A 72,089-nucleotide genomic window follows, 5' to 3' on the forward strand; every position below is an offset into this window, starting at 1 on the left:
GTTTCACTGGATACGCAATTCTTGGCTGATACTTGTTTTGTTTAAGGAGGTCAAAGATAGGACTCCAATCCCTTCTGACTTGGAGGGTTTCTACTGAGAAACCTGCTCTTAATCTGATAGGTTTTCCTATATAGGCTACCTGATGCTTTTGCTTCACAGCTCTTAAGATTCTTTCCTTTGTCTTCACTTTAAGTAACTTGATGACTGTGTAGTTAGCTGTTGATCTTTTTGTGATGAATTTTCCAGGTGTTCTTTGAGCTTCTTGTATTTGAATGTCTAAATCTCTAGCAAGGCCAGGGAAGTTTTCCTCAATTATTTCCTTGAACATGTTTGTCAAACTTTTAGATTTCTCTTCTTCCTCAGGAACACCAATTATTCTTACGTTTGTATATTTACCATAATCCAAACTTTTTGGAGGCTTTATTCCTTTTTTAAAATTCTTTTTTCTCTGTCTTTGTCAGATTGGATTAATTTGAAAGCCTTGTCTTCAAGCTCTGACATTCTTTCTTCTAATTGATTCTATTGCTGAGACTTTCCAGTGCATTTTGCATTCCTCTAAATGTAGCCTCGATTTTCAGAAGTTGTGACTGTTTTTTATTTACACTATTTTATTGGAGATTTTTCCATTCATATCCTGTATCTTTTTTTTTTTAATTTCTTTAAGTTGGACTTCACCTTTCTCTGGTGCCTCCTTGATTGGCTTAATAATCAACCTTTTGAATTCTTTTTCTGGTAGTTCAGAGGCTTCGCCTTGGTTTGGATCCATTGCTGGTGAGTTAGTGTGATCTAATGGAGGTGCTAAAGAACCTTGTCTTGTCATATTACCAGAACTTTTTCTGGTTCCTTCTCATTTGGGTAGACTATGTCAGAGGGAAGATCTGGGACTCAAGGGCTGCTGTTGATTCTTTTGTCCCACGGAGGTGCTCCCTTGGTGTGGTGCTTTCCTTTTTCCTCTAGGGTGGGGATTCCTGAGAGCCAAACTGCAGTGATTCTTATTTCTTTTCTGGATCTAGCCTCCCAGTGGAGCTACCAGGCTCTGGGTTGGTACTAGGTACTGGGGGGTGTCTGCAAAGAGTTCTGTGATGTGATCCATCTTCATGTCTCTCAGCCATGGATATCAGCACCTGCTCTGGTGGAGGTAGCAGGGCAGTGAATTGGAATCTGTGAGGGTCCTTAGTTGTAGTTTTGTTTATTGTACTAGTTTTGTGTTGGTTGGCCTCCAGCCAGGGAGTAGCACTTTTTTTTTTTTTTTTTTTTTTTTTGAGACAGAGTCTAGCTCTGTCGCCCAAGCTGGAGTGCAGTGGTGCTATCTCGGCTCACTGCAAGCTCCGCCTCCTGGGTTCACACCATTCTCCTGTCTCAGCCTCCCGAGTAGCTGGGACTACAGGCGCCCGTCGCCACGCCTGGCTAATTTTTTGTATATACATATTTTTTAATAGAGATGGGGTTTCAGTGCCAGGATGGTTTTGATCTCCTGACCTCGTGATCTGCCTGCCTCGGCCTCCCAAAGTGCTGGGATTACAGGTGTGAGCCAGGCGCCAGGGAGTAGCACTTTCAAGAGAGCATCAGCTGCTGGAGTATGGGGACGATCAGGCGGTGGGCAGGGCCACGGAGCTCCCAAGAGATTATGTCCTTTGTCTTCAGCTACCAGGGCTGGTAGGAAAAGACCATCAGGTGGGGCAGGGTTCGGTGTGTGCCTGTGCTCCGACTGTCCTTATGCAGGGCTTGCTGCTGCTGTTGTGGGGGATGAGTTCCCAGGCCAATGGAGTTATGTTCCCAGGGAGAGTAGGGCTGTCTCTGTTGCATCACACAAGTCGCCAGGGAAGTGGGGGAAAGCCGGCAGCCACAGGCCTCACCCAGCTCCCACGCAGCTGGCAGCCTGAAGGGCCAGTCTCACTTCCACCATGTCCCCGCAACAGCACCCAGTGTATTTTCAGGTAGCCGGTGAGTAGGGCTACAAGCCTCCAGCTGAGAAAGCAAAGCTAACTCACAGTTCCTCAGCTGTCCCACGGAGCCTGCGGTGGCAAACCACCTCCTTCAGAAGGGTCTGTGGATTCTCCTGGCTTTTCTGGTATGTTCCTGTGGTAGTTCTTGGAGCAGAAGTTCATGATGCGAGCCTTCATAGGCAGCTCTGTCTGTCTGAGTGGGAGCTGCAGGTTAGTCTGGGCTCCTTTCCACGATTTTTTTCTCAATAATTTTTCTTGATCCACTACTGTGCCAGGCATTTTGTAGTGGTGGACGTTGGAAGACAGATAATATAGACATGGTTCCTGTCCTACTGCAGTTTATATTCTACCAACAAGTGATAAACTAACAGGAAAATATATGAATATAAATGCTATCTACACTACAAAGGAAAAGAACGATGGATGTGTGAGATTGAGAGAAGAATTAAATCTTAGTTTGGGTGGCCAGGAAAGGCCATCATGGGAAGATCACATTTCCTTAAGCTCTTTTTTCATCTTTTAAAATATTCATACTAGCAAACACAATTTGAAATTGTATATTTATTTGTTTATATATTTATTTTAAGAAATGTAGGAAAGTGCAAAAATTGCAAAAATCTCTAAACTACACGTCTTGCAAGCTCAGTTGATTACTTCTTAAATAGTCATATCATGAATTTCGATTATACAATTTGCTTCTATTCCTTTTGAGTTCTTCAGAAAATAGAGTTTACTATACTTTTTGAATGAATTTACATTTTTTTTCCTATTAATGGTAGCATAGCATGTTTTAAAGTTCTATTTTTGCAGGGGGCAGAGTTTTACTTAGCTTGAGGGTTACTTGAGCATTTTTATTAGCAGCGGTTTTATTATCTATGACTAGATTTCACCTGGGCCAATTCATTACTCTCAACTTCCACACTTCAGAATAGGTAAATAAACTTAAAAATAGTCAAAGGGACAATTTAGGGCATAGATTACAAAACAAATCTAGCCTCTAACGAAGTAATAACCGGCAGAAAATGAAATAAAATTTTTTTTGGTTCATTAAATGAAAAATACAAGAAAATGTGTAACTATGTATTTTGGATAGAATTTGCAGGTTGTAAACTTAACAGAGGCTGGGTGTGGTGGCTCACACTTGTATTCCTAGCACTTTGGGAGGCTTAGGCGGGTGGATCACTTGAGATCAGGAGTTTGAGAACAGCCTGGCCAACATGGTGAAACCCTGTCTCTACTAAAAATACAAAACTTAGCCGGCTGTGGTAGCAGGCACCTGTAATACCAGCTACTCAAGAAGGCTAAGGCAGGAGAATCACTCAAATGCAGGAGGCAGAGCTTGAGGTGAGCCAAGATTGTGCCATTGTACTGTAGCCTGAGCGACAGAGCGAGACTCCATCTGAAAAACAAAAAATTAAATTAAATTAAATAAATAAACAACAGAAAGTTAAGCAAACACAGGCTTCCCATATGAAGTAATTAGCATTATGCAAAGAGGGAACATGGCATTAATAAAGGATCCTAGACTTAGGATCTCCACTACTCCGTTTAAAATGGGATCTTTTTGAATTCACAGCAGGTTTTCCTTAAGAAACAATGTCATACATGATGGCTTAGTGTACTGGTCAATCCAGGGAAAGTGATTTAATCCATAATATGACATTTGGGATAATATTGCACTAGACCAACATATATTGGGACCATCATCTATATACAATGCTTATTAAAAAGATGTCTATTTAAGGTAAGTTCCTGAAAAATGAAAAATAATAGTATGGTGAGCAAACAATTGCTATAACAGTTAGAAGTCCAAAAGAAACTGAACAACCGAAGCCAAATTGAACAAATAGGTGTGAAGAATTTGATGGGAAAGAATAATGGGAAATGCTGCGATTGGTTTCTGACTTTAAGTCGCATTGATTTTTTTCTACAAGCACTATGTAAGTATTGGAATGCCTCTTAAAAGTAAGTTGTGCTAACTTGACTGGGCTGCTTTATAAACTCTTCACAAAATTTGATTCATGTTTTATTAAGATTACATTTGAGAGGCAAGTCCCTAGAACTTGAGACAAGCTGTAGCACTCACCTGCAAGTGTGGCTCACAAATCAGCAGACTTTGGAGCCATTGGTAAAGGCTACTTCCAGTTACAAAGTGAGAAGATAAAAGCAGCATGTGCTGTAGACTGGGGTAGTATTTTCGAGTTCTGTCATTGGCACCTATCAGTGGCTGAGATATCCTGGGTTGAAGTCTCCAAGGTGTATTATGCATGAAAAGACATCTCCTGTTACTTCATTTTTGTAAAAGATTACCTCAATTCTCTTTAAGGGCTGGATGACATTGCGTGAAGTGGCTGAAACTTACATCAAATGCTTTAATAACAGGTCAGCAAAAAGGCCAATGGTCTCAACTTTTATATTCCAACTGGCACAGCTACAGGAGTGGGCTATTTGCCAAAGACATTGAACCAAGCCTCGGAGAAGTAGAAACAGCTCAACCAGGTTCATTCAGCAGAGAATCATGGTTAAAATATATTAAACCTGGATTCCTCAAATTCTGTTGGTAAAGTTAATCGGGATAGGGTAACACTTGGCATCCTTATGCCATGACTGGATCTCTCATGGGAATGAAATCTTAGCTTTAATTTTTTGCATTTAATTAAAGCTTCACAAGTATAAATATAAAAGTACTTGTTATTGTTGTCACCTATGTTCTTTAGCGATGACAAGTAACATCTTATTTGTGCTAACATGAGGAATCCATATGATAAATACAGATTTAAAATATATCGATGTGTAAGATCTTATTTTTTCACCTTAATGTTGGCACCTATGTAATTTAGCTGAAACATTTTTAGAATTCAAGTGAGCTATGCACACCTCTGGGGAAATCTTGCTGGCCAGCTTTCCAGAGTTTCCATACAGGGATATTCACTCTTTAGCTGAGCCTTTGCCTAATTGTATTATTTTAGATGATGGGTTGCCTTGTGAGTAAATGATGAAAAGATGGAAGCCATAATATATAGTAGCACACACCAGCCCTGTGGAAAATAAATAGCTAACTTTAAAAGAATGTTGTTCCGAAAGTCAAGGGCAATTTTAAAGAAGCAGTGAGTAGGCCAACTCAATAACGAGTAACTGGTGCCTCATTGCTCCTCAGAGGCTCACACATGTTCTTGGGGTGTGTGTGGGGCCCAGCCTGGAGACTGACAGACAACATTCTTCACCTAGTGAGGATGGTCTAAAAACATATACATTTTAAGAAACTAAAACCTAATAATATCTTGGCCAAGTTATGCGTGTATTATAAAAACAAAGCTAAGAAAGGTGAGTTAATGAATGAAAATTAGAAATACAAGTTCTGCAATACCCATGGCATTCATGGGAGTGCTGGATTAATTTATTTAAAATTGCAGCCATTGGCAGATGCAAAAAAAACCCAGAACATTATCTGTACATTATCCTGTACTTCTTGCCCTCAGGGGTAACATTTTTACTCCTTTAGAGATCAACCCAGCACTTTTCACTGCTGACCACAAATTGCTTTACAAACTTTCATGTTGATTTTAACTGGATTGCCAGATTTGCCTCACAGCTTGAAGCAAATCACATCCCATAGTATCTGATAAGAGCTTGTAAAAGAGTGGTACATGTTTCATTTAAGGGAAAGAATAGTTGTCTCAGAAACTGTCTGGTCTGTCTGTTAATTAGGTGACTGGATGGAATTGCAAGAAACACACTACAGATGGACCCTTACACACAGAACTGAACACTGCCCCAATGTGTTTTGGGAAAATAATCCTTCAGGGATGAGTATATTAGCTCCAGATATCAAACTTTAACAGTAGAGAAATTGCATGTATTATTAAACGCCAACTTTACATTTGAGGTCTACGGGATGCATATTTTTCTTTCAAAAGTTGTACTTCTTTCAGGACAGGGATGAAACTGTGTCACCACCCAAATCTAGGATACTTTTACTTCTACAGTAGTGAAAAAAAATTCCATATGTTTTTTTTTTGTAAGTTGTGAAAGCATACATGTTCACATACACCTGCCCCTTCTTCTAAAATTTTTAAAGAAAATGTTTCTGTCTTATTTACAGCTCCCTGAAAAGTAATGTTATTAAAAATAAATGTGTTTATTTGACTGGACACCCAGGTTTAAATACCCATGAGAGACCGCAGTGCTGTGGTTCAGTATCAAAAGTGACTACCCACAAGAGGTCACAGTGCTGTGACTCAGTGTGGTCAAGGACAATGCCTACTACGTGCCTTACAGAATTAGAAAAGGGGTTTTTAATTGTATTTATTGGTCTTTAAAATTTTGTCGTTTATATTCAGTAAAACAATACTGAAAAAATGTTTTTGCCATAAATTAATATCATTATAACATCAGAAAAGAAAAATCTCTAAGACATTTTAAGGAGAATTAAAAATAGTAATATCAAGTAAATCAGCCAGTATTTATACATTCACATCACACTATGAGAACGAAAACTCACTGTTTCTTGTGCATATTCAAATAAATAACAATATGAGTGTAAAATCTTTCAGTTCTTCAGTCTGTTGAAAAGCCTATGGAAAAACTAGAATCTATATTCCAGGTACTCCAGAGTATAGTAATGAAAATACTTATATTAAAAACAGAGAGGACGGCCGTGTGCAGTGGCTCATGCCTGTAATCTCAGCACTTTGGGAGGCCGAAGTGGGCGGATCACGAGGTCAGGAGATCAACACCATCCTGGCTAACACGGTGAAACCCCATCTCTACTAAAAATACAAAAAATTAGCTCGGGCGTGGTGGCGGGCACCTTTAGTCCCAGCTACTTGGGAGGCTGAGGCAGGAGAATTGCTTGAACCCAGGAGGTGAAGCTTGCAGTGAGCCGAGATCACACCACTGCACTCCAGCCTGGGTGACAGAGCGAGACTCGGTTAAAAAAAAAAAAAAAACCAGAGAGGATATGACATTGTTTTTTTTTTTTTGAAAAGTGAGCAATTAGAAATTATAAATTTGATATGTAATTATATACAAAATGCAATTTATAGATATATTTTCTAGGAGCCAGTTGCACCATCAGTGCATTAGCCCTAAACCTGTGTTTCAGACTTGTGAATTAGAAGGTTCTGCCTCTCAAGAGGAGGCCTCAAGGCTAAGAGTGAAGAGGCTGCCAGTCCACGCATGAGAGCCAGGAGTCAGCTCTCAGCTCGAAGGAAAGGATCAGCCCAGGAAATATTTTACAGCCACAAAGAACCTTGACCTTTTCCACTCTTCTCTTTTTCCTATTTCCCCTTCTCCAGCCCCCTCCTCTAGCTCATCCCAATAATAGAGTAAAATCAAAGCATCCTGAATATTTACTAAGTGCTACATACCTTGTGAACTATTTCACTTGCAGTATCCCTAATACAGTTTCAATAAACCATGACCAGTAAAGTAATAAGCATTGTTTGAAAGAAAAAAATAGCCTAATAAACTTCTTGTCAGACACACAAAAAGCTTTTCTTTTGTACATGTCTATGGTAAATTGCTTTGCATGACAGCACATAATCTAACCAAAGTGGATGTTCTCTGTTTGATCTGATTGTCTGAACAAAAAAAAGCATGTATTTTAAATTTCTTTCTTTAATGAAGTATACTCTATGAGAGACAATTTCTTATTAAGGCATATTTGGACTTCTATCAAACCTATTATTGATCTCTTCATCTTTTTCCCCCTGCTAGTCCAGGAAATGGGAGCTACTGAAACCACAGGATCTGCTCGCGGCTTCCAAACACTCTCTGCGGACAGTATGACCACGTCCATGTCCTCCTCTGGCTCCAGTGGGGCCCTTTTCATGGACCCCAGGCCCTTCCCTGTTTCTCCCAGAGGGGGAAGTCCAAGGCAGGGTCTGCATCTCCCTTGTCTGTGCAAGCCCCACAACAGCTCTGCTGGACAGTGTCTAAACTAAAACTTCTTGGTTGTTTAGTCTGGTTATACGTGTTACAAATTCCCCATTTCCTGTGGGGTTCATAGAGAGCTACAAAATTATAATAAAACTTCAATAGAAATTTCTGACTCCATTTTTAAAATATTATCAAATCTTCTAAGGTTCTAAGACCCTTTGCTGTGAAGATAGGTAGAGAACCACTCTAATACAGAACAGCGTTTGTTTTTCTCTCTCAAAGGGAATTGGGACTGTTTGGAAAGTCACGGAAATTTGCTACATACTTTAAAAATCTAGAATGCCTTCCCAAATGGCACACTCAGGATATGAGGAAGCAATGTCACTGCAAATCACTCCTGAACTACATTTAAACTGAGCAACTTGGTTTAGGATGCCCACAGCATCCTCAGAACCCTTGTCATCAAGGCTTAGGTAGAAACCTCTGCTCTTCAAATCGTGCCTTCCTTTCAGATCTAGTTAATTCTAGTCAGGATTCTAGGAAGGCCTCCCTCTGAAGACAATGCAAAAATAAAAAGAGCCACAGACCTTCCTTTAGTTGACAGTTTTCCATCATTTTCTGAATCAACTGTGATTCAAACTTTAAAAAAACCCAAGTTAGTGCCTGATGACTCCCTAGACTCTGGGGCATCTGGTGGTGCCAAACTGGGATTACCCTGACAATTTCTGAGGACAAAGATCTTCGAGGAGGGCAGCTCGAGGGAGAGTTTAGTCAGATCTGAAGTTGTGTCTCACAGACGCAGCATCCACTGACCCCTGACTTTCAGTTCATATTTTAGAACTGTTCCCAGGGGATGGAGATAAGGCAGTCATCAATCAGGAAACAGTCAAATATGTGCAGATGACTGAGAACAGCTCTCCTTGAATCCCAGTCATGGGAGTTGAGGAATGATCATTCCTCTACATAGTTCTATTAAAAAAAGTGAAATAAAATTTGCTGTATTTCGTTAGAGTTGCGGAAATAAGACAACAAACACATCCTCAATTAGGTTAAAAACCACACAGCTCTGGCAGCAGTGTTATCATTTACATCAAGTTCCTTGGCTAAATGAGCAATTTCCATGTCTAGTTTACATGAGCTCAACTATAAGTGTGATAGAATTGGCATCAAATAAATGGCATGGGTTCAGATCTGGTTTTGATTACCAGGATTTCTACAATATGTTTTTGTGTTTAACTCTGTTTTGTAACTTTGCCCATGAATGTTTGTCTAACTTCTGCCTCCTGAGCACTCAGTTTCAATTCCCTGCCATACGTCTACGCTTTGCAATTTGTGTTTTGTAGTCCGTGCTGGAGTCCCGCTGCCCCTGAACACATACCCTGAGGCAGCGTGCCTGCACAGCCAGCTTCCATCTGAATGCTTTAGACATGCGCTGCATTCAGGCAAGACCCCTTTGGATCTTCCCAATTAGAGCAAAATCGCTAGCATTTAACTTCTAATTTTACAAGTAACAGTGATTTGCAATTAGTAACAGACATCAAGATGACTTGTGACCAGCATTATACATGCAATTAATTTCCACCCATCTATAATTAATTTTACAATGGCATTTGGCTAAATGCTTATTATAGGAAAATCTGTCGTTGAGAATCAGAATTACTACCTTTACAAATATTTTATTTTCTCTGTAAGAGAATTCTGAATACTTTCACCAGAAGTACATTTTTTTTTTATTATACTTTAGGTTTTAGGGTACATGTGCACAATGTGCAGGTTTGTTACATATGTATCCATGTGCCATGTTGATTTCCTGCACCCATTAACTCGTCATTTAGCATTAGGTATATCTCCTAATGCTGTCCCTTCCCCCTCCCCCAACCCCACAGCAGTCCCGGGAGTGTGATGTTCCCCTTCCTATGTCCATGAGTTCTCATTGTTCAATTCCCACCTATGAGTGAGAACATGCGGTGTTTGGTTTTTTGTCCTTGCGATAGTTTACTGAGAATGATGTTTTCCAGTTTCATCCATGTCCCTACAAAGGACATGAACTCATCATTTTTTATGGCTGCATAGTATTCCATGGTGTATATGTGCCACATTTTCTTAATCCAGTCTATTGTTGTTGGACATTTGGGTTGGTTCCAACTTTTTGCTATTGTGAATAGTGCCACAATAAACATATGTGTGCATGTGTCTTTATAGCAGCATGATTTATAGTCCTTTGGGTATATACCCAGTAATGGGATGGCTGGGTCAAATGGTATTTCTAGTTCTAGATCCCTGAAGAATCGCCACACTGACTTCCACAGTGGTTGAACTAGTTTACAGTCCCACCAACGGTGTAAAAGTGTTCCTATTTCTCCACATCCTCTCCAGCACCTGTTGTTTCCTGATTTTTTAATGATGGCCATTCTAACTGGTGTGAGATGGTATCTCACTGTGGTTTTGATTTGCATTTCTCTGACGGCCAGTGATGATGAGCATTTCTTTATGTGTTTTTTGGCTGCATAAATGTCTTCTTTTGAGAAGTGTCTGTTCATGTTCTTTGCCCACTTTTTGGTGGGGTTGTTTGTTTTTTTCTTGTAAATTTGTTTGAGTTCATTGTAGATTCTGGATATTAGCCCTTTGTCAGATGAGTAGGTTGCAAAAATTTTCTCCCATTCTGTAGGTTGCCTGTTCACTCTGATGGTAGTTTCTTTTGCTGTGCAGAAGCTCTTTAGCTTAATTAGATCCCATTTGTCAATTTTGGCTTTTGTTGCCATTGCTTTTGGTGTTTTAGACATGAAGTCCTTGCCCACGCCTATGTCCTGAATGGTATTGCCTAAGTTTTCTTGTAGGATTTTAATGGTTTTAGGTCTAACATTTAAGTCTTTAATCCATCTTGAATTAATTTTTGTATAAGGTGTACAGAAGGGATCCAGTTTCAGCTTTCTACATATGGCTAGCCAGTTTTCCCAGCACCATTTATTAAATAGGGAATCCTTTCCCCGTTTCTTACAAACCACTGCTCAATGAAATAAAAGAGGATGCAAACAAATGGAAGAACACTCCATGCTCATGGGTTGGAAGAAACAATATCGTGAAAATGGCCATACTGCCCAAGGTAATTTATAGATTCAATGCCCTCCCCATCAAGCTACCAGTGACTTTCTTCACAGAATTGGAAAAAACTACTTTAAAGTTCATATGGAACCGAAAAAGAGCCCGCATCGCCAAGTCAATCCTAAGCCAAAAGAACAAAGCTGGAGGCATCACGCTACCTGACTTCAAACTATACTACAAGGCTACAGTAACCAAAACAGCATGTTACTGGTACCACAACAGAGACATAGATCAATGGAACAGAACAGAGCCCTCAGAAATGATGCTGCATATCTACAACTATCTGATCTTTGACAAACCTGACAAAAACAGAAGTACATTTTTAAAGTTAGTATTTTGTATTCGTAGAACTAGATTAAATAATATCCTGTTGAGTGAATGATATTTTAAGATTACAACCTGAATTGCTTATTATGGCTTTCTAAATTCATTCCTGTTCTGCAACAAGATATTTAAAAATTTAAGTATTGAAAATAGTCTAAGCAAAGAAAATTGCTACTTGTTAACTTTGGAAGACTTGAAGACATAAAATTTCACCAAGTGACAGATTCATAAAAATTTCTTTTTGGGGGAATTTTCAAGCATTGTGAAACTGTTACTGAAAACAAAACATTAAAACATTAGCACTTGTTTTAAAAAGCAGGAAGACAATCACCTCTGTAAGAAACACAGAGCTAATTATTATGTGTCCTAGGGAATGCTGTCACAATCAGTCAACTTATAGAAGCATGATTTTCTTTTTATTCAAGTTGTCCCTTTGCAAAAGTTCCCTTTGGATATTATTTCTGTGAATAAATAATTCACTGTCTTCTTCATATTCAAAGGTATGCTTTTGAAATATATATATATATGACTCTTTAGTATGAGCTTAATTTTTTTCTCCAACAATGGCTGTAAGAATGCACAGACTACAAGAGACAATAGTGAGAAAGCTGAGAAATCTGGTGATCCACACCCTCTCCACTGGAAGCCTACAGGGAGCTTTCCCCTAGGGCCCAACGTGGTCAGCCTCAGAGTGACTAACTCTTCCTAATTCAAGAAACCAACCCTTGGCCAATGTACAGCGAGAACCAAGATGAATCGATTAATGCACAGTGAAAACTGTAATTCTCACAAAGACAAAATCTTGTCAGCAAGTATCTCTGTCCACCATAGCCTGGTTTTTAGCAAATGAAATATTTGAAATTCAGTGACCACAACATCTGCTCCTCAGGCCAGTATCTGGATGCTTATTGTCCATGTTCAGGTACATCCATCTCAAAGGATGTAGAGCCACACACCTTCTTTCAGCTTATATCATTTATTTTGTTATTTCCTATTCAGAGCAGGGACTTTTCGTGGACAGAGAAGCTGAGGAGTATCAGATAAAGATGATCTGCATGTACTGGAAAATAATCTGTGGTTTACACGTAGGCCGATGGAAGCAAACCAGGGTAATATACATTTAGAGGCAGAGGGCTCTCACAATATCCTCTTCAAAAAACATTAGGATGAAAAGAGTTGCAGAACATTTCTGGTAAAATATATCATTAAAACTTAGGCTAACTTAACTCTTTCCACCTACACACTTTAGTAATTTACAAATAAATAGCATTTAAGCATATATTTCATTTGAAATAGAGTCCACACGATTGAAATAGTTGTGAAATTCTGAGAGACTCTCAATAGAACTCTTAGCTGCTTATTACTATCTCCTAAGAAAACAATTTAACTACCCTCTTCTCATTAAAGAGTAAATAAAAATAGTCTTCATGATATTATAAAGATCTAATAATACTTCCTTCAACCTGTAGGAACAAAAGAAGAATTTGTAGTTCACAGCCACATGAGATAGTCAAGTGTGTTAAAAGGGAAAAAGAGCTATCGAAGTCAGGAAGCAAAATGCCTTCAGAGATAAAAGGTTATTTGTGGCTGAGTGAAAAAAATGGACAATGAGCAGAAAATAATTTATATTACAAAGTCTTTAGACATCATTTGCTTGGTAAGACATTATAGAAATATTTTTGGCCATTTGTTTGCTTTAAAATCCACTTAACTAAAAAGTGACCTCACAGTTTTAAAATGACATAATAACATAATCTATATGGTACTACACTGATAATCTCATCTAATCTTTCATTATGCTGTGACCAAGTCTTCTGTTAAAAGCCTAATTTTAGCCTGGTGCTGTGGCCCTTGCCTGTAATCCCAGCACTTTGGGAGGCTGAGGCGGGCAGATCACAAGGTTAGGAGTTCGAGACCATCCTGGCTAACATGGTGAAACCCCGTCTCTACTAAAAATACAAAAATTAGCCGGGTGTGGTGGTGGGCGCCTGTAGTCCCAGCAACTCGGGAGGCTGAGGCAGGAGAATGGCGTGAACCCAGGAGGCAGAGCTTGCAGTGAGCTGAGATCGCGCCACTGCACTCCAGCCTGGGCGACAGAGCAAGACTTGGGCTCAAAAAAAAAAAAAGTCTAATTTTCTTATTGTATGTATCAACATTTGATGTCCATATGATCTTTAAGCTGCTATAAAATTAACAAAAATTATGCTAGAAGAAATCTCAACTTATATCTTTCTTGAGATACAGCTCTCAAAATTTCAGTCTTTTTTAACTATGGTTTTAGAATTTTTACCTCTAGAATAAGAAAACAGAAAAAATATTCTTTTTTTTTTTGAGACAGAGTCTCACTCTGTCGCCCATGCTGGAGTGCAGTGGCACGATCTCAGCTCACTGCAAGCTCCGCCTCCCGGGTTCACACCATTCGCCTGCCTCAGCCTCGCGAGTAGCTGGGACTACAGGCGCCCGCCACCACGCCCGGCTAATTTTTTGTATTTTTAGTAGAGACAGGGTTTCACCATGCTGGCCAGGCTGGTCTTGATCTCTTGACCTCATGATCTCGCTGCCTTGGCCTCCCAAAGTGCGGGGATTACAGGCATGAACCACTGCGCTGGGCCAGAAAAAAATTCTTATGCTATTTTTAACTGAATATATCCATACAATAAAGTGGTTCTAATTAATTAACTCCTTTTCAAACATTGGCAAATATTATATTATTTATTCTCTGAAAATACCTACAAGTTATCTCCACAAACCTATGCATCCTTCTTATTCTATTGATGGATGGAAATTTTAAAATTGTAAAAGCACCTCTGCATTGCTATATTAGTTCCCTATCACTGCTGTAACAAATTACCGTGAATGCAGTTTATTAAAACAACGCAGACACATTATTTTACCATCTGGAGGACAGAAATCCAAAATGGGTCATCAGGGCTGCATTCCCTCTGGAGGCTGTAAGACAGAGTCTATTTCCTTTTCATCTCCAGCTTCTAGAGGCTCCTGCCTTCCATGGCTAGTGACCTTCCATCACTACAGCCTCTGCTTCCGTCATTGTATCTTCTCCTGCCTCCTTATCTTCCTTATAGGACCTCTGATTATCTTGGACCCACCTTGTAATGTAGAATAAATTCCCATCTTAAGATCCTCGGCGGGGCGCGATGGCCCAGGCCTGTAATCCCAGCACTTTGGGAGGCCGAGGCGGGCGGATCACGAGGTCAGGAGATGGAGACCATCCTGGCTAACATGGTGAAATCCTGTCTCTACTAAAAAAGTAAAATAAAAAATAAAGAAAGATTCTTTATCACTGCAAAGGCTTTTTTGCTATGTAACACATTCAAGGATCCCAGGTACTAGGACGTGGACGTCTTTGCAGGATGATTATTCTGCCTGCTACAGCTGCTTAGTGTTTGGTGTCCACTAAAGCACTTTTTATTTCTCTGCTAATATTTTGTTGAGGATTTCGTGTCTTTGTTCAGGAGGAATCTATATTGCTCTGTAATTTTCTTTCCTTCTGACATCTTTTTCTGGTTTTGCCGTGAGGCCTAAGTTGCTCTCAAAAACTAAGACAGTAAATGTTCTTTTCTATCTTCTGCTAGTGTCTACATAAAATTGAGATGACTTCTTCCTTCAACGTTTGATAGAATTCACACTTACATTTGAAGTGCTTGAGGAAATGTTTTTAGTTATAAATTCAATTCCCTTAATTTCTCTTTTTGGTAATTTGTGCCCTTGAGAAACTTTTCATGTCCTCTAAGCTTCAAATTTATTGAAATCTAGTTATTCGTGCTGTTTTTTAAAAATTTTCTATTGGATACATAGTAATGTCCCTTCCTCCAATTTTTTGATGTGTCTACTTAGTAGATTATCAATTTTTGTTTGTGAAAGAACAACCTTTTTGGTTTATATTCATGTTTCCCTATTGCTTTTGTCCATTTAGTATTTCACTGGTTTCGGCACTATAATTTCCTACTTATTTTTCATTAGTTTTAATTTTCTCTATTTCTTCTAATTTCTTAAGGTGAAATCTTGTATCACTGATTTTGTGGCTTTCTCGTGTATGAATATATGCATCCAAAGTTCTAAATTTCCCTGTCACACTGTTTGCTTGGCATCCCTCAACCTTTAGCATGTTGATTCATTCATTGTCATTAAATTTAATATAATTTGTAACATTTTTCATGAGCTAATGGGTTATTTGGAAGTATATAGTAAGATGCTATAGGAAAATCAGCTTGAGTATTTCTCACAAATATGAAGTTGGTTTAATATTAAAAAATCAGTGTAATATACCATATCAATAAAATGATAACTTATGTTAATCTCTACAAATGAAAAAGTATTCACAAAATTCAACATCCATTCATGATGAAAAATTATCAGAACACGAGGAATAGAAAGGAATTTGTGTAACTTTATACAGGATCTCTTCCAAGAAACTGAATCTATCCTTCTAATGGTAGAAGAATATTTTCTTCCCTAAGATGAGGAAAAAGGCAGGAATGTCTACTATTACTTCTTTCTTGTATTGTACTGGAGGTCCTGCCAGATTTAGATGGCACTGGGCAGTGAACAAATAAAAAAAAAAGGTATAAATTTGAAAGGAAGAAACATTGTTAGGTGACAGTTGTGTACATGGAAAAGCCTAAGAATCTACCAAAATGCTACCAGAACTCATACTTCTATCTATTATCAATGAACAATTGGAAATTACAATTTAAAAATAAATGCCAGATATTTTAAATTTTATTTTAAGTTCAAGAGTACATGTACAGTATGTGCAGGTTTGTTATATAGGCAAATGTGTATCACGGGGATTTGCTGTGCAGATTATTTCATCACCCAGGTATGAAGCCTGGTACCCGTTAGTTATTTTTCCAGATCCTCTCCCACCTCCTACCTTCCACCCTCCAATAGGCCCCAGTGTGTGTTGTTCCCCTCTTTATGTCTGTGTGTTCTTGTCATTTAGCTCCCCTATAAGTGAGAACATGCTGTATGGTTTTCTGTTCCTGCATTAATTTGCTAAGGATAATGGCCTCCAGCTTCATCCATGTCCCTGCAAAGGACATGATCTCATTCTTTTTTATGGCTGCATTGTATTCCATGCTGTATATGTACCATATTTTCTTTATCCAGTCTATCATTGATGGTCATTTAGGCTGATTCCATGTCTTTGGTATTGTGAATAGTGCTGCAGTGAACAAACACGTGCATGTGTCTTTATAATAAAATGATTTCTATTCCTTTGGGCACATACCCAGTAATGGGGTTGCTGGGTCAATGACATAAGTACCATTTCCAATTTTATTTTATTTTTTATTTTTTATATTTATATTTTTGGAGACAGAATCTCACTCCGTCACCCAGGCTGGAGTGCAGTGGCAGGATCTCGGCTCACTGCAAGCTCCGCCTCCTGGGTTCACACCATTCTCCTGCCTCAGCCTCCTGAGCAGCTGGGACTACAGGCACCCGCCACCACACCTGGCTAATTTTTTTTAATATTTTTAGTAGAGATGGGGTTTTACTTTGTCAGCCAGGATGGTCTCGATCTCCCGACCTCGTGATCCACCCGCCTCGGCCTCCCAAAGTGCTGGCATTACAGGCCTGAGCCACTGTGCCTGGCCAAATACCATTTTCAATGTTATAAAGAAATAAATATTTAGGGATAAGTTTGGAAAAAATGTGCAAGATGTAGCATAGAGATGTAGATCAATGGTACAGAATAGAGAATACAGAGGGAAACCTAAAAGATATGGTCAATTGAATGAGAGTTTCTGTTGCTCTACATCCTCGCCAGCATTTGGTGCTGTTAGTGTTTTGGTTGTAACCATTTAGATATGCAATGCTATTTTGTTTTAATTTGCATGTAGTATCCAGCTGCTTCAGCATCATTTGTTAAAAAAGGCTATCATTATTTTCCCTTTGCATTACCCAGGTGCCTTTGTTGAAAATGAAGTAGCCATGATTATAGTGGTTTATTTCTACGCTCTGTATTGTTTTCATTGATCTGTATGTCTATCCTTATGCAAATATCAGACTGCTTTAATTACCATAGCTTTATAGTAAGCTTTGGAATCAGGCAGCATAATTCTTCTAATTATGCTCTTTCTTGAAATTGTTTTTTGACAATTCTAGGGGATTTTTGTTTGTTCGCTTGTTCATTTTTGCTTTTCCATAAAAATTTTAGGATTGGATTGTCAACTTCTTTAAAAGCCTGGTAGAATTTTGATAGGAATTGCACTGAATCTATAGATTAATTGCTGTCTTAACACTATTGAATCTTCTGATACATGGGCATATATATTTCTCCATTTGTTTAGAATGTAAGCATGTACGTATTTTTTCTCAGCTCTTTAAGTTTCCAGTGTTCAGATTTTTGCACTTGTTTTCTTAACTTTATTTCTAAGTATTTTATTATTCTTAAATGGGATTGTTTTCTTAATTTTATTATCAGATGTTTTATTACTAAAATAAAGAAATAAAATTGAGTTTTTATAATCTTGTAATCTGTGACATTGCTAAAATTATGCATTAGTTCTATAATTTTATAATTCCCTAAGATTTCCTATATACAATATGTTTTCTATGAATAATGACACTTTCATTTATTACTTAACATGTTATTTCAAAGAACTATAATATTTTAAAATTTCTTTTTAAAACGTGTATTCAGAAATCTTTTACGAATAGCATTTTACATTTGCCGCATATAAATTGCATATTTCCTTTCAACATCTTAATTAATATGGTTCCATTAATTGAAACCTGGCCCTTAAGAGGTATCCATAGGGACACAGGAGTACTTACTGTGCCATCCAGAGGTTACTTCCTGCAGGATTATAGAAGCTGTTCAGTTTCTGATAATTCTTGAAATTCACTAGCCTGTGTGAGTCTCCCAAGCTGTTAGTAGTGATCATATGGATGACTAGCAAAACCTTGAACATACTGTAGGCAACAGTAGCTACTCAAGTATTAGTTGAATGAGTTTATTTCTGACTCCTCCTAATCCTCAAATCAGTTTGTCTTCCTAAAAAGGACATTAAAGAAGAGGCATAAAGTTCAAACTTGATTAAGGCTCAAGTTCAAACTTGATTAAGGCTTTCATCTCTCTGCAGTTGGGATAGGTACATATAAAACCTTTTACTACCTCTTAGACCCATCTACTGTGAATTAGGTTCATTTACATACAAACACATACACACACACACACACACACAAGAAAAAAACTCAATGTAAACATAAATGAAAATTCTTTTAAACACCATTTCCAGGGGAAAATAATGGGAACAAAAAATTATTTTCCTGTAAATCCTTTAATCCTTTCTTTAGAAAAAGTCACATTCTTTTTTTTTCTACTTCTGTCCTAATTCCTGAAGTTCCTCTGAGAATGGATTGTATAATCTGAAAGTGTTTTAGACACATGTATTATGTCTCTATTTTTGAATGCCTAAGATACTGGAGGAATTTAATAATCACCTTTTATCTAAAAGATAAAATATGTCTTCATTTCCCAAAAGTCAAAGGACTGTCTTGTGGTGTCCAATTCTGAGCTCAGATCAGTCTTCTCAGTCAGCTTGAGCTATTATTACTCTTAGTCTAAAAATTATTTTTGTTCCTCTATACCTATATATAGCCCCCCTCACTTCTTCCTTAAGAGACTGAGAATTTTTCAAGCCCACTCATATCAATGTGATATTGTAGATTCAAGATTAAATGTGATGTTCACTGTTTTTTGTATTGAAAAGGCACGACTCCTCATGTACAAGATGATTCTACATTTTTGAATTCCAAAATAAATTTGTTTCAATGTTGTGTAAGATTGAAGGTGTCCACCCTGATAAATGTTTTTCCAAACAAACTATAAATGGTCTTAATATGACTGCCTATTAAATTATATTTTTAAAAAGTAGACCCTATTGTTTTTGCATATTTTAAAAGTCAGTGTTCACTGATTTTCTGATAAGCTATACTTCATATATGTTCTTTTACATAACCACTGTATATTCAAATTGGATGCTTGCTATTAGCATGAACGGCGTCTTTATTAACTGATTTTGTACATTATCTAGTATAAGGAGGAAGCCACAAAGAATACATCATATTTTCCAAATGCAGGTAGAATCTCATATGAGTTTTCACTAGAAAGGAAAATTAAATTTTCTTTTTGCAGTTTTTGGCATGGTCCAAATACAGGATATTTTGTGAGACAAGGATCTGGGAAGAAAGAAAGGAATGATGTGTTTATATTATGCCTGTGAGTAAGTCTAGGACTACAGCTTTATCACTGAACTGAGGTCTTGTTGTTCACCAATCAATGTAATAGAAATGGCAGTTAAGAAACAGATATTCATGCCAAAACTAGAGGTTGCATTCAAGCCTGCATTCAGAGAAGTTAAAAGTTCTAAAAACAAAACAAAGTAGAAACTAGAGCTAAATTAACCTTGGAGAATCAAGAGTAGACTAAAGACAGAAAGAAATGAAGGCAGATTCTAGAAGGCATATTTTCGGCCTCAAGATTGGCCTAATATGGATGAAAACCTGAATGTGCTTTCTCCAAAAATAGAGAGGAAAATTCCTTTGTGTGTGAGACCTCAAGTCTTTAAGGAGGTGTAGGATGGAGTTTTATAGACTAAAATTATCAAGTTCAAATGAGCAAGTGTTACATTTTCAAGAAAGAAAGAGCTGGATCATGTCAAGGGTTGATGTTGGGAAACACATATGAAACCTGGAGGTCACATTAGTTCCAGAGGTGCTGATGTGAGAGACAAAACATGTTAGTGAATGCAAATGACCAGTTTGGATTCATTTATTCAACTTAAACAGAGAGCAGAATTTCCTCTGGGTCATAGTCTGCTCTTGAAAAGTGTAGAATAGGCTCATTAATCTGATAGTCTATCCTCCAGCAAACATTACTGTCGTAAGCGACAATATTAGTAAATAAAGGAAAGCAATATCTCCTGTTTCCAACCAATGAATGATCTAGGTAATTTCCTCTTATACAATAAATGAAGAATATTAAATGTGTATATACATGTGTGTATATGTGTGTATACATATATATATGTTTGACCTTCACCATACATTTTAAAAATTAAATTGTAGTATTTATTGATGCTTTCCTGATCTTTGCTAGAAATAATTGCTCTTTATTATACTTTTGGGAGAATATATCTGTGTAACCCTCTTTTGAGAATTGACAATGTAAAATTCTCACAGAACAAAGGATCTCACCAAAAACATGTTTTATTTCACTTTTAGTCTCTGGGTTCTGGTATAACATACATGCTGAGTTTTAGCACATTTTTAGTAAATTTGCTTTGCTTAAAGCTATTAGTTAGAATTACATATAGACAATTAGTCATGCATTAAGTTTCACCTGTAGAGAGAACTGAATACTATTTTAAAATAAGAATAACTCGAGTTGCAAGAAACGGAAACAACCCACAGAGCACTGTCATAGCCAGTTGGCGCTTCATTACATCTTTCCACAATTACTTAGAATTCACTGGATGAAACATTTGCTACAAATCATCGCTAATGCAGCATCTTAAATAACCTCAAAATGAGCCGGTACATTTCTATTAAACGGCCTTAATGAACAATTTAAGAAGTAAAATACTCCACTATGTTATAATGTATTTTTTCTCCCTCTTCACGTTATTTATGTTGTTGATTTTTTTTTTAGTACTAATTTTCACAACTAGGAGAGCGCTGATAATAGAAAAATTTCTCCAGAGAATTCTGGTGACCCCAAGATCTCACTGGCCAGTGCAAGATTTTTGTGGGTGCTTTATACAGTAAACTTTTCTCTCCATTTCAAATGTTTTCAGCACTTTTTTAGGAGGACTGCTGATTGTTTGCTCAATTATAGTAGAGATGTTTAATTCTATTTGCAACGATCAGTGACTTAAAGAAAGGTGGAAAAGCAATCACATGAAGAGCCACAGAGCTCAGTGATGTTTTAGGTTTTGCTGATGTTGTTATGTTTTCTCTTAAAATTATGTTTCCAATGTAATGATCTTTCTAGTTACATAAAATAGAAGAACAAAGCACTCTGGAGGAAGAATGGTGCTACCAGCATGCCTCCTTGGGGTTGGCAGCCTGGCTAAGTAGTTTTGCAGAGTTCTTGGGTAGAGGTAAGCCAGTTGACATAAAGAATTCAACAAACTTCCAGGGGAGCTCCAGGCCTCTTGCTTGCCTGAAGCAGAAATATGACACCCATACTGAGAAATAATGGGAGATGGCCTTGCTCCGTCACTGTAGAATATAAAGGTAAAGACGACCCTCAAATAAACCTGCAATGAATGGAAAGAGCCAAGGCCAGTAGGGGCTTGGGCAACCACAAGATGGGTCATTGTGCTGGTGTGGAAGGGGGTCCACTGTCCGGGAGGGCTGGTTGTGGTTTCGGGACAGGGAAGAAGTGAGTGTCTCAGGATCAGGGCAGTTGCTCATGCCACAACTATTGTGGCCTAGCTTTAAGATGAAGAAATGTGCTCAGCTGAAAAAGCACTTTCAGCAGATAAAAGGACCAAGGACCTTGAATTCCTTCCCCATTTGGTGTGGTGTTGTCTCATTTGGATGAATCCGTCTTACCTTCAGCCATTCCCCATTTGGTGTGGTGTTGTCTCATTTGGATGAATCCGTCTTACCTTCAGCCATTCCCCGTTTGGTGTGATGTTGTCTCATTTGGATGAATCCGTCTTACCTTCAGCCATTCCCCATTTGGTGTGGTGTTGTCTCATTTGGATGAATCCATCTTACCTTCAGTCATTCTCCGTTTGGTGTGGTGTTGTCTCATTTGGATGAATCCGTCTTACCTTCAGCCATTCCCCATTTGGTGTGGTGTTGTCTCATTTGGATGAATCCATCTTACCTTCAGTCATTCTCCGTTTGGTGTGATGTTGTCTCATTTGGATGAATCCGTCTTACCTTCAGCCATTCCCCGTTTGGTGTGATGTTGTCTCATTTGGATGAATCCGTCTTACCTTCAGCCATTCCCCATTTGGTGTGGTGGTGTCTCATTTGGATGAATCTGCCTTACCTTCAGCCATTCCCCATTTGGTGTGGTATTGTCTCATGTGGATGAATCTATCTTACCTTCAGTCATTCCCTTGATGCTGTAATTGTCTGTGCATAATCCTCTAGCAGGAACATCACTGCAGACGGCTTTTATAAAATGTCAAATAGTGTCTCTAAACTTCTAATTTTAGAGCTCCCAGAGAGGGCCAAGCCCCAAAGCAGCTCAGTCTATGTCTGGAGTCCCACTGGGGTCTTGTGAAAAAAGTTACGTACATTCTTATCTAGTATAGTTTGTATATGTTTTGCCTCCAAATCTCACATTGAACTGTGATTCCCTGTGTTGGAGGTGGGGCCTGGTGGGAGGTGTTTGGGTCATGGGGCAGATTCCTCAGAAAGGGCTTGGTGCCATCCTTGTGATGACGAGTGACTTCTTGCTCTATTAGTTTTCCTGACATTGATTGCTGAAAGCATCTTGATGCCTCCCTCTTCTCTCTCTCCCTCTGTCTTGCATCCCCTCTTGCTATCCTACTCTTCTTCACCTTCCGTCATGATTGGAAACTTCCTGAACCCCTCACCAGAAGCACATTTAACACTGATGACTAGTACTATGCTTCTCAAACATTTTTATAGTGATATTTTCTTGACACTTCTTGCATCACTGGGCTTCTCAAGTCTTTCTTTAAATATAAGTGTTGGCCACAGCTCTATCTTTAGACTCCTAATGTTTTCATTTGGCCACAATGGCCACTTAATTGTTGAAGATTCCAAAATCTATACCTCTATCTTAGTATATTTTGCTGAAATAAAGACCCTCACACCCACATGTCCCCAGGTCATATTTATGTGCACATCCCACAGGTTGCTCAGATGTAGGACTTCTGGCCCATTTTGACTCCATCTCTTCATAGTCACATCCACATGTCCCATCTATATAACCAACTTCCAAAAAGTTCTCTCTCTCCACACTCCCCTTACCTTCACCACTCTTTAAAACAATGATTTAAATCCCACTAACCAATTTTATTGCATCCGGTGTGACACCTCCCCTTCACCTTCCCAGCTGCCGACAGACAGACTTTTCTAAAACACAAATCTGTATCAGTCAATTTTCTTCACAGGAAACTCCTGCTTTCTTGAAGGCAGCCTAAATTTGCTCAGACTTCTCCACTGTTAACTCCTTTCGCTCCCTCCATATGTATGCTTTCTCCAGCAGAATGGAGTTTCCTGCCACTCTGCAAGTTTTGGCATGATTTCTGCCTCTGTGTGTTCAGAGACCCGTCTTGGTGAACACTTGTTCCTGTTCTCAGGTCCCTTCATCTAACAAGTTCTCATCTTCCTTCAAATTCAGCTCTAGTGTCAAGACCACCGAAAAGACTTCTCTGCATGTATCCACCTGTTTTTGCCTCCTGTTATGTTGCACCCTGTACACAGCACTATCATTACACTATTTCCTCCAGAGTGAGGCTCTAGTTTCATATTAGTTAACATAGTACTTCACTTAAGCCTCACAAGTAACCTAATAAGAAGAAACGCTTATGATTATGCTCGTTTTACAGATCAATAAAATGAGGGACAGAAAATGGAAAACAAAAAATTAACTAAGGCCACACACTAAGTGGCCTTTGCACCTCACAGACGCCGCGCCGCACCTCACAGACCCTGCGCCGCACCTCACAGACCCTGCGCCTCACCTCAGACCCTGCGCCTCACCTCACAGTCCCTGCGCCTCACCTCACAGACCCTGCGCCTCACCTCACAGTCCCTGCGCCTCACCTCACAGTCCCTGCGCCTCACCTCACAGACCCTGCGCCTCACCTCACAGACCCTGCGCCTCACCTCACAGTCCCTGCGCCTCACCTCACAGACCCTGCGCCGCACCTCACAGACCCTGCGCCTCACCTCAGACCCTGCGCCTCACCTCACAGTCCCTGCGCCTCACCTCACAGTCCCTGCGCCTCACCTCACAGACCCTGCGCCTCACCTCACAGACCCTGCGCCTCACCTCACAGTCCCTGCGCCTCACCTCACAGACCCTGCGCCGCACCTCACAGACCCTGCGCCTCACCTCACAGACCCTGCGCCGCACCTCACAGACCCTGCGCCTCACCTCACAGACCCTGGGCCGCACCTCACAGACCCTGGGCCTCACCTCACAGACCCTGCGCCGCACCTCACAGACCCTGCGCCTCACCTCACAGACCCTGGGCCGCACCTCACAGACCCTGGGCCGCACCTCACAGACCCTGCGCCTCACCTCAGACCCTGCGCCTCACCTCACAGACCCTGCGCCTCACCTCACAGACCCTGGGCCGCACCTCACAGACCCTGGGCCGCACCTCACAGACCCTGCGCCTCACCTCAGACCCTGCGCCTCACCTCACAGACCCTGCGCCTCACCTCACAGACCCTGCGCCTCACCTCACAGTCCCTGCGCCTCACCTCACAGACCCTGCGCCTCACCTCACAGTCCCTGCGCCTCACCTCAGACCCTGCGCCTCACCTCACAGACCCTGCGCCTCACCTCAGACCCTGCGCCTCACCTCACAGTCCCTGCGCCTCACCTCACAGACCCTGCGCCTCACCTCACAGTCCCTGCGCCTCACCTCAGACCCTGCGCCTCACCTCACAGTCCCTGCGCCTCACCTCACAGACCCTGCGCCGCACCTCACAGACCCTGCGCCTCACCTCACAGACCCTGCGCCGCACCTCACAGGCGCCGCACCTCACAGACCCTGCGCCTCACCTCAGACCCTGCGCCTCACCTCACAGTCCCTGCGCCTCACCTCACAGACCCTGCGCCGCACCTCACAGACCCTGCGCCGCACCTCACAGGCGCCGCACCTCACAGACCCTGAGCCTCACCTCAGACCCTGCGCCTCACCTCACAGTCCCTGCGCCTCACCTCACAGACCCCGCGCCGCACCTCACAGACCCCGCGCCTCACCTCACAGACCCTGCGCCGCACCTCACAGGCGCCGCACCTCGCAGGCGCCGCACCTCACAGACCCTGCGCCGCACCTCACAGACCCTGCGCCGCACCTCACAGGCGCCGCACCGCACAGACACCACGCCGCACATTTAAGCAAAGACCTGAAAGAAATGCAGGATCATGTGGCTGATTGATATCGGGCGAAAGGGATTTCTAGGCAGAAGGAAGCACAAGAGCACGATGTTGACACGTGGGCATTCCAGGTGTGTTTCAGGGAGAAGAAGGAGAACTGTGTGCCAAGCCGAGCCAGCAAGTGAAGGAACTGGGGGACCAGGGCACAGAATCGGCAGCAGGGCAGTCAGCCAGGCCTCATGTCATGTTTATCACTCTGGCTGTTATTCAGGATGGCAATCAGAAGCCATTGAAGGGTTTTGAGGAAAGGAGTGACATCATGTGCCTTCTGTTTTATAAAGGTCAGTTGTATATATGTTTTATAGGTTTTACAAGAATTCTGGCTAGTGTATCAAGTATACATTTTAAGAGGTAAGGGTAAAAGGCCATAGGAAACTATTGTTTGGAGCTGGGCTGCCCGTTTTGAGAACCCTAGCCACATGTCACTCTTGAACACATAAAACGTCACGTGTCTGCATTGAGATGGGCTCTATGTGTGAAATTCACACCAGATTTCCAAGACTTAATATGAAAAGGAAGTAAAAGACCTCAATAATTTTTAAATTTTAGTAAATGATGAAATAATATTTTGAATACTCCGAGTTAAAATACTTTTTTTTTTTTTTTTTTTTTTTTGAGACGGAGTCTCACTCTGTCGCTCTGTCGCCCAGGCTGGAGTGCAGTGGCGCGATCTCGGCTCACTGCAAGCTCTGCCTCCTGGGTTCACGCCATTCTCCTGTCTCAGCCTCTCCGAGTAGCTGGGACTACAGGCGCCCTCCACCACTCCCGGCTTTTTGTATTTTTAGTAGAGACGGGGTTTCACCATAGTCTCGATCTCCTGACCTCGTGATCCGCCCGCCTCGGCCTCCCAGAGTGCTGGGATTACAAGTGTGAGCCACCGCGCCCGGCCTAAAATACATTATTAAAAGTAACTTGGCCTGTTCCTTTTTTTCTTTTTAGTGTGGCTACCTGAAATTTGTATGTTACACACCTGGCTTGCATTATATTTCCAGAGAGAAGTGACCAGGCTCTGGATATATTTAGAATGAACAGCCAAAAGAATGAATTAAAATGAAGTTTGAAAGCATAGAGTCAAGGATGAATACAAGCTTTTTTGTCTGAGCAACTTGGAGGCTGAAGTTGACATTTTAAGATCAAGGTAAGAAGATTAAAGGACCAGATATAGGGAGAAAAATCAGAGGTTAAGTTTTGAACATGTGAAGTCAAAAACTTTTATGAATGAAAAATCTGAAAAGACAGGGCTGTATTTTATGCTCACCTCATTATCACACTTGGCCTCCACTTTTACATCAGAGAAACTTCGCATCCCCTCACAGTCTCCCCAGCTATTTTTGTCTGCTCTTGCTTTGTTGTAGAGGTGGCCTGTTACTCTCTCAACTGCAAATGCCATCCCTCTTCTCTGAGCCCTCACGGCCGAGGGTGTCACAGTCTGTGGAACAGTGAGACTACAGTGTAGCATTATGTGTGTCAGAGCCTCACAATGGTTTCTATAAAACCCTTCTGTAGGATACAGTCCACAGTTTTCTATTACTGGAGCTCAAAGGTGACCTATTAGGACAGGCAGGGCAACAGTGTGCTATGTTACTGTATGTGAAGGTCAGTCCGGTGCAGCCACAGTAGACGACATCAGAGAGGTGCAAGGAAACCCAGATTATCACGCACACAGGCCCTACTTCAGGAGGCACCACAGGCCACCTGGCTCTGAATGATTAAAGCCAGAGGAATGCGTCCTCCTGGGGTGGAAGGGCTTGGGGTGCAGAGGCAGGGCTCTGGATGGGTCAGTGTGCACGGGAAAGGCACACTCCACTCTGAGTGCTGGGACATCTCTGCAATTGCCTAGCCCTGGAAGGGGCATCACTCCCAGGCCAGTGATGTGAAAAGATGTGAAAACGTCATAATATACAGAAAATAAAAATATATGCAAAACACAGATATATTACCATCTTGATGTTTACTTTAGGCATGCCCAAGTGTCCATGAACAGAATTATAACTGTTCTTTCAGTCTCACCTGCAAAGACCGAGTATATCAAAAAACGCACACACATATACACACAAATGCACAGACAAGGAAGTACACACACAGAAAGAATTAAGGACAAGAAGCTACACAAAAGAATGCACACATAAAAGGAAGCAGATTACAAAAAGCACACACAGGGATGCACACACACATGGAAGCACAGACAGAAAAGGACACACAAAGGGATGCACACACAGGGACACACACACAGGGATGCACATACAGGGATACACACACAGGGACACACACACAGGGACGCACACAAACGGGCACACACACGGATGCACACATGGGGACACACACAAACGGTCGCACACACAGGGACGCACACACAGGGAAGCACACACAGGGACTCACATACACAGGAAAGCACAGACAGAAAAGGACACACACAGGGACACACACAGGGACGCACACACAGGAATGCACACACAGGGATGCACACACAGATGCACACACAGGGACACACACACAGGAAAGCAGAGACAGAAGAGGACACACACAAGGACGCACACACAGGAATGCACACACAGGAACTCACAGAAACAGGGAAACAGACACAGGGATGCACACACAGGGAACCCCAAAAGGCAGCACACACACGGACACACACACAGGGGAGCAAACACACAGGGACACACACACAGGAGCACACACACACGGATGTACACATGGACATAGACATAGGAACACACACAGGGACACACAAACAGGGACACACACACAGGGACACACACACAGGGAAGCAGACACAGAGGGAAGCCCACACACAGGGACGCACACACACAGGGAAGCAGACACAGAGGGAAGCACACACAGAGGAATGCACATACACACAGGGATGCACACACAGCAAATAACACACAAAAGGATGCACACACAGGGACACACACACAGGAAGCACACACAGGGACGCACACACACAGGGAAGCAGTTCCACAGTGAAGCATACACAGGGAAGCACACACACAGGGACACACACAGGGAAGCACACACACAGAGAAGCACACACACAGGGAAGCAGACACACAGGGAAGCAGACACAGAGGGAAGCACACACAGAGGAATGCACATACACACAGGGACGCACACACAGCAAATAACACACAAAAGGACGCACACACAGGGACACGTACACAGGAAGCACACACAGGGACGCACACACACAGGGAAGCAGCTCCACAGTGAAGCAATACACAGGGAAGCACACACACAGGGACACACAAAGGGAAGCACACACACAGGAAAGCACACAGGGACGCACACACACAGGGAAGCACACACACAGGGACACACACACACAGGGAAGCCACACAGGGACACACACACACAGGGAAGCACACACAGGGAAGCACACACACAGGGAAGCACACATGGGATGCGCACACACAGGGAAGCACACACACACGGACGCACACAGGGAAGCACACACTGGGATGTGCACAAACTGGGAGGCACACACACGGGGAGGCACACACTGGGATGCGCACACACAGGGAAGCACACACACAGGGAAGCACACACAGGGATGCACACACACAGGGAAGCACACACACAGGGAAGCACACACAGGGAGGCACACACACAGGGATGCACACACACAGGGACACACAAAGGGAAGCACACACACAGGGAAGCACACACACAGGGACACACACACACAGGGATGCACACACATGAACCCTACATCAAATGACACTGATTCTGTAAAGTAAGCATGAGGCTGAGAATCTGTAAAACTATTTCCAATGCTTCAAATGATGCGAATATGTAACCTCCTTTGAAAACATATATAGATAACCCTCCATTTGGATTTTTAATGTATTATCTTAATTTCCATTTTTGTTAAGAGCAGCAAAAAATATTTGCGACTATCAAGAATGGTTTGCGTCACAAGACTTTAGTAACTAAAATATATGATCTATATTTCCATTTATGTGTCTCAGTCTTTAAATGTAGTGAAATGGGTTGTAACTGAAGCTCTGATTTTGCCTCCTTGTCAACTGTGATTTAACAGTAAGGGGCCTGCTAGCTGTGGGTTAGCATGGAAATTAATTCACCTCGCAGGCACTTTCCAATGAAAAGAATTAAAACACAAGTAGTAGGCTGAATATTTAGTTCATTAGGAGCAATACTGTTTGAAATTCCTATTCTTTAGTTTTCGTGATGACTTGACTTATTTAAAATATGGTTTAAGAAAAATTGACAAAAATATTTGAATGTTTTCAGTTCACTTAATTCATGTTAATCTTATAGCAAACAAACCCCTTGATTCCTGGAGCAATTATTTGCTCATTGCAAATATTTGAGTAGATGTTAGATTATAGTTGGCATTTCAGTTTTTTAATTTAATAGACATTTTTTAGAAGAGTTCAGGTTTACAGCAACATTGAGAGGAAAGTAGATTTCCTGTGTACCCCCCTCTGCCACCAGACATTCATAGACCCGCCCTTTAGCCACGTCCCCCCACCAGAGTGGTACAGTTTTTACAGTTGATGAACCTACTTTGACAGGTTATTTTCACTCAAAGACCATAGTTTACATTAGGTTTCGTTGTTGGTGTTGGACTTTCTATAGGTTTGGAAAAATGTGTAAAGACTTGTTTCCAACCTTAGAATATCAAATAAAGTACAGGCATACCTCATTTTATGGAACTTCACTTTATTGTATTTCTCAGACATAACGCTGTTTTACGTGTTGAAGGTTTGTGGTGATACCATGTTGAGAAAGTCGAAGGTGTCATTTTCCCTCAGCATGTGCTCACTTTGTGTCTCTGTTTCATATTTTGGTAATTTTCGCAATATTTCAAACATTTTCATTGTTATTGTATCTGTCACGGTGATCTGTGATCAGTGATCTTCGATGTTACTACTGTCATTTTTTGGAAGTGCCACAAACTGCATGCATATAAAATAACAGAATTAATGAATAAATATTGAGTGTGTTTCAAATTCTCCGCCAGTCTTGCCCATTGTTGTTCCTCTTCTCCAGCCTCCAAATTCACTGTGACACAGAAGTATTGACATTAGGCCAGTTAATAACCCTCCAGTGGTCTCTAAAGTGTTCAAGTGAAAGGAAGAGTCACACATCTTTCACTCTAAATCAAAAGCTAGAAAATGATTAAGCTTAGTGAGAAAGACTTCTTTAAAACTGAGATAGGCTGAAAGCTAGGCCTCTTGTGTCAGTTAGTCAAGTTGTGAATGCAAATAAAAAATTCTTGAAGGAAATTAAAAGTGCCACTCCAGTGAACACACAAATGATAAGAAAGTCAAACAGCCTTATTGCTGATATGGACAAAGCTAATGGTCTGGATAGGAGACTAAAATAGCCAAAATCTTCCCTTAAATCAAAACCTAATCCAGAACCAAGCTCTAGTTCTCTTAAATTCAATAAAGTTTGAGAGAAGTTAAAAAGTTGAAAAAGAAAAATCTGAATCTAGGAGAGGTTGGTTCACGAGGTTTAAGGAAAGAAGTCATTTTTGTCACATGAAAGTGCGAGGTGAAGCAGCAAGTGCTGATGTAGAAGCTGCAGCAGGTTGTCCAGAAGATCCAGCTCAGATCATTGATGGAGGTGGCTGTGCTAAACAACACATCTTCAGTGAAGACCAAATGGCCTTCCGTTGGAAGAAGATATCATCTAGGATGTGAAGAACTACAAAGGAAAAGTCAATGTCTGGCTTCTAAGTTTCAAATGACATGTTGACTCTCCTGTTAGGAGTTAATGCAGATACTGATTTTAAAGTGAGGTTGGTGCTAATTTACCCTTCTAAAACTCCCGAGGCCCTCAAGGATTATGCTAAAACTACTCATCCTTTGCTCTGGAATTGAAACAACAAAGCTCAAATGACAGCATTCCTGTTTGCAGGATGATTTACTGAATATTTTAAGTGCACCATTGAGAGCTATTGCTCAGAAAAAAATTTTCAAAGGATTACTGCTCAATGACAATGCACCAAGTCACTCAACAGCCCTGATGGCTCAGTGAAGATGTATTAGGAGATTAATGTTGTTTTCATGCCTGCTAACACAAAATATCTTCTGCTGTCCATAGATCAGGGAATAATTTCAAATCTTAATATTTAAGAAGTACATTTCATAAGGCTACAGCTGTCATAGACAGTGATTTCCTTGGTGGATGTGAGCAAAATAAATTATAAACCTTGTAGAACAGATTCACCATTCTAGACGCCATGAACGGTTGTGATTCAAAGGAGGAGGTAAAATTTCAACATTGATGGGAGTTTGGGAGAAGTTAATTTCAACCCTCATGGATGACTTTGAGGGGTTTAAGACTTCAGTGGAGGAAATAACTTCACATCTGGTAGAAATAGCAAGAGAACTAGATTTAGAAGTGGAGCCTGAAGATGTGACCGAATTGTTGCAATCTCATTAGAAAACCTGAACAGAAAAATAGTTGTTTCTTATGGATGAGCAAAGAAAATGGTGTCTTGAGATGGAATCTCCTCCTGGTGAGGATGCTGTGAACATACCTTTGAAATGAAAGCAAATGATTTAGAATATTTCAGAAACTTAGTTGATAAACAGCATCAGGGTTTAAGAGGATTGACACTAATTTTGAAAGAAGTTCTACGGTGGGTTAAATGCTCTCTAGCAACATGGTATGACACAAGGAAAATTTTCATGGAAGAAAGAGTCCATTGATATGGTAAATTTCAATGTTGCCTTATTTAAAAAAATCGCCAGCCTTCAGCAATCATCACCTTGACTAGCCAGCAGGCATCTATATCAAAGAGTTGCTTCTTATGGGTGAGCAGATGAAGTGGTTTCTTGAGATGGAGTCTACTCTTGCTGAAGATGCTACGACTCTGCACAAGCAAAAAAGTAGGACACTGAAGGCTCAGATGATCATTAGCATTTTTAAGCAATAAAGTATTTTTAAGTTGTAGCATGTACAGTGTTTTCCAGACATAATGATATTGCACACTTAATGGACTACAGCATAGTGTAAACAACTTTTATATGTACTGGGAAAGCAGAAAATTTGTGTGACTCATTTGATAGCAATATTTGCTATATTGCAGTTAACCTGAAACTGAATCCATGATATATTCAAGGAATGTTTGTAGCTCCACTGTCCTAAAATCTGCACTCGCTGCACACCACCTATTCATCCCTTCATTCTCACTATTCCCTTGGCGCCTACTTATCGTGTGTGTGTGTGGGGGGGGGACAAAGGGGGAGAGGAAGAGAGAGAGCGAGAGAAAGAGTACTGTGTTTCTCTCTATGTGATGTCTTAGTAACCTCACTCACTGAAATCTCCAGATAAAATGCTAGGAGACTGGAAAATAGGAATTGGATGGTGTGGAGTTAAAAGTAGAGAACATCGATTAATCAAGAGTTACCTCAAAAAGAAAATGAAATGGGAAAAGCCTTACTTTGAATAAGTTGAGGCACAGTGGGAGGAACCGTTAAATCAGGACAGAAATAAATGGGTCTTAAGAGGTGTTTTGAATGCTTGATTTTCATGATGGAGCAATTTCAAGTGAAAAAAAATTAGCACAAGCAAATGTGTCAATGAAATTGTATTAGGAAAAAAAATCACTAATTACCAACTTGAGATCCTCCACAAGGGCTAACCCGAGAATAAAATATTACTACTTTGCTGTGCTTCACACTACCTACCTCACAACCAGAAAGGGAAATGTTTTAAAGGGACCTCCTCTGTACTCCACAGCTGAGCTTTGCTTCTGCGACTAGGGAACTGCTTGAGCTGACCTGAGTATGAGATCAAACATGAAGATAATAAATTGATTGGAAGCGGAAAACAAAACAAAACAACAATAACAACAACAAGGTAACAGTCTAACCGACTTGACATTTAGATACCTGGTTCAGCTATACAAGTTCCTAAGGATGGGATGCTTAATGATATCAAAATGATGTGACTAGAGTTCACAAAAGGAATTATAATCTGAAGCATTGACACACTAATCAAACAGATATAAGAAAAAAATTTTACTGTGTTAGTGAATGGAAAAATTTGTAATGGGGAAAAAAGCAAAAGGCACAAATATCATACAGGACAAGGACGTAACTTAAATTGATCTGCTGTAGGACATAGGGGTAGACTGTTCTCAAGGAGACAGACATCGAAAATACATCTCAAAGTCAAGACAGATGGAATCTGGTTAAGATAAATGAGATAAAATTGTAGAAATTTAGGTTAATTATAAATAAAATGAGCCCAGCATGGTGGCTCACGCCTGTAATCCCAGCACTTTGGGAGGCCGAGATGGGTGGATCACAAGGTCAGGAGATCCAGACCATCCTGGCTAACACGGTGAAACCCCATCTCTACTAAAAACACAAAAAATTAGCCGGGTGTGGTGGCGGGTGCCTGTAATCCCAGCTACTCGGGAGGCTGAGGGAGGAGAATGGCATGAACCCAGAAGGCAGAGCTTGCAGTGAGCCGAGATTGGGCCACTGCACTCCAGCCGGGGCCCGCACAGCAAGACTCTGTCTCAAAAAAAAAATAATAATAATAAAAATAAATAAAATGACTGAAGAGACCTATCTGAACACAGGATTAATTAATATGACCCCTCAAAAATAAAAAGTGATTTTCACAGATTAAATACAACAAAATTGATAATAATAAAACTTTGTATTCTAATGTTATGTGATATATGATTTTATGTTAATGATAACGTAGTGAGATTAGAAATTGAGAGAGCTCACAGTAACCCTTACAAGCAAAAATAAAAACCTTTCCTGGTAAAATTCTTTAAGTTCAAAAGAAAACCTTCAATAAAAGTGGTTACTTTTCTTTTTATTATTTACTTAAAGATTACAAAGTTAATATATTTTCACAATAAAAAAATTCAAACATCAAAAACAGATACTTGTCTTCTTTCTACCCCCAAATCTCCATTTGTCTCCTCAAACGTAATTACTATTAGTAACATTTTTGGTATGTTTCCAGAATTTGCCTATGAATTTTAAAACACACATAGATGAAGAGGAAAAATACTGTGATAAATTAATGGAAGCTTTCTTTTTCTCTCCATTCAAAAAACTGTTTAATCATTTCAACAAGCCATTGTTCATTTCTTCAGAGGAGGATAATATGGACTGAAGATAAATACCAATATTCTTTCTAACGACAAAAACATTCGAGCCGTCGCCGTGCTCCAGAGTAGAAACTGTCCCATTTACTTCAGTCTCCCCGACATTTTCCAGGTGTGAAACCTAAATTCCAGTGGACAGAGGGTATCCCCGCCTGGGCGTAGAAGGGAGTGTGGCGTAGCTGGTTACCGGTCATTGAAACCTGTGCCCCATGGGCTTCTCTGATGTGTACTCGATTCCATCTAAGTTTTGGCCATTGGCCCAGGGAGGGGCCACAGCTATTTTCTCCTTCATGAGACTACTGGCCACCTCCTGGCCTTTGAGATCTCTGGTCCAAATCTGTCCTCTCAAAAATGCACAGGGCGCTATCCCTCCATTTCTCATATCCTGCTGGCATGTAGGCACCCTTAGCAGAAGTCCCAGGCCCCTCTACCTGGACACGTGATTCTTCCAGAACCAGCACCTTGCTGGCAGCCGAATGATCCTGAATTCTCTGATAGTTTCTTGGAAGAAGGAAGAACGTTCTCATCTTTGGATTTCCAAACCTACATGTTAGCTGTAGGTACATCAAATATCGTTGTAACTTTATTTGTCTATCTGGCTACTTCTGCCTGTATTTATTCACCTGAATATTGATATGCATCTATTTCACAAAGGAATTCATACTTTAGATGTTCTTCTGAAACTAGTAATAACTATACTTTGGACACCTTTTTATAAAAAATTCCATTATAGCAATGTACCACAATTGATTAAATCAGTTTCCAATTGTTGTATAATAATTTTCATCACTTTTTAATATTATAATAAACATATACATCTATGTCTGACACTTTTAAAAGCATATACTACATTTGTAAGATAGACTGTTTGAAGTAGAATTGCTTCGTAAGAAGGGATCCAAATTTAAAATGAGATGAAACCTGGACATTTTTATTGATGTTTAAAATATGTCATGTATATATATGTGTGTATATATATATATATACACACGCATATGCATACAAGTTTATATACACATGTATAAATGTATATATGTGGTAAACTTATATATCTGAAAACAGATATGATAACATTATACATGTTGAATGACTGTACTGCTAATTTCTTCCCCCAATTGTGTCTCTATTTTCCCTTTAGTAATAAAACTCCTAAGTTTGGCTAGATACTTAATGGCCCAAACTCTTTGCAAGTAAGTGTGATTATATTTTAGACAATAGAATGCAAATGGATACCAATACCAGTTTGTGATTGTATTTTTATAAGGAAGCTGTGTGTCTTTCTCTCTCATTTTCCCCTTTCCACTAATTGCAAAATGATAAATAATAATAATACTAATACTACTAATAATAAACAGGAGGAGTTACCTTGCATCTCATGGTGAAAACCATAATCAAAGGGTGAAAGAGTCACCCTACTAGCTTGAATCCCTTGATTAGTCTTGTGGAGCAGAGCAGTCCACCAACTCTAGACTATTCACTTTAGACGAGATTTGAAAAAAAAATACTTCTTTTAAATTTAAACCATACAAAATATCATGTTATAGCAATTTATCCTATATTGCAAATAGACTTGTTTTTCCTTTTCTACTTCGTCTTTCCTCTTTTATCACAATCTCACTTTACATCAGCCTTTCTCTTTCCATGACCTCTCTTCCAGAGAATGCATGCTAATAACCTTGTAATTATTTTTTAAACGCAGATTCAGTCATGCAAAGACTTGTGTATACAAATATAAACATATATCTGCACATATGCATTTTGAAATTTTTTTCTAAAATGGAATTACATTTTGTATACTTGTCTGCATCTTACATTTCCCACTCAAGAACACAAAATGACAATTCCTCTGAGTTGACTGATACAATTTTCTTTTTTTTTGACATGATTCTTGATTTAAATGTAAAATATTTCATTTAACCATTCTTCTAAAGATTTCCAGTCACATTTTTCCAGTTTATTTTTTGCCACTGTAAACATAGTAAATATTTGTATATCCTTAAAAATGTTAATATATTAGTATTATTAGAAAAAATATAAACATATTTTTATTGAAATTGGTTTTGCTGGTGTGATTTTCAAAAAGATTACAGTGCTGCACATTTTCACAAGCAATGCCTGACAGTGTTCCTTTCATCACAGCCTCAACAACAGAAAAGTTTGAATTCTTACTTTTACCAGTCTGATGAACATAAAGAAGTATCTCATTGTTACCTTAATTTTTATATCTTATTTACAAATAAATTTATTTTCTTGTGTTTCAGTATTTCAATTTGTGCCTTTATAAACTGAAAATGTATATACATTAACTCTTTTTCTGTTGAATAATTTTTATTTCCATTGACACACTGTGTAACTTTTCATATATACATATGCATACATACATAAATATGTACGTGTGTACACTTTTTGTCTGTCTTGGTCTTTGCGTTATATTTTTCCCAAATAATAATGTTGGTCCATTTACTATGCATATGATATCTTTTAAATGATCAATTAGAAAATATTTTGTGAAATGTCTAATATTTCTTTCATACATTCTGAGTTTTTAGAATTGTTTAAGTGGATCGCCATTAAAATGTTCATGTGATCACTTAGATTATCTTGAAGTAAGTTATTCTTTTCCCCTTTAAAAATGTAATATATATGAATTCTATTTTTCTTTATGATATAAAATGAATGTCTATTTTTATTTTCTTCCAAAACTGCAGGTTGTCCTTCAGCATTTATTAAATAATATTTTTTTCCCAAATTTATGGAACTACTATCTTTTTATGTGCAAAACTCTCATATACAGTGTGATTTGTATTTGGGTTCTCTATTCTTTTCCACAGATACATTTTTTTCTAATTTTCATGTGCTCGTTAACCATTAGTAGACTTTCCTTGGAGAAATGTGTATTTAAGTCCTTTGCCAATTTTAAAAAAGAATTATCTTTTTATTGATTGTAAGAGCTCTTTAGATATTTGGGTAACAAATACATGATTTGCAAATATTTCTCTCTCATTCTCTGGGTTGTCTTCACTTTCTTGATAGTGCCCTTTTTTGCATAAAAGTTTTCTATTTTGATGTCCAAGTTATTTATTTTTTCTTTTGTTTCTTGTCCTTTCATTGTTATATCAAAGAATCTATTGCCAGATCTAAAATCATATTTATCATGATTTTTTCTAAGTATTTTCTATGTGTTTATTCTTTTTGTTGTTATTCTAAATGGAATTATTTTCCCAGTTTCCTTTTTTGATCATTCATTGCTAATGTATAGAAATGTAACTATATTTTTTATGTTGCATTATTTTGTTCTGCTTTTTTACTGAATTCATTTGTAAACACTAATAGGTTTTTGATGTGTATTACTTATTTAGGATTTGCTGTATATAAGACCATGTTATGTAAGAATAGTGCTAGTTTCATTTTCTTTCCAATTTGGATGACTTTTATTTCATTTTCTTGCCTAATTGCTCTGGCTAAAATGTCCAGTATAATGTTAAACACTAGTGATGAAACAGGATATTCTTGTCTTGTTACCAATTTCAGAGAGAAAATATCCCGTCTTTATTGAATATGATGTTGGCTGTAGATTTTTCATAAATATCCTTCATTATGTTGAGGAAGCTCCCTTCTATTTGTAGGTTTCTTTGTGCTTTTATCACAAAAGAGTATTGGATTTTGTCAAATGCTTTTTCTGCAACTGAGATGATTGCGTGTTTTTTTCACCTTCGTTTTATTAACGTGACATTAATTACATTGAATAATTTTAGTATATTGTAGAGATATATGTTTCATCCTATTTTTATGACATTCTTGAAATGACAAAATTATAGAAATGTAGAAAAGATTAGTGGCTGCCAGGGATTAATGAGGGAGTTGGTGTGGGAAGGAAGTGGTGATGGCTGTTATAGGGCAGTATGAGGAATGCTTGTGATGATGATAGAGATGTTTTGTATCTAAACTGGGTAAAGGGTGTACTGGATTTCTATATTATTTTACATTCTCATGTGAATTTACAATTGTCTCACAATAAAGGGTTTTTAAGAAATGTAAATTTTTGTTAAGAAAAAATTAAGTGTGAACAAAGAACAGAAAAGCTTCATGAAAATGTTTTTGATTTACCTATCCTCAGTGCCTAGCACACAGTAGTTGCTCAATAAATGAAAATATAAGTGATAAGATTATCTTTCCATTGCTTTAATGTACACACCTAAAAACACTGGTTCTCAATCCTAATGAAGATGTGTGCTGAAAATGCAATTTAGAGTTAATGTCAATGCAAATTTGTAGAGTCCTATAGATATGTAATTCGACAGTTAAAATAAGATTTGGAGTGATAACTTTCACTTTCATTTTCTTAATTCTTAATGCTATTTTAGTCTCTATTATAGTTATATTTTAAAACGTGTTTCTCTAAATATTCAGCACAGTTTAATTTGACAAAAACTTCCCATTCTAGTTTTATTTTAATGAAATAAATTGTGTAATATATTCAAACTATTAGGTCCTCTGTTATTTGCTCTAGGTTATCAGCTAATTTTTTGGTTAAATAAATTTAATAAAGTGCTTTCTTCTACAAATAATTATTCCAACTCTTGGGAATACACAAATGAATAAAAAAATACTATTCAAATGTCTATTGAATGAAGACATTTTCTTTGGAAAGAAAACTTTTTAAGCCTTAAATGGAAACCACGTTCCCTACACATTTGTCCTCCAGGGTATAGCCTTACATTTGATTAACTTAAATTCAAAAGGATAAATTTTGTAGATCTATGTTTTCAACTCTAATGGATGGCATTTAACATCTATTAAACAAATATTGTAAGATTGCCCTATTATACAGCTTATACAGCTGGAGCTGCAACTACATAAGCACCCAGCAGGCAGATACCATCCAGAGCAACATCAAATCTCCTTTGATGGCCATGCATTTCTAAACCTAGTTGCTATTTAGGGAGTTATTGAATTAACATGGATTAAAACCCTGCTCAGTAGAGGATAAGGTCTGCTGAAGAACAGATGTTCTATATCAGTAAAAACTGTGTGGTCATTGTTGGAAAGATATTACGGGTCTTTCATCAGATATGTGTCTGGTGGTATTATCAATAGGGAAGAACTCTGACCTCAAAAGCCAAAACCTTGGGGAAGTGAGGAAATTCATGATTCTCAAAAAATAATCATAATTGCCACTTTATATCACAGTATACTTCTATCAAAATTCTACTCTTTCTCAATGAGTCTGTCAAATGAAGAGAATACCTAAATGCTTTCAGAATGTTGTATGAGAATGATTTTTTAAATCTCATAAATAAATTGGAAGGAATTGAATTTCTATCACATAACATTTAGGTATTAATGTACAAGTGACTAAATATTTTCCTTGGCTTACAAATCATTAAATTCATGATAATTAATTAAATAGAATTATTTGTATTAATTATTATTTGTATTACAAATGTTCATCATATGAATTTTATAGATGCATATGTAAATATATACTTTTTTTTAGTGACTGCATTTCAAACCCCATGAGCATAAAACGTAGCATCTGGTTTTGACCGTGTGCATTCACTTCAGGGAAACAGGGAATAGAGTCAATTATGTAGGAAATTCAAGCCAAAATACATTTGTGATTTATTTATTCCACTGTTTTTATATTCAACGTCGCATTTTATAAACTATTGCTTTACTTTTCCCAGGATAGAAATGAACAACCTGGATTAAAACTCTGAAGCAACCAGATTATGTTTTTCTCTGGACATTTACTTTCAAAAGTGCTATTTAATTTTTTTTAAATAAATAAAAATGATAAAAGTGGTTAGATTTATTATAATAACTTAAAATAACCCAAGATAGGCTCTTATACAATCTTGAGAGAAAGATAGAGGTAAAATGTGAGAGAAACAAAGAAGAAAATCTTTTTTTAAAAAAAAACAAAGAAAATTAGACACAGAATCCCTGAAACGATGACAAGATAGGGAAAGGGTCTCTTGCTCCATAGAATTGTTCTGATGTTAAAGGTAGAAGTGCTTGTTTCAAACGCTAACAAATGAAGGCAAAGAACTCAGCTGTATGAGTAGCTTCAAGGAAGAGTTCGTTCTCTTTCAGCCTGTGTCCCACGTTTAAAGTGACGTGTGGGTATGAAAGTTGTATGGTACACACTCTTGTCGTGTTGTTTGACTAATTGTTTGGGGTTTTTTTTTGGCAAGGAAAAAGGAATGGGTAGAGTGACTTATACCTCAAACTTTTCCTGGCACTTCTCACCTTGTTGCCATTCAAAAATTTCGACATATTTTAACTCTAGTGATGTTATGATCAGTTGGAGAAAACAATCGCTTTTCCTTTAAACTTCTTCATAATAGATGATGATGTTGTGTGAGTCCTGACCAGCCTTTCTGAGAGAGGGCTCAGTAAATTTCTAAAGTACCAAATATATCTTGAAAATACTGAGCCATCAACCTGCTCTTTGGTAAATCTAGTTTAATAAATACCAAAATGAGCAGACCAAGCCATCTGTGTTCTCTCTGCTTGTAATAAAAAAGGCATTTGTCTGATGATGACATGTTTTTCAGAGTGCATGAAGTACTTTATTTTATGATGGTATTTATGCAGCTTCCTCTAAATGAAATAATGCAAGATGTTTATTATTTCAGCATCTGCTCCCATATTCTCTTAGCCACTTCACCAGTGACTCACATTTCTTTGACAAAAAAAAAAAAAAAAAAATCATTAGATTGTTTTATCTGATAACTACACAGGTAGGTCTGTTTTCCTTTTGGCATATTGTTGACTTTCAATCCAACAAGTGCTATCAAAGAGAAATGTTAATTTTATGAATTAAGGGAAAGAGAAAAAGTGAAATGGATAGTAACGAAAAGTATTTATAAACCAGTTCTGATCCTTTTTAAATTACTATTGATACATTTATTGATACCCCCTCCTGGTTTGGAAGGATTTATTATGGTTGCCCTGTATTATATTTTGAATTCCTCTCATGTGACCAAGAATAAGATTTTTAAAAACCACAAATGTTCACAATTGTTGTTACTATCATTATTATTGTTTCATTCTCAGAACCACTAAGGCTCAACTGCTTTCCCTGTATTTACATACTAGAGAAATAAATAGTGACAAGTGTTAAGTATTCACTTGAAGATCCTGCTCCAGAATATCTGCTTGGTTGTCAGAATTTCATGTAAATTCTGACAATTAACATGCTTCTCTTAAATGTGATCTCTAACATATTTCATGCATTTGTACTTACATATATACTGTAGGACTTCAGGAAAGCCATCTCTGATTCCTGAATCAAATAGTGTATACTGAATACAGAACTGCAGGGGAATACATGGTTTACTTAATATAACTGCAATTAACAGGAGTAGGAAAGATGTTTACATTTAGTAGCCTACTTTTAAAAAACAAACAAAAACAAAAGAAGACAATAGAGAGCTCATTTGAGCATAGGACGTATTACATAGCTCATGAGTTGGAATGTTGAGCTAACACACTCAGGCGCAGACCACAGTGGAGTGTGAGGCCATCCCAGTGCAGTCTGGCCTCCGGGTGCCCTTGTTGCACCAGTTAGTTGTTAAAATTCTGGGTATTGCCTTGGCTTATTGGGGATTTTACATCTTGAGAAAAATCATAGATCTTAATAAATAAACCAAATGAGATCATGCATTACATGATTACCCCAAAGTTTCACCTTTCCTTTTTTATTAATGTAGATATTCCATATTAATTGGATACTACCGTATTCCCAAATATTTTACCTAGAAGACGTTGTTACCAAGGAAGACAGTAGAGGACTTGGTGTTTGAATGGAAAAGAGAGATGTGGAGGGTGGAGGTTTTCAATATTAGAAGAGGGTTAACATGGGGTAAATTGAGATAAAAAGTTGGGTTTTGGTCATGTTGAGATTCAGATTAGTGATAAGACTAGTTTTTGTTACTGGTTAAGCCAATTAATTACATTCACAAATATATTAAATATTCTCAACTGTAGTGACTATGACTTTCATTTAATCAGAAACCACTACTAGTTTTTATTGACTAAAACATACAATCTACTTTTAACACTTTGCTATGGGTATAAAAGAAGGGGAATGACCACACTCCTGCTTCCTTAGCCCATTCATCACACAGGCATAATTGGCTATAGTGTCTAAACCAAGTACCTAAATTCATCCTATTGGAAGTGAGACAGTGGCTCAAATGAGTACCCCCAATTGTCTATAGAGCGTAAGAACCACATCAGGGTCCAGAAGAGAGCAAGCCAAAACTTGAAGCCTGTGATCAGAACGCTCCCTAACTCTGCGAGGCCAGAGAGATGTGTTGCAATTGACAATGTGCTTTGCTCGTTCCCAGAGTTCCCTAATATGAGGTTCCTTGCTTGTGGTGTGTGAGCCAAGCTTATTCACATGGTTAAGAACACATTAAAACAAGCTGACAGGAGTTTCCAGTGGCCCTTGGAGATATTCTAAAATATGAAACCAAAGAAAATAAAGAGATCTAATTTAGAGAACACAACAAGTCCATCCAGACTCATAAACGGTGTGCTTATGCTCTTATTCCATTTTATTTCAGTAATGGAAAAAAAGGCTTGGGGCAAATACACAAGGATAACGCACGTTTCCTTCTTTTAGCTCAGAGCTGCTGTCCTCACTTAACCCCTCCACCCACATCAACTTAAACTTGACAAATCAATTATTTTTCTTTCAGGAAAAAAATCACTATTATTGCCAATCCATAAAACCCATTAACCCTCCAAGAAAGAAACCATCAAAATTATGATTTTAAGATCTCAATGCAAAAAGCTTTCCTGAAATAATAAGCACACACACCTTAAGCATAATTGGAGCATTAATTCTAAGAAATCCTCTTTCCAGTTTCCTCAGAAGTCTTTAGAGCTGTAATACGGTGTGAGCTCTCAAAAGTTATTAAAACAGAGAAAAAAGTGGTAGCAAAAATATGAAAATTATGAAGAAAAGGATAAATAGAATTTTTTTCTAATTTTGTATCTTTTTCATTTATATATATTCAGCCATTTTGCAAGCAGAAGGAGCAATTTTTTATACATTTCAGTACAGACCCACAAAATAAAAGGCCGTTTTTAGTGACAAGTTAAAATTCAATATAACCTATAATTAGTTTAGCAGTATGATGATGTACACTATTTATATCTACCTTCTAATAATCTTAAATTACAGCGAAAGCTGCTATTTTAGGTAAGTTACCCTCTGCTCCTCCTGCTAGGGAGGAAAAAAGCAAAATGTGTTTAGACTCCCTGGCATTTTGAAAGTGTTGATTTCAATCCTCATTGAGAAGACAATGTGAGGTGCTTGACTCAAATATATTTCAGTTGCCATGCTTTAAACTTTAATAATTAAAGGAATCTTTTTCAAAAACTCATCAAAATCTTAGAGATCAGGAAAAACTACTATACTATAGTTTTATAATATCTACCAAGGGATAAACGAAGTAGTTTATCCCATTTGTAATTAAAATGCTCCAACAGAGAGCACCTTGCTCCATTATGAGGACACTTTGTGAGCCTGAATTTGACACTAATGTGTGTTTACTGTTTTAAATTATGATGTTCTAACAAACATTCTAAGGCTGCATAGGTTAGATATAAGAATAATTATGGTCTGTAAGTATTAATGACTGTTTCTCATAATCCTTAATGGAAACAATTTTTTTGTTGTTTTCCTATCAAATAACTCCCTTTCCTATTTTTCACAAATATCTATGATATTTCTGTTGGTTATTTAGGAGTGCAGCTGTAGTCATCTATCACTAGACAACTATTAAGTTTTTCATCATGTTTTACCAAAGTTAATTTGCAAAAGCATTTTTAATGTTCACTAATGGTCTTTTCTGCATCAAAAAAATAAAAGCTCAATCGTGCTATTTTATGGGACAGGTGAAGAATTCATTACACATTTTTCTAATTAATCATTTCCCAAACACATGGATAAATAATGCACTAAGGCACTATTGGCATGTATTACTGTTTAATTTTAGCATGCTCTATTTACATATAGTAGGCCTAAGTCAAGGCAGGCTGCTCTGCTCTGCTCTGCTCTGCTCTGCTCTGCTCTGCTCATTGTGTGTCTCGTTTTCAGCAGCTGCACCGTGTCTTTATACGTGGGCTTCATCATCTTTTTTACCATATGGTATCATGTCTTCCTCACTGTGTTTCCCAGTAAATGTCTACTTATTCTTGCCTGTTTGCTTCTGTTGATCAACTTGAGAACCATTTTGTAACTTTTGTGTGTGTGTGTGTGTGTCTGTGTGTGTGTGTGTGTGTGAGACAGAGTCTCACTCTGTTGCCAGGCTGGAGTGCAATGGCACGATCTCAGCTCACTGCAACCTCTGCCTCTCGGGTTCAAGAGATTCTCCTGCCTTAGCCTCCTGAGTAGCTGGGACTACAGGCGTGTGCCACCACGCCCTGCTAATTTTTGTATTTTTAGTAGAGACGGGGTTTCACCATGTTGGCCAGGATGGTCTCAATCTCTTGACCTCGTGATCCTCCCGCCTTGGCCTCCCAATGTGTTGGGATTACAGGCATGAGCCCCTGTGCCTGGCCATAACATTTTTTAAAGCACCAAAAGGAATGTAATTGGGTTTCTATTTCGTTTACATGTTCACTTGAGACAAATAGAAGTTTTCCCAATATATATTATTCACATTCACAGTGATGTTATATAGCTCCATTAAAAACTAGTAATAATTTCAGATTTATAAAAATTTCAAACATAAAATTAATACAAAGAACATGTGTATGCCTTTCACCAAGGTTCAAATATTAACATTTTATTCCATTTGCATTGTATTTTGCCCGTGTTCTCTTTCTGTGAATTTTTTTTCTCTGAACTATTCGAGTGTAACACATCATGGCCCTTTACCCGGGACTTCCTCGGTGTACATTACATTACCTAGGAACAGCGATCGGCTTCATCAATTTCTATTGATAGACTACATTTAGTTTCTTATTTATATTCGTTTTATCCTATTTGACTTAATAATGTCCTTTATACTGTTTCCCCCCTTCAGCACCAGGTCCAGTTGGGGTCAAGAATTACATTTAGTTGCCATGTCTCTTTAACTTCCTTTAATCTAGACCATATCCACATATTTCTTTATCTTGCATTATGTTGATTTTTTTAATCCCTCCATTTTAACAGAATTGTCCTCATTTTGAGTCTGTTGGTTAGTCTAATTATTATAATTACACTGAGATGATGTATTTCTGGTCCAAATATGAAATATTTAGCATTACACTCTTCACAGTGTAGCACATTTGGAGGCCCATCACTGCCACACGTTCTTTCATTGATGATGTTAATTTCATCACCTGGTCAAAGTGTTGCCAAATTTCTCCATTGTATAATTACTATTTGCTTTTTCTCTCTTCCACCTAATTGCAGATTGAGGTGAGATTCTTTAAGGCAATGCGAATACCCTGTTCTTCATGAAACCTCTCCCTAGATTTAGCACCCATCCATAAGCCTTGCCTAACGCACTCTTGGCCCTGGTGGTTGCCAGGGATGATCGGTCGGTCACCCAGTACTTCCTTCACTTCCTGAAGTCACCCTTAACCATTCTACTGGAACAAAGAGCTCCCCTCTTAACCCCATTTATTTATTCATTATTAATATGGACTCAGTCTATTTTTTAATGGTGTATCACTCAGATGCACTCATTGGAACGCTGTGGTGGGAAGCTACTCAAGCTGGCTCCCGCAATAGACCCTGTCATTTTTTAAGCACTTCCTTACTTTTTGGCAGAACTAGAGACTTGGCTCACCTTGTATTGTCTTGTCCCAGCCCTGTAACGAGCCATTTTTCTGTGGAACTCTGGTTTACAGATCTTGGCATTCGGTATGTCCATTGTTACTGGAGTGCATTTGTATCATGGTCCTTTCAGAGACTAGACCTAGGAAATACCTGCACACACACACACATACGTATGTATGTCCATATGCACATAAACAGTCATGAATATACACATACACACATGGATTTTAGGAATCATGAGCTCACAGCAATACTTCCAATTCCAATCCTACCAACAGGGTTTTCTTTGCTCTCCTCCATTCCGTACTTAGATGTCCTTTTTTCAACATGGGCAGCCTGAGCTCCCCACCACGTCAACACATTGATCTGTGTGTTCAATCCTGGAATACATCTCAAAAGTTTTAGTATTGCTCCACCAGGACCTCTACATTAACACACCTCAAAATAACTCATTTTCAACTGCTTTTGCTGTACTCCAACTTTTCTTTAAGGCTGAGTATAATAAACTGTTGTATTTATAAGTTAATAGGATTAGTTTTCTCTGAGCTATGTGGCCCTGTATGTCTCTTTGTCTTTCTCCTTCAGGGTGCTTGTGATAGTCGTTTGAAATAAAGTTAAGTTCATTTTTAAAAGTTTACTTGTATTTTAGAGTTTTCTTTTGTTCCTTTCTCATTCTGATTGATTTAAATATATTTTAAATATATGTAGTATTAACATGCTATCTGCTGTGGTGTGAATATGGTTTGTCCTCACCAAAACTCATGTTGAAATGTGATCGCTGATATAGCAGTGTTTCAAGGTAGGGCCTACATTAATGCCCTCCCACTGGGGTGAGCGAGCTCTCCTAAGAACAGGGATTAGGTCCCCAGAGAAGACACTGTTAAAAAAAAAAAAAGGCTGGTTTTCTTGGTTTCACTGTCCAGTTTCCTTTGTCACCATGCGATCTCTCTGTATGTACTGGCTCCCCTTCCACTTTCCAGCATAAGTGGAAGCAGCCCGAGGTCCTCACCAGATGCAGTTGCCCCGTCCAGGATTTTCCAGCCACCAGAATCACGTGCCAAATAAGCCTTTCGTTGTTTATAGATTACCTAGTCTCAGGTATTCTGCTACAGCAAAGCAAAATAGACCAAGACACTATCCAAAGTCAAAACGCACAAAAACTTATACTCAGAGAAGGCCCACCCCTACCGTGTCCTTTCCCATTCATACTCCTCTCCAACTCTTTAAACAACGTCATTGTTTTCTAATTTATCTGTTCTTTTTTGTAGCAATAAGCAGATTTATGCATGTTTTTCTCTTTGTCACACAAAAGTTGGGATTTTTTTACGGCTTTCTTTTATGTTTTGATTTTTTTCATCTGGTAATATCTCCTGCAAAGAAGTCCCTGTCAATTCATAGAGCCCTTCCTCATCCTTTTTTAAAGATACACAGTGTTCTGTTGTACGCATGTGCTGAAGTAGATATAATAAATCTCTCATGGTTAGGTTTTCCGGTAGTTTCCAATATATTTACAATTACAAATAATACTGCAATGACTAACACTGAGCATGTTCATTTTTATATTGTTGGAGGTTTACTTGTGGAATCAATTCTTAAGTGTGCGATTTCTAGGTGGAAGGGTAAATGCATATATAATTCTGTTGTACAAATGCAAATTTCCCTCCTCAGGTATTCCACTTTGCATTTCCAACAGCAATGTTGAGAGTGACAGTGTTTTCACATTCTCACCACAGAGTGTATTGTTAAGCTTTTCAATTTGTGTCAATCTGATCAGAGATGAGTAAAAAATGGTACCTGAGTATTATTTTAATTTTCACTTTTGTTATTATAAGTGAAGTTGGGTGTATTTTTATATACATACAATGGGTCTTTAATATCTTTTTGGAAATTATATTTTTGTCCGTTCTTATATAAAATTTCAAATTTTAAAATTTCTATAACATTTTTGCTAGTTTGTCTCCTAAATTTTAAAAAAGCTTTTTTAAAAATAAGTGAAGGGTATTAGCCTTTAATCTGTGATATATCTTGCAAATATCTTCCCCAGAGTATCATTTGTCTTTTGACATTACTTATGTTGTTTTAGCCATGTAACTTCTTATATTTATGAACATTAATTAATTAATCTTTATTTTATTGCAGCTTGATTATTATAGTTAGAAAATCATTCGTTGTAGCTAGATTATAAAAATATTTTCACATGTTTTCTTGTAGGATTTTTGTATCTAATCATCTAAATTTAGAACTCTCATCCACTTGGGTGTTTTATAGAGGGTGGTGATTGGATCTAAATTTACCCTTTCCAAATGGCTGTCTAGTTGTCCATCTCCATTTATTATGAAGATTACATTTTGTCCCTATGACTGATAAATCACCATAATACACTGGATTTCTGATTGTAGTTGAATCTATTCATGGAGGTTGTATTCTATTCCATTTGATTATCTTTTTATTGAGATGCCAGCATAACATGTTAGTAGTTATGGAGGCATTGTGGCATTTATAAATTGTGGTAAAAAACACAACACATAAAATTTATCATGTCAGCTATTTTTTAAGTGTACAGTAGTGTTAACTATATGCACATTAATGTGCAACATATCTGTATAACTTTTCATCTTGCAAAATGGGAACTCTAGACCCATTGAACAACTCCCTGTGGCCTCCCTTTAGACCAAGCTTGTCCAACCTGTGCAGCCCAGGATGGCTGTGAATGCAGCCCAACACAAATTCGTAAACTTTCTTAAAACATAATGAGATTTATTATTTATGCATGGACCTTTTTTTAAGCTCATCAGCTTTCGTTAGTGTTAGTGTATTTTATGTCTGGACTAAGACAATTCTTCTTCTTTCAATGTAGCCCAGGGAAACAAAAAGATTGAATACCCCTGCTTTGGATTCTGATGACCATCATTCTACCTTCTGTTTCCATGAGCTTGACTACTTTAGATACCTCAGATAAGTGAAATGATGCATTTGTCTTTTGGTGACTGGCCTAATTTACTTAGCATAGTATCCTCAAGGCTCCTCCAAGTTGTCACATATGGCAAGATTTCCTCCTTTAAAACTGAATAGTACTCCATGGTATGTATATGTTGTAGGTTCTTTATTCATTCATCTCTTGAGGGGCATTTGTGTTGCTTCTACTTTTTGACTATTGCAATTATTGCTGCAGTGGACGTGGATATGCAACTATCTCTTTGAGAACTTTCTTTCAATTCTTGTGGATATATACTCAAAACTGGGATTAATTGTTTTAATTGCCATGCTCATTTCCACAGAGTTGCATAATGTTACCTTCCTACTAACAATATACAAGGGTTTCAGTTTCTCCACATTCTTTACCAACACTAGTTATTTGCTTAAAAATTATTCATTAATTTTTATTGACACATAATAACTGTAGATTTATGGAGTACAAGTGACCTTTTGATACATGCATACAATGTACAATGTGTAACAATTAAATCAGAGTATTTACAATATCCACCACTATGAATATTTATCATTTATTTTTGCTGGAAACATTTCAACTATCTCCCAGCTATTTGGAAATATACAGTAAATTATTGTTAACTATAGTCACCCTTAGCTATCTCATACAGGAACTTATTTTTTCTATTTAATTGTATGTTTTTACCCTTTATCCAAACCGTTGTCATTGCCCCCTACTCCAAACACACGCTCCATTTCCCAGCCTGTGGTAACTATCATTCTACTCTCTACCTCTATGCGATCAACGTTTTCAGCTTCCGCATATGTGTAAAAACATGTCATATTTGTCCTTCTGTGCCTGGCTTTTTTCACTTAACATACTGTTCTCCAGTTCCATCCCTGTTGCTGCAAATGACTGGATTTCATTCCTTTTTATGGCTAAATACTATTGCATTGTTTATATATACCACATTTTCTTTATTTATACATTCACTGATAGACACTTAATTTGATTCCATATCTTTGCTATTGTGAATAACACTTCAGTAAACCTGAGGGTGCACTTATCCCTTTGATATACTGATTTCTTTTCTCTTGGATAAATATTCAGTAGTGTGATTGTGGAATCATAAAGTAGGTCTATTTTTTGTTTTTTGAGAAACCTTCATATTTTTTTCTACAATAGATGTACTAAATTATTTTGCCATTAATAGTGTTTTAGAGTTCTCCTTTCTTTGTATCCTCACAAGCATTTTTTTTGTCTTGAAAATAGCTATTCTTTTTTGTTGTTGTTGAGACCTTGCTTGTTGCCCAGGCTGGAGTGCAATGGCACCATCTCAGCTCACCACAACCTCCGCCTCCCCGGTTCAAGCAATTCTCCTGCCTCAGTCTCCCGAGTAGCTAGGATTACAGGCATGTGCCACCATATCCAGCTAATTTTGTATTTTTAGTAGAGATGGGGTTTCTCCATGTTGGTAATGCTGGTCTCTCACACCTGACCTCAGGTGATCCACCCACCTCAGCCTCCCAAAGTGCTGGGATTACAGGCATGAGCCACCATGCCCTGACCGAAAATATTTGGGGTGTTGAATTTTATTGAAGGGCTTTTCTGCATCTACTGAGATAATCATGTGGTTTTTATCATTGGTTCTGTTTATGTGATGGATTATGTTTACTGATTTGCATGTGTTGAACCAGCCTTGCATCCCAGGGATGAAACTGACTAGATGGTGGTGGATAAGCTTTTTGATGTGCTGCTGGATTCGGTTTGCCAGTATTTTATTGAGGATTTTCGCATCGATGTTCATCAGGGATATTTGCCTGAAATTTTCTTTTTTTGTTGTGTCTCTGCCAGGTTTTGGTATCAGGATGATGCCGGCCTCATAAAATGAGTTAGGGAGGAATCCCTCATTTTCTATTGTTTGAAATAGTTTCAGAAGGAATGGCAACAGCTACTCTTTGTACCTCTGGTAGAATTCGGCTGTTACTCCATCTGGACCTGGCTTTTTTTGGTTGGTAGTCTATTACTGCCTCAATTTCAGAATTTGTTATTGGTCTAGTCAAGGATTGTCCTTCTTTCTGGTTTAGTCTTGGGAGGGTGTATGTGTCCAGGAATTTATTCATTTATTCTAGATTTTCTACTTTATTTGCATAGAGCTGTTTATACTATTCTCTAATGGTAGTTTGTATTTCTGTGGTATCAGTGGTGATTTTCCTTTTATCTTTTTTTACTGTGTCTGTTTGATTCTTCTCTTTTTTCTTCTTTATTAGTCTGACTAGCAGTTTGTTAATCTTTTCAAAAAACCAGCTCCTGGATTCAATGATTTTTTGAAGGGTTTTTCATGTGTCTATCTCCTTCAGTTCTGCTCTGATCTTAGATATTTCCTGTCTTCTGCTAACTTTTGAATTTGTGCTTGCTTCTCTAGTTCTTTTAATTGTGATGTTAGGGTGTCAATTTTTAGATCTTTCCCACTTTCTCCTGTGGGCATTTAGTGCTATAAATTTCCCTTGAAACACTGCTTTAGCTGTGTCCCAGAGATCCTGGTATGTTGTGTCTTTGTTCTCATTGGTTTGAAAGAACTTATTTATTTCTGCCTTAATTTTGTTATTTACCCAGTAGTCATTCAGGAGCAGGTTGTTCAGTTTCCATGTATTTGTGTGGTTTTGGGTGAGTTTCTTAATCATGAGGTCTAATTTGATGGCACTGTGGTTGGAGGGACTGTTTGTTGTGATTTCCATTCTTTTGCATTTACTGAGTGTTTTACTTACAATTATGTGGTCGATTTTAGAATAAGTGTGATGTGGTGCTGAGAAGAATGTATATTCTGTTGACTTGGGGTGGAGAGTTCTGTAGATGTGTATTAGGTCCACTTGGTCCAGAGCTGAGTTCAAATCCTGAATATCCTTTTTAATTTTCTGTCTTGTTGATCTGTCTAACATTGACATTGGGGTGTTAGAGTCTCCCACTTTTATTGTTTGGCAGTCTAAGTCTCTTTGTAGGTCTCTAAGAACTTGCTTTACAAATCTGGATGCTCCTGTATTGGGTGCATATATATTTAGAATAGTTAGCTCTTCTTGTTGCGTTGATCTGTTTACCATTATGTAATGCCCTTCTTTTTTTATTATTATTTTTTTTGTTGTTTTAAAGTCTTTTTTATCAAAGACTAGGATCACAACTCTTGCTTTTTTTTTGCTTGGTAAATATTCCTCCATCCCTTTATTTTGAGCCTATGTGTGTCTTTGCATGTGAGATGGGTCTCCTGTATACAGCACACCAATGGGTCTTGACTCTTCATCTGATTTGCCAGTCTATGTCTTTTAATTGGGGCATTCAGCCCATTTACATTTCAGGTTAATATTGTTATGTGTGAATTTGATCCTGTCATTATGATGCTAGCTGGTTATTTTGTCTGTTAGTTGTTGCAGTTTCTTCATAGTGTTGATGGTCTTTACATTTTGGTATATTTTTGCAGTGGCTAGTACCGGTCTTTCCTTTCCATATTTAGTGCTTCCTTCAGGAGCTCTTTTAAGGCAGGCCTTGTGGTGACAAAACCCCTTAGCATTTGCTTGTCTGTAAAGAATTTTATTTCTCCTTCACTTATGAAGCTTAGTTTGGCTGGATATGAAATTCTGGGTTGAAAATTCCTGTCTTTGAGAGTTTCAAATATTGGTCCCCACTCTCTTCTGGCTCCCACGTATGGCTAGTCAGTTTTCCCAACACTGTTTATTAAATAGGGAATCCTTTCCCCATTGCTCGTTTTGTCAGGTTTATTGAAGATAAGCTGCTTGTAGATAGAGGTGTGGTGATTTTTCTGAGGTCTCTGTTCTGTTCCATTGCCCTATATATCTCTTTTGGTACCAGTACCATGCTATTTAGGTTTGTGGAATTTATATAAAAAGTAAATTAATTTGACACATATCTAGTTTAATTAAAACCAGTGCTATGTTAATTATATTGCTCTTGGCTTTGATCTGAACCCTATTAATGTTTGTATGCTAGTATATAATGAAAATTCCACAAAAAGAAGACTGCAGAGAAGTATTAAACAAGTAAAAAGGTAAACAATATTAAATAAGAAGAATATCAATGTTAGGATTATTTAGTTCTGGCAAGAATAAAAGTATGTCAGCAATCTAGAACTCAGTCAAGAGATTGAGCTGAAAGGACAATCCACCAGTTGTTCTCTGTTTTAGAATAAAAAACTTAGAAGGCATGGGCTTAAATTTCAGTATGAAAGATGCATACTGTATCCAGTATGAAGATTATCTGAATAGAACTAATAAAGATAGGGTAAGAGATTTGCTAATTAAGATTTGACAATGTCTAACACTGAGATTTAGTTAGAAATAATATTCTTTATGTATCTTATGTTAGGTGTAGGCTTTATCAGGTAATAAGTGAGAAAGAGTAAAGATCAATGTGTTTCTTGATCTCAAGGAACTTTTTAAATTTAGAATAATGCATTTTCACAATTTTAAGGTGCTATATAGGTTACATTTTCATATACCTATAAATTAGATACATATCTAAAATCAATTTATTTTAGAGACGAGAGATATGAGTAAATTCGATGTAAATTATTAGCATAAACATTAGCTATCAACCACTTTTGAAATGGTACTCATTAGGAGGTTATTCTCCAACTAACATAAAATTTCTTTAATCATTTTTCTATATACAGAGTAGAGAAATTCAAGCCATAATAATAGTTGCTATTTAAGATAGTCCAGCTCTGCTATTTTATGGAAAGAAAAATTATAGGATTTCAAGAAATAACACATATACAAATATCAACATTTTGTCAAATTTAGAAACAAGATTTTATAATGTTCATCTTAAATCATCACAATAAGAAATATTTTAGATCCAGATTTATCTCTTATTAAGAATTCCAATCAATTATAACCAGATTTCATATCAGCTTTGATTCATTTTTTTTATCCACTGTACTATGGTTTAAATGTGTCCCCAAAATTTTATATGTTGGAATCTTAATCCCTAAATTTATATGTTGATTGGAGGTGGAAACTTTAAGAGGTTAGGATTAATAAGGTCCTGAGGGTGGGGCCCTCACAATGGGACTGGAGGCTTTATAAGAAGAGAAAGAAAGAGCTGAGTTGGCACGCATGCTCTTGCCCTCTTGCCATGTGATGCCCTCCACCATATTATGACACAGCAATAAGGCCCTTGCAAGATGTCAGCTCCATGCTCTTGGACTTCCCAGCCTCCAAAACCATAAAGTAAATAAACTTATTTTCTTTAAAATTACTCAGTCTCAGGTATTGTTATAGCTACAGAAAACAGACTAAGACAAACTCAATCTGATGACACACGTCAACTGGTAGGCACAGGTAACTTCTTTTGCTGAGTCAATATGGTTCGTCAGATGTAGAATATAGCAAAGCTTACAGTCAATGGGTAGGGCCCCAACTGCTATCTATTTTGTCCTCCAAGTCATATTTACTAATATAGTAAAGATTCTAGAGCTTAGAAGAGTGCTTTAGTACATATTATCCCCTAAGAAACACCATCCACTGATCTAGGGGCATAGCTTTTGCCTAAGTTTGGCTTAGATTTGTATTCTGATTGTTGAATACTCTTGGGGCCTCACTCTTTTACATTCACAATTAGAACTGGAGACCAAATTTCCATTTATCTGGCTAGGCTGTGGTGCCTATCAAACACAGTTTGGAGCCAAGAGCAAGAAACTGCAGGAATATACAGACTGCCTGCATAATATACTTCTCAAATATTACAACTTAATGTCACAAAGGAGAAGAAAGATATATAGTTGACCCTTGACATGGGCTTGAATTGCATGGGTTCACTTATTTGTGAGTTTTCTTCTGCCTCTGCTAGCCCTAAGACAGCAAGACCAACCCTTCCTCTTCCTCCTCCTCAGCCTACTCATGGTGATCAACACAAGGATGAAAACCTTTATGGTGATACACTTCTATTTCATAAATACTAAATACATTCTCTCTTCCTTTTGAGCTTCTCAAAAATATTTTATTTTCTCTTGCTTATGTTATTGCAAGATAGTATCTAATACATATAACCTAGAAAATGTGTGTTAATTGACTGCTTATGTTATCTGTAAGGCTTCCAGTTAACAGTAGGCTATTAGCAATTAAGTTTTTGAGAAGTCAAAAGGTATACAAAGATTTTAGGGTATGTGAGGGGTCAGTAACCCTAACCCCTGCATTGTTCAGGGTAAACTGTATATCTGTAAAAAATGAATCACATTTATGTTTACAAAATCTATGTATCTGTTTGTGTTCTAGTAGTCAACATTGTACATTTTGAATGTACTAATTGAACCATGAACTGTTAACCTATGAACACCACCTTGTGGAGGGATCTCCTACACTATATCATACTGTGCCTCTTTGCCCAGCTCTTCAGCTCTGTGTAGTTTCCCTTTTTCAGATCATGGTGCTGTTTTCATAACCTCCAAGCATCAATAAAGATGTTATCAATGAGAGACAAATCTTTCAATGCTGGGCTCCAGACAGAACTTCACAAAATGGCAGCTCCTGTATTTTCTCTTATCTGTGCTCCAAATCATCTTATTCTCCTACTTTGGAAATAACTGACCCCAAAATATCTTCAAAGAGCCAAATATGTTAGAAAGCAAAATGTAGAAGTATTATAAGAAAATATAGGCAAATGGTTGTGATAGTTGGAAATTGGTAAGACATTCTTAAGCAACATATAAAATGCAAAGCCAGAAAGACACACATTAAGATAATTAGTAACATGCAAATAAAGTTTTTAATTGGTAGAAGATAGCATAAACAATATCAGAAAATAACTGCTCAACTATGAGAAATTGTTTTCTATGTATATACAATAAAAACTTTTGTAGAATTAGTGCTGAGATCTCTCCAACAACATTTATATTAAATAACATCATGGTAACTTAACTGTAACATCATTTCTCTAGTCTTAAGCCAATCTCATCCTATTATTCAAGGCTACAGGTCAGGCATATTTTTCACAGTCCCGACTTAATTCTTCTTTTTAGATTCTCTCAAATTGCAATGGTCCATCCGGCGTTATATTTAACTTACTGACTAAAGAGTGTATCACTTCATTACAAATTATAAATACTAAACTTTAAGAAGAAGATTAACCAGAGTTCTATAAATACCATGCAGACATTAGTTTGAAAATATAATGCAAAAAGAGTTATACAATTCTAGATTTATTAGAATCTAGAATCTTTTACAAATCTGTGTTTGTGATAAACGTGGTAACCAAATACATAATTATACATATGGGGATTTTTCATGACTAAAAGACAAAATAAATGAAGCCACTTTAAATGTACCAAGATTGTTATTATTTTATACTTGAAGCACATTTCTCAGATACCTTTAAATCCCATGTCAAGCCTCAAAACGTTCTCGAAGAGGGCCATGAACATGTACACTTTGATTCTCCGGCAAAATTTTTCTCCCTGTTTAGTTTCTCCACGTGTAAATTACAAGAATGACTATAACTACCTGTGCCTTAGAAAAGTTATGAAAATAAACGGAGAAACATGGCTAAGTAGATAAATAAATAAATGGAACATAATGTGTATTATTTGTATTCTGCTTCAGCAAGAATGCAGTCTCTTTCCTGAACGTTACATGGCAGGTATTCTGGGAATTTGGACACACAGAAGTTTAAACAAAGAACAGAAAACACAAATCTTGAGAAACAATAAGTCCAATTAGGACAATTAAATGCATTTAATGTGTTCTTTTTTTAGAGTATTTTAAACATATCTCACGTTGGTCATATTTGATACTGTAGACATTGTACAACGTGATTATTCCTTTGACAGAAGCAGGAAATGCTCTCTCTCTGGGAGGAGTTCAAGATCATTTTATGTGTCTTTTTTCTCTCTCCAAGGTCATTTTTATGGTTACAGACTCTAACGTAGCTTATGTAGTCCCTGGAATGTATACATTTATATTTTCAGCATGGCTGCCTCATAGTAAAGACGACTTGGCAAAAATGAAGAAGGAAGGGTTGAGGGGGAGGATTTGCGAATTGTCAAGTAGCCTTTTTGTTCTTTTGGAAAGGGATTTTCATTATGAAAATTATGATACTAAAGTAGATATATTTTCATAGTAAGTTTAACATATATTCTATAATTGACCTCTATATTTGACTTTTTATTATGGAAAATTTCAAATCCATACAAAAGTAAGCAGAATTGAAATGAACCCCACGTACCTGTCACCCAGCCTTAACAGCCACAACTCATGGCAAATACAGTTTGTTTGATATTTCTGCTCAGTCCTTACTCCCAGGCATTGCGGCTCTTCATCAGTAGATACTTTATTGTGCATCTTTAAACAGATAAAAACTTTTCAAAAAACATAAGCACAGTGCCACTGTCACACTGAAAAAGGATTAAAATGATTTCTTGATAAAGTAAATATTCAATAGGTGTTCACAGTTCCATATTTGTTTCATATTTTATTGTATACACATTCCCTTCACACGGACAAAATGTTCAGTCTCTTCGAAGACAAATCCAACTAAAGCCCACACATTCAATCAGTCTAAAGATCCCTCCGTCTTTCTCTCCACATCCCCTCCACTCCTGCACAAACACCTGTAATTTATTTGTTGAAGACACTGAGTCTTTTGTTGTTTTGTAATTTTAGTCTGGATTTTTTTTATTACAATCACTTTTTTTTAACATATTTCTCTGTCCTCCATATTCTGTATAAATCGGTAATTTGATCTGGAAGCTCTTTCACACATTTATTTTAGGGGATATTTTGAGTAATATACTTTTGAACAATTTGTTCATTTTCCTTGCAATGCATGTCTTTGTGCTTGGAGTATCTTTTTTCTGACATGTTCTTTTAGACCAGCAGCCCCCAACCTTTTTGGTACCAGGGATGGGTTTCGTGAAAGACAATATTTCCATGGTGGGGGAGGCGGGGAATGGTGGGATGGTTTCGGGATGAAACTGTTCCATCTCAGATCATCAGGCAAAAGATTCTTGTGAGGAATGTGCAGCCTAGATCCCACGCGTGCACAGTGCACAATAGGGCTTGGGTTCCTATGAGAATCTAATGCTGCTGATCTGGCAGGAGATGGAGGTCAGGCCGTAATGCTCGCTCACCTGCTGCTCACCTCCTGCTGTGCAGCCAGTTTCCTAACAGGCCACAGGCCAGCACTGGTTCACAGCCAGGGGGTTGGGGACCCTTGCTTTAGACCCTTTCACCTAAGTACCAAAAAAGACACAGTAATTTTGTTTAAGGAGTCCTGAATTTATTAGAATATTAGAAGAGAGTATTTTAGACACTAATTCTTAATGTCATCTTTTCCACAGATTACTTTAAGTTTTGCTCAGGTGCTTATATTTGTAACCATTACATTAATTGAAATATGTGTAGCATTATATCTCAGAAAGAGAAAAATATTAATAGAAACAATGAGACAATGGATCATGCACTGAAAAATATATTTATGTGAAGAAAACACATTGATCTCAAAAAGGACTTTCTAAGGTTAATTTTTTCCTACTTAAAAAAAATCATATTGTGAAATAAAGAAATGGTGTTGTCAGGGTTGGGAAGAATTATAAGTTTGGATCATAGACCTTTCGATAAATTACTAACATGAGTAAAGTTTAGGTTGGGTGCCCCAGAACTGTCCTTTTTTTTCTTTTTTTTTTAGCTTTGAGATGTCGTCTTACTCTGTTGCCCAGGCTGGAGTGCCATGGCACCATCTCGGCTCACTGAAACCACCACCTCCCAGGTTCAAGCGATTCTCCTGCCTCAGCCTCCCTAGTAGCTGGGATTACGGGGTCCTCCGCCATGCCCAGCTAATTGTTTTGTATTTTCAGTGCAGATGGGTTTTCACCATGTTGGCCAGGCTGACCTCGAATTCCTAGCCTGAAGTGACCCACCTACTTCAGCCTCCCAAGTGCTGGGATTAGAGGCGCGAGCCACTGCGCCCGGCCTGCAACTGTCCTTTTGTCCTTTGGGGAAATCTTTATCGTTTCCTGTGCAACGTCACCCCATCCATCTTCTTCTTCCCTGTGCAGGGTCACCCCATCTTCTCCTTCCCTGTGCAGGGTCACCCCATCTTCTCCTTCCCTGTGCAGGGTCACCCCATCTTCTCCTTCCCTGTGCAGCGTCACCCCATCTTCTCCTTCCCTGTGCAGGGTCACCCCATCTTCTCCTTCCCTGTGCAGCGTCACCCCATCTTCTCCTTCCCTGTGCAGGGTCACCCCATCTTCTCCTTCCCTGTGCAGGGTCACCCCATCTTCTCCTTCCCTGTGCAGGGTCACTCCATCTTCTCCTTCCCTGTGCAGCGTCACCCCATCTTCACCCAGAGCCTAGGTCCAGCCTCCTTTCACTGCTCTCCACTGTCCATCACTCCACTGGGATTTTCCTTTGTGTGACAACTCGTGCTACAAGCTTTTTGCCACTGTCTTTTTCATAGAAAAATCCATGCTCTTGTTCCTTATTTCATATTTATCTTTCTACTCACATAAGATTATACTAATCATTTCTTGAAGTCAGGCCCTTAACAAAGGAGTAACTAAAATGGCTTTCAGACCCTGGAAATACCAGAGAAGGCTTTTTGCCTTTTGCTTTTTTTTTCTTTATATCAGCCTATCTGTCCTGAAGCAATATAAATGGCCAGCATTGTTCACGTACTCCAGCATTCCATTCACGCTTATAGATTTGATATTCGGAATGAAAATCCCACTTTCCCCCCAGTCACTTGATCTGTAAAAGGTGAGAGGAAACTTCAAAGTGATTGCACTGAGCTTCTGTGGCTTTTACACAGATATTAGAGGAAGCTGATTAAAGGGTGATAAGTACTTTCAAAGTTTCAAATGTGATTTCTATTCTAAGCCCATATTAATAAGTCATTTTAATATACTGAACAAAACTACAGATGTGGCTAGAACAAAGAAACATTTTAGACCAAAGCTCATGTGTTTATCCAAGTGCCAAATCCCTTTGGCTGGACTATTTGTCCTTTACAATGCCTGTGATAAGGACCAGAGTGTTTAGAATAGGACATTTATGTGACGAGTCTTTCACAATTAATTTGAGCTTAGCCACACCAAACATAAACCATAATAGTCTTTCTGGAAAGGAAATGTATAACCATCACAAATACCAGAGTTTTTAAGACAAAATAGTTTAATCAGAGTCAGGGTATCAAAAACACAGAGAGAAAAGTTGAAAAATTCCCCAGGGATTTAAAAATAATTTGTTCATTTGGCCTGCAAAAAAAAAAATGCACTTGTTCTGAAATTCATACATGCCAACATTATGCCTAAAATACAGAAGAAATAGAAGAAATGAATCAAAATCCATTGACTCTGTAAAAATTGAGATGACACTGGCTGGATTGACTGTTAAATATAAGATTTTGGTATTTATCGGAGATGATGGTGAGATTAGGACTAAAACGGGACAATAGAAATATTAAGGGGAAACGTTATATTACCTGAAGTTCTGAAATAAAAACATTTTGGAGAACATTAATCTGGCACAAAATTTTATGCATGTTAATGATAAAATGGCTTTTCAATGTTAACTCACTGGAAAATAAAATATTCTGTTTGTGAATCAGTGGTTAACCGGTGTCATGAGGGAGCTGTTAACCTCTAACAGATAGGCTGCAGGTCATCTGAACGCAAGCAAATCCCATCTAGATCGTGGAGAAAGCAGGGTAGTGGGAGGAATGGCACCATAGAATTAAATGTTAAATGCTTGGAAAACTAAATAAGACAATAATTCTTACAAGCTCCCTTCAGGTGAGAATCCAATTACGATACCATTATTACGAATACATTTTCCTTTTATTAAATGGAAATAATTTTAACGAAGCAGTGCCTTTCATTTTGAGCCTCATTGTGCAGCTTTGTGCAAAGTGGCCTAGGGTGTCAATAAATAGGAACTAAACGTGAGTATGTTCTTGAAGGCCAGTGAGATCATCTAAGTAAAGAAAAAGCAGAATGTTGGAAATGATCATTTTATGATAATGATTAAAATGGTAAGTTTTAGTTATCCACACTCCCTGCGTATTTAAGAAGCCAATTCCTTTCAAGAATTAGGCCTTGAGCCACAACAGAATAAAATATAAAGCTCAGTTTGCTTTTTCTAGTAAATTACAATGGACTAGAATGTAATATAAGCCAATATTTTTAAAAAATCGGTTATGTTGTCTTTCTCCAGACCTGCCAATCAATCACAGAGAAATAGTATGTATTCTTCTCTCTCTGATTCCATTGAGTCTAGATAGTTTTAAAGGCATTTACATTAGATCTTCAGGGCTCCATACAAGTTTAAATAACTTATTTGCTGCCACAAAAAATTAATTTCATAGATATTCTAAGTAAATGTCCATGTTTAAACAGCTTCACATTTTTCTCTTTTTCAATGACTCTAATTCTTGGACAAAACTTATTTCTCTCTACAAATTCATTTATGCATTCATAAAAATTCAAATATAAAGTTAAAGTTTGGGATATTTTAAAATTTTCTATATCTTATAATTCAGGGCAGATGTTATGGAAAGTATGGAAATAAGCACTTTAGCCAACAAATTCTCCAAAGCAGCCATTCTACTATGTGTATTTTCACCGGAGCCTGTGGGGAGTTCCAGATCAGAAAACCCGATTTATCTGTCATTGCTGTTGTCTTGGGAAACCAGGATCTTTTGCAAGTTTAAAACCCAATGAACTTCTTACATTTCCCCAAAGAAATAAGATTGAATTTTATGTAAATATACATCCAATGACATTTAAGCTTACCTCATGTGCCACAAAAATTATAAACTAGGGTCAAACACAGATACTACTTTTTAAAAGGGGATACATATTCAAAATGAGCCAATACTTTTTTCTCAGAAAAATAGCTATTGCAGGAGAATTCTAACAAAAAAGATAAGGTCTTATTTCTTCAAACATTAACATTTAGACTAGGAAGCATCCAAGGACATCTCAGAGACAAGGACGGCTCACCTGAAAGGTCATTCTACTGCCAAGTTTTGGATTACAATTGAATTCAGCTTCTGACCCCAGAAATGAAGATAAATGTTGGACTCTCTGCATGATATTAACTTATATTTTTGAAGGAAGTCTTGTTATTCTTTTAAACTTTGTTCTGTATAGTGCACTGGCTCCTTTAGCATGTATCTTAAATTAGCTTGTTTATAATATTCTTTCTCTTTCCCTCTCTTCCTATTAAAATGAAAACAAAGTACTCTGAAAAATTAGAATGAACTACAGCCTCATTAATGTATATGTGTGTGCATATTGCATCTGTGAATGAAAATTTGTAATGAAAATTTGTAATGAAAATTAATTGAGAATTTAAGATGAATACTCAGTTCATTATTACTTTGGTTTTAGCTTTTTTTCTAGAATCTCCATTTATAGACATAATAATTTTCTTTTTACAGGATACAGTCTGATTTCTACCATTCTCTTGCTCTTAAAAAATTATTCTCTCAAAGGTCAATAATGACATTTTAATTACCAAATATAGTGATGGTTATTTTCATTGATTTCCTTATTATTTTCATTGATTACTTGCAGCATTTGAAACACTTGCCTTCATTCCTTTTTGAAACATGTCTTTCTCTCTTTTCTTTCTTTTTCCTTCCTTCTTTCCTTCCTTCTTTCCTTCCTTCCTTCCTCCCTCCCTCCCTCCCTCTCTTTCTTCCTTCCTTCTTTCTTCTTTCCTTACTGCCTGTCTTTAGCTTACTAAGGGCTTAGAAATTTGAAGCCCAGCAAACCAACAGTGATACCTACATACCAGTTGTGCAACCTTGAGCAACTTGCTACCTAACCTGTCTAATCAGTGTGATGTCAGCTTGTGATGTCAAGATTGAGCTTAAATGCTTAAATGCTTAGCTTAAATGCTTCTGTCAATTGAAAAAAAAAGATATAAAAAATGGTAATAAGTGCAATAAAATCGTGAGTGCTGAAGCCCTAGCCACTCTTGAGAGGTTCTCAAACTAGGTAGATGGTGGGAGGCCTGGACACATCACCACAAACCAGGTTCAGGTATGGATGGGTCTCAGCCCTTTCTCTCTCTTGGACTCAGTGGCTGATTTTCCAAATAGATATCATCTTGTGAAGGTGTTGCTACCACTGCAGATGCAGAAATAGCCATGAACTAGGGCCGAGCACAGTGGCTTATGCTTGTAATCCCAGCACTTTGGGAGGCCGAGGCAGGGGGATCACTTGAGGCCAGGAGTTCGAGAGCAGCCTGGCCAACATGGTGAAATCTCATCTCTACTAAAAATACAAAAATTAGCCAGGTGTAGTGGTAGGCACCTGCACTCCTAGCTACTCCGGAAGCTGAGACAGGAGAATCACTTGACCCTGGGAGGTGGAGGTTGCAGTTTGCCAGGATTGTGCCACTGCACTCCAGTCTGGGTGACAGAGCCTCCATCTCAAAAGCAAACCAAAAAGAACCATGAAATCAGTTTTCTCATCTCTTCATGCTGGGGACTTGAGAGCTCTCTTTCCCTCTTCCTTGCTCTGCATGTGGAATGTTGAGAAATCTTGCCCTTCTAGCTGCCCTGTGTGCCCCTCCGTAATTCTCCCGCCACCACTCTCACCACAGGGCTCACTCTCTTTTGCCACAACTATTGTGGTATCTTCCATATGTTCCCTTTCCCTCTAATCTTTCCAGTCTTGAACCCAACCTCTCTGTGGCTGCCAGGTGTCAAGAAAGAAAACTCCATTTAGGTTGTTCCCCTACAAGTCCCACCCCCACCTGCCACCATCGGCACTGCTCTAGTGATGACTTCTGCCAGCATACCACCATTTTTCTTGTTTTGTTTTTGTTTTTTTTTTTTTTTTTTGAGACAGTCTCACTCTGTCGCTAGACTGGAGTGCAGTGGCGCGATCTCGGCTCACTACAACTTCTGCCTCCCGGGTTCAGGCAATTCTCCTGCCTCAGCCTCCTGAGTGGCTGGGACTACAGGTGTGCACCACTAAGCCCAGATAATTTTTGTATTTTTAGTAGAGACAGGGTTTCACCATGTTGGCCAGGATGGTCTCGGTCTCTTGACTTCGTGATCCGCCTGCCTCGGCCTCCCAAAGTGCTGAGATTACATGCGTGAGCCAGCACGCCCAGCCGCATACCACCTTCCTATGCTATGACCCCCACCTGTTTTAGCATCTTATCTACTTAGTCACTCATTGATTTCATTTAATATCATATATATATGTACTGAGGGCCCATAGCATTGTCTATAGTTATAGTAGTGACACACCTGAGCTCCCACTTCCATCTCACTTACATTACACAAAGGAGGGGTTAATGACAAACAGCTAAAAGAATAACAAAACAGGGTGATGCAATAGAGGACGAATGAGGAGAGAAGGATCCATTTCAGATAGTTAGCCAGGGATGGCCTTTCTCCAGGGCAGACATTTGAGCTAAGATCTGAATGTAAACAGGAAGCCGACCAGGCTAAGTTTCAGCAGAGGCTTCCGGGCAGAAGGGAGGCAGAAACAAAACCCCAGTGCAAGGCAACAGCAACACACTATACACGCTCAGGCCAAAACTGGATTCCTGGCTGATGCATGACTCTTGCTTTGCAATTTGTCTACATTAATGCTATTGTTCATGATGGTTTCTCTACTCTAACCCTTTTTGTTAAAATCCATTCGTCAAGTCCTAATTCGAATGCAACCCTGAAGTTTCCTTTTTTCATCAAAATTACATGCATTCTTCCTCTCCATTAAGACTTGTCTCATTCTTGGAGTTTTATATTCTGTCACTATGTACTTATCTGTGTACTCAGCTCATGCCCCTAGCAAAGTGTGTGTTACCAGAGGACAAGATTTAAAATAAATTATTGGTTTTTGTTCTGTCTGGAGTCTGATACAATGTTTTAAGCACAAGAATTTTTCAAAAAGTATTTATTGAATTTGAGAAAATGCACATTTATTTAAACATCAGACTACAGTTTGCTAACATTTTGTCTGCATTGATCATGGCTTCCAATTACCCTCTAGAAAATGTCCACAGTGCCTCACAAGGATGCAGGGCTTTTGTGATTTGGCATCCACCTTCACGTTGCAGCTTCAAACTTGTTTACGCTGGGCTTTATTTCCCTGTTATCCAGCTATGTTTAGCTGTTTTTATTTCTCATAATGGAGCATGCTATCTGTCTGTATTCACCTTTGCACATGCCATTGAGTCAGCTTGGACTCACCGTCCACTCCCAGCCACCACACCTCCACCTTCACCATTGCTCCCGCCTGGATGGTAGCCTAGGACTTCCTATGCCAGCACCAGACCCCCCTAGAAAGCATTTCTTTTCTTGTCTCTGCCCACATGTGGATTAGCAGCCCACCTTATGTATTTCCTAAAGCCTCATATTTATCCCTATCCCAACATTGAAGAAAGTGTGGTGATATATTCATTTATTTACTTCTCCTAAGGCACCACAAGCTTCTTGAGGTAGGAAGTTAACTAAGTTCTCCCTCTCATTCCCAGTGATAGCACGGTTCCCAGCATATAGTGAGTGTTTAATAAGTATCTTTGAAAGAATGAATGAGCTGATCAATCATGAATTCCGCAAGAGCATCTTCTATATTTTCCAGGCAGTTAAACATCAGACTACAGTTTGCTAACATTTTGTCTGCATTGGAAACTGCCTGGAAAAGTGCTTGATTAATCACGAATTCCTCAAGAGCATCTTCTATAGGCCACTGCATCCTTGCTGCCTGGAACAGTGCTTGATTAACCATGAAGTCCTCAAGAGCATCTTCTACAGGCCACTGCATCCTTGCTGCCTGGAACAGTGCTTGATTAATCATGAATTCCTCAAGAGCATCTTCTATAGGCCACTGCATCCTTGCTGCCTGGAACAGTGCTTGATTAACCATGAATTCCTCAAGAGCATCTTCTATAGGCCACTGAGTCCTCGCTGCCTGGAAAAGTGCTTGATTAATCATGAATTCCTCAAGAGCATCTTCTATAGGCCACTGCATCCTTGCTGCCTGGAACAGTGCTTGATTAATCATGAATTCCTCAAGAGCATCTTCTATAGGCCACTGCATCCTTGCTGCCTGGAACAGTGCTTGATTAACCATGAATTCCTCAAGAGCATCTTCTATAGGCCACTGAGTCCTCGCTGCCTGGAAAAGTGCTTGATTAATCATGAATTCCTCAAGAGCATCTTCTATAGGCCACTGCATCCTTGCTGCCTGGAAAAGTGCTTGATTAACCATGAATTCCTCAAGAGCATCTTCTATAGGCCACTGAGTCCTCGCTGCCTGGAAAAGTGCTTGATTAATCATGAATTCCTCAAGAGCATCTTCTATAGGCCACTGTGTCCTCGCTGCACGGAACAGTGCTTGATTAATCATGAATTCCTCAAGGGCATCTTCTATAGGCCACTGTGTCCTCGCTGCCTGCAAAAGTGCTTGATTAATCATGAATTCCTCAAGAGCATCTTTTATAGGCCACTGCATCCTCGCTGCCTGGAACAGTGCTTGGGTATATGGTCAGCACTCAATAAACATTTGTTAAATAGAGGAATAAAATATTACAATTATGACTGTCTATTTTCCTCTCTTTTTTCACACTTGTGCTGTGTATTTAAGGGGACTGACTAGGCTGAGGTGAATAGACTACAGTGCCTTCTCTCCAGGAACTCAGGATCTTGTTGAGACACAAAATACTTTAAATATGACAAGCCGATAATATCAACTGTTTATAGATAACTCATAACTCTAATAGACTTGAAAACTACATAGTGGAAACAGCATAGAACATGAATTGAAACAAAACTGGATTTATTTATGATATGATTGTCTAATTACATTTTACGTTTCTCACCTTTGGTGTCAGCCAGTGTAACTGAGGATATTAACATATTTTGGATTTGGAGGACGATGTGCCTCGAAATATGCTAAGGCACTTTGGTATCTATTCTGTAGTCATCGGGGCAACAATAAAATATTAAATATTCTTTCCAAAATTCAAATGTTTGTATTCGTAACATTTATTCCTGATGCTGTATATAAAGTATAATGCTAATTAAACTCAGTCCCTGCTCTCCAGGGAGCATTTGTGCTTTGGGTTATAATTGGAATAGTCTCTATTTCTTATGAACTATGTGGATTTATCCAGTGAAACTACCTTCAGAAATTATATAAGGCTGTGAGGATGCAGGACTCCCTGTAGCACCAGTATCATTTCTTCCTTAAACACGAATTATCATTTAAATTTACTTCTTAAACAATGCTTTTCATGAGTGAAAAACGGCATATGTCATATGGATAAAGAGTCACCAAATGACATCGGTGTATCCAAACCATTTAGGAAAGATAACTTGAAAGTACTGGATTAAGTCTAACGCCTGAAGAGGAGGTGGATGGTTTACATAGTCCTTGACACTGGAAACATGTCTCAATGACATTATATGTTTTCTCTCTTTAGTTTTCACTTCATTTTGATTCATCACTTCATGTGAATTAAACAACGGGAGCAGGTGGTATGGAAGTCCTGATTTAACCACATTCTTCTCTATGACATATCTTAAGTTTCATGAGTTTCATGTGTAAACTCTCTTTGGCAGACCCTCTGGATACTTCGTGAGGGCAAAAACACATCTTACTCGGGTAAAATGTTCAGAGTGTTCCTCGAATCTGAATAATAAAATGGCATGGAGATGAAGTACATTAACGATGCTTGGCAGTACAACAGTCAGAGTGTTTTCAAGGTATTCCTCCTTTAAAAGTAAGAACGTTAAGCGGAAAAGAAAATCACATGTAAATATGCGTACTCCATGTGCTGGCAGGTGTGAACTCGTGAGTGGTGAAAAGGCGGGCTTTGTGTAACCAACACATGTGGGTGATGTGGCAGATCTTGTGGAATGAGCTCAGGGCTGGGGCTGGCAGGGAGGAGCAGCAGTAGGTCTGACTTGGCGCCATCACCGAGGAACACGCCCTTGCTCCAGGGCGTCTGTCAGAGCTCCTCAGTGGAGGCAGCACGATTGTCCTTGGTGTCTGCCTCCTGGATCGCACTGCGGGTCACAGGCGATCTCCTCTGGCAACAGCTGCTTGTCCTCCCCTGAGCTCCAGGTATCTCCTGTGAGATACTTGCCTGTCGTGCAGCCCAGTTTTCTCCTGGCTCTGATCTTACTGTGCACACTGTTTTCCGCTGTCCTTGAGAAAAAAGATGGATTGAATCCTCTTCCTGGTGGCAACACTTGTGACAAGAATTTCACCACGTACTTCGGGGGCTCTTGCCCAGCACCTTTTCTACTCTAGCAAGTGGTGGGACTGTCTTATGAGAAAAGAACTATGTTATTCATCTTGTTAGGTGGGTAGAATATGTCTTGGAAGTACAATCAATACCTGCAATATTCTTAATTTTGTCAAAATCCCCAAGGCTTGACACTACAAGGTATAGAAATCTAGCTTGGCACAGGCCGGGCGCGGCAGCTCACACCTGTAATCCCAGCACTTTGGGAGGCCGAGGCGGGAGGATCATGAGGCCAGGAGATCAAGACCATCCTGGCTAACACGGCGAAACCCCATCTCTACTAAAAATACAAAAAATTAGCCAGGCATGGTGGCGGGCACCTGTAGTCCCAGCTACTCAGGAGGTTGAGGCAGGAGAATGGCGTGAACCCAGGAGGTGGAGCTTGCAGTGAGCTGAGATGGCGCCACTGCACTCCAGCCTGGGCGACAGAGCAAGACTCTGTCTCAAAAAAAAAAAAAAGAAAAGAAAAAGAAAAAAGAAATCTAGCTTGGCACCAAAGAACTAATTTCTAAACATTACTTTGCCGTATATAAAAATTGGGCACAATTACAGTACTCTTCAATATTTTATGTGAGGATGAGCCATTTACATATAAATGACTTAGCATAATGCTTTATATGACTAATGTAGGCCAATACATGTAGTTACTATGATTGTTGTAAAATATTATATAACGATTAACAATAGAAATTCCAGGCAAATGGACATCAGGTGGGACCTATACGTAGTGTCACCCTCTGAGATTAGAGAGTCCAAAAGTAGAGAAACTTTGCACTGTGTGCTCCTCAGGACAGATCTGTGGTCCCAGCACAATTATTAGTTAATAGCACATCCTTTGACTCTCAAGTCTCAAAGTTTAGATGATAAATTTAAAGTTTTCTCTCCTCCTGGAGGACAGAATTGAGGAGTGTGGCACTAAGAGAAAGTGTCCAGGAAATCTGATAACAAAGACAATATCTAGTTATCCTCAGGGATATTCAAGCCAAAGCAAACTGGGCTGCTGTTTCCATCAGCAAAGTGATTACAAATGAGCCTGTGATCCTTTCAGAGGTCTGGATGTCCCGCACAGCATGTGTGTATGTAGGAAATTGCCCTAAGGAACCGTGATGGGGTTTGGAACAGGACTTTAGGTCCACACCCTAGAGAAAGACCGGGCCACAAAAGCAAGGCACAGGCAGGTTTCATAAGGGCAAGAGCTCTAGGAATCCATCAGGTCAGAGACAAAGCACAGAACACCCAGAAGGTATTTAATTTAAGTGTGTTAACTCCTTCCATTCTCTAACCTGGAATTCGGCGTCAGTCTTCATTTCCAGTCCTGTTTCTGTTCCGTACATCGATGTCACCTTGCCCAGGCATTTTACTTCATCAAAACCAAGGCTCCTGGTTTTTAAAATAGGAACAAGAATACCTGCCTCACTGGGTGATTGTGCAGATAAGATGAAAAAAGACAATATGCACACAGACTCTCAGGGGCCTTAGCAAATAGGAAGAACTCATTAATGTTACTATTATTCTGGTGATTATGAAAACTGTAATTTGAAATGGAGTTTCATTTCAGGAGCAAAGCTAAAGTCCAGCTCCCCTCAGTGGGATTCAAGTCTGTCAGTCATTTTCTTGGTTCTAAGCCACCTAATCTGGAGCATTTTAAATTGCTCATGCTAATTTGAGATATGTAAGGTGGGGTGAAGCTTGTGCAGAGAGAAAAAGATGCTTGAGGTATGGGTCAAAAAGAGATGTAGAAGGTAGAAAATACTACTCTATTTTTTTTTTTTTAATTTATTTTTTTTTTATTATACTTTAGGGTTTTAGGGTACATGGATACATATGCAGGTTTGTTACATATGTATCCATGTGCCATGTTGATTTCCTGCACCCATTAACTCATCATTTAGCATTAGGTGTATCTCCTAATGCTGTCCCTCCCCCCTCCCCCCACCCCACAACAGTCTCAGGAGCGTGATGTTCCCCTTCCTGTGTCCATGAGTTCTCATTGTTCAATTCCCACCTATGAGTGAGAACATGCGGTGTTTGGTTTTTTGTCCTTGCGATAGTTTACTGAGAATGATGTTTTCCAGTTTCATCCATGTCCCTACAAAGGACACGAACTCATCATTTTTTATGGCTGCATAGTATTCCATGGTGTATATGTGCCACATTTTCTTAATCCAGTCTATCGTTGTTGGACATTTCGGTTGGTTCCAACTCTTTGCTATTGTGAATAGTGCCGCAATAAACATACGTGTGCATGTGTCTTTATAGCAGCATGATTTATAGTCCTTTGGGTATATACCCAGTAATGGGATGGCTGGGTCAAATGGTATTTCTAGTTCTAGATCCCTGAGGAATTGCCACACTGACTTCCACAATGGTTGAACTAGTTTACAGTCCCACCAACAGTGTAAAAGTGTTCCTATTTCTCCACATCCTCTCCAGCACCTGTTGTTTCCTGATTTTTTAATGATGGCCATTCTAACTGGTGTGAGATGGTATCTCACTGTGGTTTTGATTTGCATTTCTCTGATGGCCAGTGATGAGGAGCATTTCTTCATGTGTTTTTTGGCTGCATAAATGTCTTCTTTTGAGAAGTGTCTGTTCATGTCCTCTGCCCACTTTTTGATGGGGTTGTTTCTTTTTTTCTTGTAAATTTGTTTGAGTTCATTGTAGATTCTGGATATTAGCCCTTTGTCAGATGAGTAGGTTGCAAAAATTTTCTCCCATTGTGTAGGTTGCCTGTTCACTCTGATGATAGTTTCTTTTGCTGTGCAGAAGCTCTTTAGTTTAATGAGATCCCATTTGTCGATTTTGGCTTTTGTTGCCATTGCTTTTGGTGTTTTAGACATGAAGTCCTTGCCCACGCCTATGTCCTGAATGGTATTGCCTAGGTTTTCTTGTAGGATTTTAATGGTTTTAGGTCTAACATATAAGTCTTTAATCCATCTTGAATTAATTTTTGTATAAGGTGTAAGGAAGGGATCCAGTTGCAGCTTTCTACATATGGCTAGCCAGTTTTCCCAGCACCATTTATTAAATAGGGAATCCTTTCCCCATTTCTTGTTTTTGTCAGGTTTGTCAAAGATCAGATAGTTGTAGCTATGCGGCATCATTTCTGAGGGCTCTGTTCTGTTCCATTGATCTATGTCTCTGTTGTGGTACCAGTACCATGCTGTTTTGGTTACTGTAGCCTTGTAGTATAGTTTAAAGTCAGGTAGTGTGATGCCTCCAGCTTTGTTCTTTTGGCTTAGGATTGACTTGGCGATGCGGGCTCTTTTTTGGTTCCATATGAACTTTAAAGTAGTTTTTTCCAATTCTGTGAAGAAAGTCATTGGTAGCTTGATGGGGATGGCATTGAATCTATAAATTACCTTGGGCAGTATGGCCATTTTCACGATATTGATTCTTCCAACCCATGAGCATGGAATGTTCTTCCATTTGTTTGTATCCTCTTTTATTTCATTGAGCAGTGGTTTGTAGTTCTCCTTGAAGAGGTCCTTCACATCCCTTGTAAGTTGGATTCCTAGGTATTTTATTCTTTTTGAAGCAATTGTGAATGGGAGTTCACTCATGATTTGGCTCTCTGTTTGTCTGTTATTG

General features: G+C 38.6%; 1 protein-coding gene and 1 long non-coding RNA gene across 4 annotated transcripts; both read left to right on the forward strand.

Annotated features, from left to right (window-relative positions):
• The first annotated feature begins 4,371 nt into the window (after nucleotides 1-4,371).
• On the forward strand, nucleotides 4,372-7,991 carry LOC129481351 (uncharacterized). Of its 2 annotated transcripts, none has more exons than XR_008657365.2 (2): nucleotides 4,372-4,506; nucleotides 7,665-7,991. It is a non-coding gene; the product is annotated as an uncharacterized lncRNA (long non-coding RNA). The 2 variants fall into 2 exon arrangements; XR_010120637.1 differs by having other exon boundaries at nucleotides 4,372-4,502.
• A 17,361-nt stretch (nucleotides 7,992-25,352) lies between these two features.
• On the forward strand, nucleotides 25,353-30,361 carry LOC134736540 (filaggrin-2-like). Of its 2 annotated transcripts, none has more exons than XM_063638481.1 (2): nucleotides 25,353-28,540; nucleotides 28,599-30,361. In XM_063638481.1, exons 1-2 carry the CDS (start codon nucleotides 27,548-27,550, stop codon nucleotides 29,121-29,123), a joined length of 1,518 nt encoding a protein of 505 aa, XP_063494551.1. In that variant the 5' UTR covers nucleotides 25,353-27,547; the 3' UTR covers nucleotides 29,124-30,361. The 2 variants fall into 2 exon arrangements, with proteins under 2 accessions (XP_063494551.1, XP_063494552.1); XM_063638482.1 differs by having other exon boundaries at nucleotides 25,353-28,349; nucleotides 28,594-30,361.
• The last annotated feature ends 41,728 nt before the right edge of the window (nucleotides 30,362-72,089 follow it).

Source organism: Symphalangus syndactylus, chromosome 4 (assembly GCF_028878055.3).
Source record: "Symphalangus syndactylus isolate Jambi chromosome 4, NHGRI_mSymSyn1-v2.1_pri, whole genome shotgun sequence".
Taxonomy (NCBI): Eukaryota; Metazoa; Chordata; class Mammalia; order Primates; family Hylobatidae; genus Symphalangus; species Symphalangus syndactylus.

Excerpts from the sequence above, each read along its gene's own strand:
- LOC134736540 (XM_063638481.1), top strand. The coding sequence starts at position 27,548 with ATGCACACACACATGGAAGCACAGACAGAAAAGGACACACAAAGGGAT. Across the intron at positions 28,541-28,598 it reads GGACGCACACACAGGGACAC|CAATACACAGGGAAGCACAC; the intron begins GTACACAGGAAG and ends TCCACAGTGAAG.